Source organism: Gossypium arboreum, chromosome 8 (assembly GCF_025698485.1).
Source record: "Gossypium arboreum isolate Shixiya-1 chromosome 8, ASM2569848v2, whole genome shotgun sequence".
Lineage (NCBI taxonomy): Eukaryota > Viridiplantae > Streptophyta > Magnoliopsida > Malvales > Malvaceae > Gossypium > Gossypium arboreum.
In genome coordinates, this window is record NC_069077.1 from 66,371,228 (window position 1) to 66,443,316 (window position 72,089).

The window sequence follows — 72,089 nt, forward strand, 5'->3', positions numbered from 1 at the left end:
AGATGTTTCATTTTGAGTATGGCATGTATAGCATCGTTGTAACACCCCGTACCCGAGACCGTGGTCGGAAGCGACCATGAGGTGCTAACAGACATAATTCATGTATGTTCACAGTCCATTTTAAAAATTTCCAGACAGCTGGCTAACTGCATCACTGTCACCTTAAAAATCATATATTGAGTTCCAAAACTCGAAAATCAGTTTCGTAATTTTTTCATGAAACTAGACTCATATATCCATCCACAAATTGTTTTATAGGATTTTTGGTCAAGCCAATTAGTACAGTTTATTAGTTAAAGTCTCCCCTGTTACAGGGTTCGACTACACTGACCTTCCTGCATTGCGACTTAGATAACTCCTTATACAGGGCTTCAATACTTATGCTGTTTGCTTATAATGAAACTAGACTAAAAAAGGAATCTATACATATATGGAATGACTTCTAATTATCTCTGGTTAATGTATAATGAATTTCCAAAGTCCGATCAGGGGATCCAGAAATCGCTCTGGCCCTGTCCCACGAAAACTTAAATATCTCTTAAAATACGGCTCATATGACCGTTTTGTTTCTTCCATATGGAAGTATATTCATCAAGGTTCGATTACATAATTTATTCACTATTTAATTCCATTCCTACTATTTTTAGTGATTTTTCAAATTCACACCACTACTGCTGTCAGCATCTGCCTTTAAGGTAGACTTTACCTATTACATAGTTTCCATGATTCAACTAACCCTTTAGCATATATAGCACAAAGTATGATCGTGATTAACCATTCCAATGGCCAATCATTGCCAAGCATATCCACACCTCTCAATAACCATATACATACAAAATGATTATAACATTATGCTCAAAAAATATATATAAGCCATTTTCGCATGGCTATCCAAATTTATACAAAACCAAAGGGTACATGACCCACAACAAAAAGGGTAGTCCTATACATGCCATTTCAAAGTTCAACCAAAAGTGTACCAAAAGGGGCTTTGATAGTGTGGACGACTTCGACTTCAACAATCCCGAGTCCGATAGCTAACAACCAAAATCTATAAAACAGAGAATCAAAGAAACGGACTAAGTATTTAATGCTTAGTAAGTTTTGAGCCATGAAATTAGACACAACTAAAGTATAACATTCGTATGGCTAAACGGATAATTTCATATGCACAAATTCTCAATATCATACTTACTTCACATTACCGACCCTTATATTCATACACAAAAGATCAATTTAGCCAAAGGTAGGTAGCTCATTTATCATTGAGCGAATACTATTTGTAAGGAATCAACCAATTCAATGCATATACGAAACATACCTCATCGCTGGGATTTTACGAGCGTATTAATTGAAATTATTACAGCAAGATCGCTCATTCCCAAGCCAGGTACCTTCAGGATTTAACCGGATATAGCTACTCGCTCGAATGCCTTCGGGACATAGCCTGGATGTAGTAACTCGCACAAATGGGCTTAACCCGGATATAGTAACTCGCACAAATGCCTTGGGGACTTAGCCCAGAACTAGTCACTAGCGCAAATGCCTTCGGGACTTAGCCCGGTTATCATCCGAATATTCATGCACATATCAATAAATCATGACACATTTATATCTCATTTTCATAATTAGAGTTCAAACACAAGTCACGTATTAAGCACTCCCATTTTCGGCTCACTAGCCACATACAAACAGCATGGTTTAGTTTGCTTTATGACATGATCTCTATACACATACGGCTACTGTCGTACGTATAGACTAATTAATTCATCATATAATTCAAGTAGAATCATCATATCACCATATATTTGTTATGCTCATACATCATGACTTAATCAAATCATAAACTAAGTCTCGTTGCTCGAAAACTTACCTCGGATGTTGTCGAACGATTTCGATGGCTATTCGACCACTTTTTCCTTCCCTTTATCGGACTTAGTTCCCCTTTGCTCTTGAGCTAATTCAAACAAATTTAACTTATTAAAGTCTCATTATGCTAGCTTATGGCCGAATATGACAAGGAGTTTGATAGGTCATATGGCCACCTTTAGCTCAAATAAAAAATGGTCATACGCATTTTTAATCACATTGAGCAATTTAACACAATTAATCTAACATTTCCTCATGTACACCTTTATGACCGGATACACATATCATTAACCTAATATCACTTAACTAAGCACTTTAACAAGTTTTCTTTAACTATACACACATTCGCAATGACAAAGACAACTTAACAAACCTCAAATTCAACTTATAACAATATATACTCAATATTCAAAGCATTTAACATCACTTCATCATAATCTTACATCATGGCGAATGCTCCTTTTAAACCATTTACCCTCACAAAGCATAAATTTCATCATCAAGCTTACAAGCTTATAATCCATGAATTATAACCTCCTAATATTCATCCAACTCTCACTCATTAGCTTCTAACATAAATCTAAAATCTATAGTTCCTTTTTTTCTACCCATGATGAAATCTCCAACAACACCAAATGAAAATATACTTCATGGATCTAAGGTAGAACCAAGAAAGGAACTCATAAATATCAAGGTGTAAGCATCTACCATTGTTCATCTAGATTTAGCATGAAACATAACCATCACCCTTATTAATCTCCATAGCGAAAACCTTACTCAATCCAAAATCAAAATTTCAACATGGGTTACCAAAATAACTTGATAACTCACTCAATATCAACTAAAATTTCAAGGACTAGCATAAACTTTCTTACCTTAATATTCACCTAAGATGGCCGATTGCTTCATCCCCTTCTTCCTCTTTTCAATTCGTCCAAGAAGAACCAAATAATGAAGCCTTTTTTTTCTCTTCTAGTTTCGGCAAAATGGGGGAGCAAGGATGAAACAAATTTGGTTTCTCCTCCCACTCCCCACATATTTTATTGTTCTTAACACAACATGTTGTCATAAACTTTTCATAATATGTTTTACCCATCACAATTTGTCTATCCACCTTGTCATGGCCGGCCACTACTATTTAAGGGGGAAAATTGACATGCAAGTCCACCTTTAAGATTATATGCACTAATAGATCCTTATAGATTAACCTATCACATTTCAAAAGTGTCACACATAAGTCCTATTAACTAAATTCACGTGCAATTAACTAAATCGAAGCTTAAAACTTTCACACATTCATATTCATATATTTTAGACAATAAATATCATATTCAAATAATTTAGTGACTCGGTTTAGCGGTCCCGAAACCGCTTTCCGACTAGGGTCACTTTAGGGCTGTCACAACTCTCCCCCACTTAAGAAATTTTCGTCCCCGAAAATCTTACCGGTAAATAGGTTTGGGTATCGCTCTTTCATAGAGTTCTCGGTTTCCCAAGTAGCTTCTTCGATTCCGTGTCTGAGCCATAACACTTTTACTAACGGAACCCTTTTGTTTCGCAACTCTTTCGATACGAATCGGTTCTTTTTCATAACTAATGTCGGATTGAATTTTCAACCTCTGATGGATTAATTATGTGCGATGGATCAGATCTATAACGTCGAAGCATCGATACATGAAAGACGTCGTGAATCTTTTCAAGTTCAGGGGGCAAAATCAATCTATACGCAACTGGACCAACTCTTTCGGAGATTTCATACGGCCAAATGAATCTCGGAGTCAATTTGCCCTTACAGCCAAATTTGAGTATCTTTTTCCAAGGTGAAACTTTAAGAAACACTTTGTCCCCCACCTAATACTCGATGTCTTTTCGTTTCAAATCTGCGTACGAGTTCTGGCGATCTGTGGCTGCCTTCAGACTTTCACGGATTACTTTTACTTTCTGTTCAACATCTTTAATCAAATTAACTTCGAAAATTTTACTTTCACCGAGCTCGGTCCAAAACAATGGTGTACGGCATTTACGACCGTACAAAGCCTCGTAAGGCGCCATCTTAATACTTGATTGAAAACTGTTATTGTAAGCGAATTCAATCAAAGGTAAATACCTCTCCCATGAACCACTAAACTCGAGGATGCAACATCTCAACATATCCTCAAGTATCTGAATTATCCGCTCGGATTGACCATCGGTTTGTGGATGAAAAGCGGTGCTAAAATGCAGCTTGGTACCCAAAGCTTCTTACAATTTTTTCCAAAATCGCGAGGTGAATCTCGGATCTCTATCCGACACAATAGAAATCGGTACCCGTGTAATCTCACAACTGAGAAACATACAATTCAGCTAGTTTATCCAATGAAAAATCCGACGTCGGGGATAAAGTGAGCCGACTTAGTCGGTCTATCAACAACAACCCAAATCGCATCTTTCTTACTTGCGACACCGGCAACCCGGATACAAAATCCATCGTGACTCGATCCCATTTCCATTCGGTATCATGATCGGTCAAGTAAACCAAGAGGGCACTTGATGTTCCGTCTTCACTTGCGACATACTAAGCACTTGAGACAAAATCGAAATGTCTAGTTTCATACCATGCCACCAAAACTGACGTCTTAGGTCGTTGTACAATTTCGTACTCCCCGGGTGAATTGACATTCGGCTACAATGAGCTTCGTTCAGAATCATCGAAATGAGTTTTGAATTTCTTGGAACACACAAACGATTTCTAAACCTCAAACAATCGTCATCATCAACTTGAAACTCTCATTCCATATTCGGAACACATTCAGCCCGTTTTGCAATCAATTCATCATCGACTTTCTGAGCTTCACGAATTTGATGAATCAACAATGGTTTGGCCTTTAATTCTACCACTAACACATTGTCGGATAGAATGGACAAGTGTACATTCACCGCTCGTAAAGCAAACAGTGATTTACGACTTAAGGTATCCGCCACCACATTAGCCTTTCCCGAGTGATAATCAATGACAAGCTCATAATCTTTCAACAACTCAAGCCAACGCCTTTGTCGCAGATTCAAGTCTCTTTGAGTCATCAAATATTTGAGACTTTTGTGATCCGAATATACATGGCACTTCTCACCAAATAAGTAATGTCGCCATATTTTCAAGGCGAACACAATGGCAGCTAGTTCGAGATCATGGGTTGGATAATTCTTCTCATGTGGCTTCAGTTGTCTCGACGCATAGGCCACAACTCGACCTTCTTGCATCAATACGCAACCCAACCCAAGTAGGGAGGCATCACTATAAATGACAAACTCTTTGCCTGATTCGGGCTGCACTAGAATCGGAGCTTCAGTCAAATAAGTTTTCAGTTGATCAAAACTTTTCTGACATTTTTCCGTCCATTCGAACTTAACATATTTTTGAAGTAGCTTCGTCATTGGTGTGGCTATCATCGAGAAACCCTTTACAAACTATCTGTAGTAGCTGGCTAGTCCCAAAAAGCTCCGAACCTCCGTAATATTTCTCGGAGGCTTCCAGTTAAGTATGGCTGAAATTTTGCTCGGGTCAACACGAATACCTGATGCGGATACCACATGACCCAAGAAGCTCACCTCTCTTAACCAGAACTCACACTTACTGAACTTAGCATATAACGCTTATCCCGTAAAATTTGCAATACTAATCCTGTGTGTTCAAAGATGATCGGTTTCATTTCTCGAATAGACCAAAATATCATCGATAAACACAACTACAAACCGATCCAAATACGGTTTTGGGTATATCTGAATCTCGAATTCGCAACTGATAATAACCCAATCTCAAGTCTATCTTTGAAAACACTAAGGCTCCCTTTAGTTGATCAAACAAATCATCAATGCGCGGCATCGTATTTTTATTCTTTATTGTCACCTTATTCAGCTGATGATAGTCGATGCACAACCTCATGGTTCCGTCCTTCTTTTTCACAAACAATACTGGTGCACCCCAAGGTGAGAAACTTGGTCGAATGAAACCTCTATCCGTCAACTCTTGCAACTGAGCTTTCAATTCCTTTAATTCCGTTGGTGCCATACAATACGGAGCTATCGAAATCGGTGTAGTCCCAAGTACAAGCTCGATGCCAAACTCTACCTCCCGAACAGGTGGTAAACCCAGTAATTCTTCGAGACAAACATCCGGGTATTCACAAACCACTGGCACAGATTCAGGCTTCTTTTCTAACTCTTTGTCATCAAGTACATACGCAAGGTATGCTTCACACCCTTTTCTTACATATTTCTGAGCCAACATTGATGATATTACAGCTGGCAACCTATTCAAGTCAATAGACTCAACTCGGATTATCTCGTTATTTACACACCTCAAATCGATGGTTTTTATTTTGCAATTTACAATTGCATCATGTACTGATCAACCAATCCATACCGAGGATAACATCAAACTCGTCAAGCGGTAAAAGCATCAAATCGGTAAAAACAGAACCTCAGTTTCTAGGGACATTTCTTGCACACTTTGTTGACAAGCACGAACGACCCAAAGGATTTGACACCGAATTACAAACTCAAGAGACTCAACGGTAGAGTCTTCTTTGGATGCTAAGGTTTCACATATATAAGAATGAGTAGAACCAGGTCAATCAAAGCAATCACATTAGTATCAAAGAGAGTAAAAGTACCGGTAATAACATCGGTGAGGAAGCATCCTCGCGTGCGCATATAGCGTAAGCTCTAGCGAGAGCACGAGCCTCGAGATCTGGTTGTAGCATCTCTAGATCCTCTCGACCGCCACTAGCATTGCCCGTATTCCTAGATGGTCTACCCGAGAAAGTAGTAGCACCGGGCTTCCCACTCGATTTATGTTGTGTTCGGACAATCTCGGGCAATCTCTAATAAAGTGGTCGGTGACCCAATTGTAACAGAGCGGTCATGGAATCTACAACTCCCGAGTGCCATTTACCACAATCGACACTCGTTCGTCTCAAGATCATTTCCAACATCGGCGATCAAGTGACTCGTGCACTCACAGAGGGTCGATCACGGTCTCGTCTAGAAAAACCCGAAGTGTCTCTAGATCGGCCCAAATCATCTCTAAAATTTTTCGATGATTGTTGAAAGGGCCTCCCTGAAGACCTCTTACGAAACTCTTTTGCTCCCATATCAGCTTTTCTTTTCTCCATACTGAGCTCTTCGGCTTTGCAAGCTCGCTCGACAAGTACCACAAATTCTCGGATTTCCAAGATGCCAACATACAGCTTTATATCATCATTCAGTCCATCCTTGAAACGTTTACACATTACGGCTTCTGAGGAAATGCATTCTCGTGCGTATTGGCTAAGCCTCACAAATTTTCATTCATAGTCGGTAACCGACATGGAACCTTGTTTAAGTTCAAGAAATTCCTTTTGTTTTTGATCCATAAATCTCTGACTGATATACTTTTTCCGAAACTCGGTTTGGAAAAACTCCCAAGTCACTTACTCTCTGGGCACAACAGAAGTCAATGTATTCCACCAATAGTAGGCAGAATCACGTAGCAAGGAGATAGTACACTTTAGGCACTCATCGGGTGTGCAAGATAGCTCATCGAATTGCGAATAGTGTTGTCTAACCAAAATTCAGCTTGCTCGGCATCATCGCTATCCGTAGCCTTAAATTCAAGAGCCCGTGTTTCAGATTACATCAAGCTGGGGCTTATTTGTCCTTATTTGGTCGATTCTTGGGAGGTATTGTAGGTCGAGGTGGCATTAGTCGGGAATGGAGGTTGTGGAATAGCCGTATTAGTTCGAATGTATTGGTTGAACCAAACATTCATCACGCTATAGAAAGCTTGTCTAGCTTCATCATTCGGATTACTAGCAATAGGTTGAGAGTCTGCCGGAGCTGTCCCTTGAGCGGGAGCAGGCGCTACACTCTCAAGATCATCAGCTACCGCTCAGTCGGGATCGGGATCCATTACTACAAATAAACACATTTTCAATTGTCAGAAATCACCACACTATCAAATAATCACAAAATGGCATGTATAGCTAGACCCAAACGTATTACGGTAGTCCTAGAATCGACTAAACCGTAGCTCTGATACCAATAAAGTTGTAACACTCCGTACCCGAGACCGTGGTCGGAAGCGACCACGAGGTGCTAACAGACATAATTCATGTATGTTCACATCCATTTTAAAATTTCAGACGGTGGCTAATCTGCGTCCTTTGTCACCTTAAAAATCATATCTTGAGTTCCAAAACTCGAAAATCAGTTTCGTAATTTTTCCCTGAAACTAGACTCATATATCCATCCAAAAATTGTTTTCTAGGATTTATGGTCGAGCTAATTAGTACAGTTTATTAGTTAAAGTCTCCCCTGTTACAGGGTCTGACTACACTGACCTTCCTGGATTGCGACTTAGATAACTCCTTATACAGGGCTTAAATACTTATGCCGTTTATTTATAATGAAACTAGACTCAAAATGGAATCTATACATATATGGAATGACTTCTAATTATCTCTGGTTAATGTATAATGAATTTCCAAAGTACGATCAGGGGATCCAGAAATCGCTCTGGCCCTATCCCACGAAAACTTAAATATCTCCTAAAATACGACTCATATGACCATTTTGTTTCTTCCATATGGATGTATATTCATCAAGGTTTGATTACATAATTTATTCACTATTTAATTCCATTCCTACTATTTTTAGTGATTTTTCAAATTCACACCACTACTGCTGTCAGCATCTGCCTTTAAGGTAGACTTTACCTATTACATAGTTTCCATGATTCAACTAACCCTTTAGCATATACAGCACAAAGTATGATCGTGATTAACCATTCCAATGGCCAATCATTGCCAAGCATATCCACACCTCTCAATAACCATATACATACAAAATGATTATAACATTATGCTCAAAAATATATATAAGCCATTTTCGCATGGCTATCCAAATTTATACAAAACCAAAGGGTACATGACCCACAACAAAAAGGGTAGTCCTATACATGCCATTTCAAAGTTCAACCAAAAGTGTACCAAAAGGGGCTTTGATAGTGTGGACGACTTCGACTTCAACAATCCCGAGTCCGATAGCTGACAACCAAAATCTATAAAACAGAGAATTAAAGAAATGGAGTAAGCATTTAATGCTTAGTAAGTTTTGAGCCATGAAATTAGACACAACTAAAGTATAACATTCGTATGGCTAAACGGATAATTTCATATGCACAAATTCTCAATATCATACTTACTTCACATTACCGACCCTTATATTCATACACAAAAGATCAATTTAGCCAAAGGCCGGTAGCTCATTTATTGACTGAGCGAATACTATTTGTAAGGAATCAGCCAATTCAATGCATATACGAAACATACCTCATCGCTGGGATTTTACGAGCGTATTAATTGAAATTATTACAGCAAGATCGCTCATTCCCAAGCCAGGTACCTTCGGGATTTAACCGGATATAGCTACTCGCTCGAATGCCTTCGGGACATAGCCCGGATGTAGTAACTCGCACAAATGCCTTCGGGACTTAGCCCGGATATAGTAACTCGCACAAATGCCTTCGGGGCTTAACCCGGATATAGTAACTCACACAAATGCCTTCGGGACATAGCCCGGAACTAGTCACTAGCGCAAATGCCTTCAGGACTTAGCCCGGTTATCATCCGAATATTCATGCACATATCAATAAATCATGACACATTTATATCTCATTTTCATAATTAGAGTTCAAACACAAGTCACGTATTAAGCACTCCCATTTTCGGCTCACTAGCCACATACAAACAGCACGGTTTAGTTTGCTTTATGACACGATCTCTATACACATACGGCTACCGTCGTACGTATAGACTAATTAACTCATCTTATAATTCAAGTAGAATCATCATATCACCATATATTTGTTATGCTCATACATCATGACTTAATCAAATCATAAACTAAGTCTCATTGCTCGAAAACTTACCTCAGATGTTGTCGAACGATTTCGATGGCTATTCGACCACTTTTTCCTTCCCTTTATCGGATTTAGTTCCCCTTTGCTCTTGAGCTAATTCAAACAAATTTAACTTATTAAAGTCTCATTATGCTAGCTTATGGCCGAATATGACAAGGAGTTTGATAGGTCATATGGCCACCTTTAGCTCAAATACAAAATGGTCATACGCATTTTTAATCACATTGAGCAATTTAACACAATTAATCTAACATTTCCTCATGTACACCTTTATGACCGGATACACATATCATTAACCTAATATCACTTAACTGAGCACTTTAACAAGTTTTCTTTAACTATACACACATTCGGCAATGACAAAGACAATGTAACAAACCTCAAATTCAACTTATAACAATATATACTCAATATTCAAAGCATTTAACATCACTTCATCATAATCTTACATCATGGCCGAATGCTCCTTTTAAACCATTTACCCTCACAAAGCATAAATTTCATCATCAAGCTTACAAGCTTATAATCCATGAATTATAACCTCCTAATATTCATCCAACTCTCACTCATTAGCTTCTAACATAAATCTCAAAATCTATAGTTCCTTTTTTTTCTACCCATGACTGAAATCTCCAACAACACCAAATGAAAATATACTTCATGGATCTAAGGTAGAACCAAGAAAGGAACTCATAAATATCAAGGTGTAAGCATCTACCATTGGTCATCTAGATTTAGCATGAAACATAACCATCACCCTTATTAATCTCCATAGCCGAAAACCTTACTCAATCCAAAATCAAAATTTCAACATGGGTTACCAAAAATAACTTGATAACTCACTCAATATCAACTAAAATTTCAAGGACTAGCATAAACTTTCTTACCTTAATATTCACCTAAGATGGCCGATTGCTTCATCCCCTTCTTCCTCTTTTCAATTCGGCCAAGAAGAACCAAAGAATGAAGCCTTTTTTTTCTCTTCTAGTGTCGGCAAAATGGGGGAGCAAGAATGAAACAAATTTGGTTTCTCCTCCCACTCCCCACTTATTTTATTGTTCTTAACACAACATGTTGTCATAAACTTTTCGTAATATGTTTTACCCATCACAATTTGTCTATCCACCTTGTCATGGCCGGCCACTACTATTTAAGGGGGAAAATTGACATGCAAGTCCACCTTTATGATTATATGCACTAATAGATCCTTATAGATTAACCTATCACATTTCAAAAGTGTCACACATAAGTCCTATTAACTAAATTCACGTGCAATTAACTAAATCGAAGCTTAAAACTTTCACACATTCATATTCACATATTTTAGACAATAAATATCATATTCAAATAATTTAGTGACTCAGTTTAGCGGTCCCAAAACCGCTTTCTGACTAGGGTCACTTTAGGGCTGTCACAATCGTAGCCATTTTGTGTGTATTATCTTATGATATGACTAATGAATGGTATGTAAATGCTTGATAATGATTAGCTATTGGAATGGCTAATCAAGGACATGTTTGGTGTTATGTATGCCTAAATGCTAGTTCTTCCATGAAAATCATGAAAAAGGTGAAATTAGCTTTAAAACAGTATCGAAAAGCAGTAATGATGTGAATTTGAAAAATCACTAAAAATAGTAGAAATTGATTTAGATAGTTAATGATATATAGAATTAAAGCTTATTGAGTCTATTTTCATATGAAAGAAACAAAGTAAATAAAGGAGTGTATTTTATGAAATATTTAAATTTTGGTGAGACTAGGTCAGAGTGACTTCTTAATCCCCTGTTCTGACTTTACAAATTCACTAAAAATTTAAAACAATAATTAGGGGTTATACTTTATATGTATAGATTCTTTATTGAGTCTGCTTTTAACAAAAATATATGACACGGTTATTTGAATTTTGTACAGGGAGAAAATTAATTCGTAGTGAACAGAGGTCAGAGCAGCAAAACATTGAAACAAGGGAAACTTTAACTAATAAACTGTACTAATTAACTAGAGAAAAAATTTTGAAATAAATTTAGTAAGAAGATATATGAGTCTAGTTTCAGAGAAAATTTACAGATTTGAATTTTGAGTTTTGTAACTCAAGTTATGATTTATTTAGTGACTATGACGTAGATGGATAATTTATTTATGAAAGATGAATTAAATGGTTTTGATTTGTTTAAGTGATCGAAATTTTTTTATTGATTCTGGTTTGTTCTCGAACCATTTCAATTTCATATTTTAAGGTCTTGAGGACCCTTTTTAGGGACATATTTAATGAATGAAACTAAATTAATTTTAAAAGCAAATTTTTATGCCTCGAATTAGTAAGCTAAGTTTGGTAACGCCTCGTGCTCGACTCCGGCGACGGTCTCGGGTAAGGGGTGTTAAACCATTGTTGATAATGTGAGCTTTGTGAAGTTTGATAATAGTATATGAAAGATATGTTTTGGGTTAACATATATTATCTGTGAAATTTTGATGAATTTAAGAAAAATGGGCTAAATTGTGAAATTTGTAAATTGAGGGACTAAAATATAAAATAAATGAAATATGTGGACCTGTATGTGTGTTATGAATATTCGGCTAGGCATGTGTACAAAGAAGTTTTGTGTATTTTGTGATTTTATGAATTAGGGACTAAAATGTCAAAATGTGAGGGCTAATTTGTAAAATTCCCTAAATTTGTGTTTGTGGATTGATTTGAGTGATTTGGTGAATAAAAGAGTTAAATTTGAATTTATATAGATCAAGAACTAAAGAAAACGAAATTAGATCGGGGAAAGTCAAAAGTCGTCGAGTAGCTGATTCCGTCTATCTGAATCCGTACAAGGTAAGTCTATATACAAATAAATGTATTTGAAATGATTTTATGCTTTGAATATGAGACATCCGAGAAAGTATCGACAAAGTTCCAATGTCCAAAAAGCCTCATACAAACCTTAGGAATAGTTAGGATACATATGTCATGACATAGGATCCAATATGTGTTATCATGTAAGACCACGTCTGGGACATTGGCAACATGCTTGATTTCTTGTAAGACCCTGTCTGGGACAGTGGCATCGATATTTGATTACATGTAAGACCATGTCTGGGATGTTGGCATTGTACGAGCTTTCCAATTTATCTGCGTATCCTTATGATTCTGAACGGTTCAATGGGCATTCCAAGATATGAAGGATTATATGAAATGTGTATCCGATTCAGGTACATTTGAATTGTACACTATGTTGAGAATGAAAGGTAAGTACATGTACCTTTGTGAACATATGATATAATTATGAGAAAGTATGTTATATGAGCATATAGATTGGAAATATGTGAAATGTATGTGAACTATGTGGTATATGTTAGTATCTTGGCCATGAAGTATATTTATTTTATGATGTTTATATGCTTAAGTTGATAAATTTATTTGTATATGGCTTAGTAAGCTTTCGAAAGCTTACTTTGTGTGTGTTTGCATTGTTTTATAGATATTGTAGCTATCGGGAGCTCGGGGATCATCAAGGATCGTCACCATACTATCAAATCTTATTTTGGTACCTTTGACATTGTGAATATTAGAATATGGCATGTATAGGGTAGGAGTATTTGGATATGTTTTCTAATGTATATATCATGCCATGTGATATGGCTAGTTTGTGGTTGAACTTATGGTTTGATTTTGGTATATGATATGTGATGCAAATTATGCTTAGGTGATGTGTTTATGAGTGACCAAATAAAATGGTCAATTCTGGTAAGTTTTGGAATGTGCAAATTTGAGATATTGGTAAGTATATAACATGTGTTTGAATAAAATAAAATGAGGTCATGAAACAAATGTTTAGGTAAGATTTTGTCTTATGTTTTGGCATAATTTGGTATGACTATTAATGTGACATCCCAAAATTGACCCTAGTCGGGATGTGGTTTCGGGACCACAAAACTGAGGCATAAAAATAATTTATAATTTATTTTGATGCCTATAATATGTGTTAATTCATGTGTGACATTTTTGATGTTTCGATTTAGAGTTATAAATGTGAATTTCACTAGAAAGGGCCTAGTAGTAAACATTGAAAGTATGATGGGAAATGTGGGATGACTAGTTTATAATGCATGCAAAAATAAGGGATTTGCATGTCAAATTTCCCCTAACATGAAGTGGCCGCCATGACAAGGAATCATGGGCTAAACATGTCATGAAACATGTTTTGTTGGTGCACTAGGGAGAAACAATAAACAAATGAGTATGGGTAATAAAGAAAAAAAAAAAAAATGTGTGTGTGTGAGTGAAACCCCCCTTGCCGTGCATTGTGGAAGAGAAAAGAAAAATTTTGTTCATCCATTTTCTCTTCTTTGGCCGAAAATACTAAGGAAAAAGGGAGGATTTTTGCTTCATGCTTGGTTTAGAAGAGAACTAGAAGGAGATTTGGCTATACTTGCATCAAGATTAAGGTATGTTTGAGGTTGTGTCATGAGATTCATGCTTGTTTTGGTTGCTAACTTGATGTGCATGTTAGCCATGGTTCAAATCCTTGTTATGCCATGGAAATGGTATTTGGCCAAGGTGGATTTTGTGTTAATGCCATTGCATGTTAAATATGAAGCTTGTTAATGGTGTATGTGATGGGGATTGATGGCTCTTGGACTTTCTTTTTAGTATTTTTGAGTGAGACATTAAGTTCTTTGCTTAATCATGACCAAAATGATGGTGTTGTGATGTATTCGGTCATGGTATATCCACAAGTATGATTCATGCATGTTGCATGGTAGGTAAGATTTGAGCTTTGAATATGTGTTTGCACATGATGAATTGGTATGACATATATACTATTTCAAGGTATATATTTGCTTGGGATGATGTTTTCGGTTATGTAGTACATGAGAGATGTGTATTGAGCTACAATATGTAATCGTTAGTTAGTAAAATGCATGCTGTTTTGTGTGGTATTAAGTGCATAATCGGCCTCAACATGGGCATGCATATTCGCCACATGAGGGGAAATTGGTGTGCATGCATTCGGTTAGAGGCAAGCATATTGATGCCTATTCTTGGCTTAGAAAATTCGCTAAGAGGAATACTAACTAAGGTGTTGAGTTCGATTCATGATTTTGTACATATGCGACTTTGATGCCTAATGAGTAGATATTTATATATTGGCTAGGCATCTTGAATTCCTCTTCCGATGCTCAAATGATAAAACCAATTTATTTGTTAAATTTAGCCCAAGAAGCTAGAGGTGGAGAATCAAGCAAAGGCAAAGGAAAGATAATCGAGTAGTCGATTGGAAATCGTTTCATCCAATATAAGGTAAGTCATAAAGCATATAATTGGCATTGATTTAAATGATCATAATATATATATATGCAATTGTGTTTAATGAATTGATGTGTAAGTGGAAATGTATGTGTATGGAATGATGCCATTGTTGAATGTATAAAGGTAGTAAAATGCATAACGTATTGGTCTTGGCACTAAGTGTGCGGGTATAAATGGACACGGTGACAAGATTGGCACTAAGTGTCGGATTTAAAATTTGTACAGCACTAAGTGTGCGAATTTGATTATATAGCACTATGTGTGCGAGCTGATTATATAGCACTAAGTGTGCGGACTTATTATATGCTTTTGCATCACTATTGGCACTGAGTGTGCGATATTATCGAGTTGATCACGGACAGCGGATCGGGTAAGTACCTCGAGCTCATGATGAATAGAAAATACGTCCATGCTTGGGGTTGAATTGGTAAGCCTTAAATCTATGTGATGATTGAAATCGTATGGTTGTGCTGGAAAATGAGTTAATGTGTAAAATGCTTCGATTATCTTGTTGTGTAGAATATGAAATGTGGATGTATGACTTGGTACGAGATTGGACCGAAAGGTCCGAGGTATTATGGTATAGATTCGATATGGATGAGTACCTAGCCTCGTTTGCTGTACATGTTGTAGTGACTTTATTAGTGGATTGATAAATGCTTATGACTTACTGAGTTGTAAACTCACTCAGTGTTTTCTTGTCACCCATTTTAGGTCACTGGGACTCGTACTGTTGTGTGCTCGGAACCGTCGTTGAAGTCATCACACCGGCTGAAATCTTGTGGTATTACTTTTTTTTGTTGTTGAAGAACATTTGGCATGTATAGGCTATTATATTTTGTCGAATTGTGGGTTGTAAACTTTAAGCCATGTGAAAATGGCCTATGTGGTCGTCGAGTGGGATGCTAGAACCTATAGCCACGAGTCTTAGAAACTCAAATTTTGTTAAGGTGACCATAATTTGTGTCATGTATGATGGATGATTAAGGCCAAGGAAAAATTCATGAAATTGGCATAGTCTACTGCAGTAACTGTTGCGGACAGCAGCAGTGAGATGAGATTGAAAATCACTAAAAATAGTATAAGTAGAATTAAATAGTGAGTAAATTATGGAACTGATCCTTGATGAATCTATTTTATATGGACAAAACGGAACGACCATATGAGCAGTATACTGGGAGATATTAAAGTTCTCGTGAGACAGGGCCAGAACGATTTCTGGGTCCCCTGTCGTGACTTTGAAAATTTACCATAAATTATCCAGAAAGAATTAGGAGTCATGCCTTATATGTACAGATTCCATTTTGAGTCTAGTTTCATTAGAAACAAACGGCACCAGTATTAAAGCCCTGTACAGAAAGATATTCAAGTTGTAACGCGCGGAGGTCAGAGCAGTCGATCCCTGTAACATGGGTGACTTTAACTAATAAACTGTACCAATTGGCCCAACCAAAATTCTAAAAATAAATCCATGGATGGATATATGAGTCTAAATTCAGGAAAATTTACGAAACCAGTTTCCGAGTTTTGGAACTCGAGATATGATTTTTAAGGCGACGGTGACGCAGTTTTCCAGCCTGTCCAGAAATGCCAAATTGGTCGGTACTTTAAGAGGATTTGTCTCGTTAACCCTCGTGTCCGACAACGGCGTCGGTCACGAGTTAGGGTGTTACAATTTTATTGGTATCAGAGCTATGGTTTAGTCGGTTCTAGGACTACCATAGCGTGTGAGTCTAGCTATACATGCCAAATTGATAGTGCTTAATAATGTGATGACTTGACGGTTGAAATTTTTGTTTTGATTAGCGATGGAACCCGGTAGAGAGACCCTTGGCGGATGACGTTGAAAGTGTAGCGGCTGCTCCTGCGCAAGGGACACCGCCTGTTGAGCCTCGGTCATCCGCGAATAATCAAAATGAAGGGGCGAAACAAGCCTTCTTCACTATGATGAATGAGTGGGTCGCATAATATGCCCGAACCAACCCGGCTGTCCAACCATTCCCGAATTTAAATACTCCACCCCAAGACTCGCAATGCCTCCGAGCATCGATCCCGTGAGGTGAGTAAACCACCGTGGACTTGATTAGGAAGCGTGGGGCCGAGGAGTTCAAGGCCATAGTTCTCGATGATGCCGAAAAAGCCGAAGTTCGCTCGATAACACCATTAGAGTGTTAGATGAATCGTCATGCACACCGACGAATGTCTTAAGTGTGCTATATCCTTGTTATGAGACTCACTTACTATTGGTGGAGGACTTTAATTTCCATAGTCCCAAATGAACGAGTTACATGGGATTTCTTCCAATCCAATTTGAAAGAAATACATTAGTCAACGGTTCATCGATCGAAGCGTAAGGAATTCTTGGAACTCAAGCAAGGCGGATGATCAGATCGAATACTGAACATGAGTTCGTAAGACTTAGTCGGTATGCTCGGAGTGTGTGGCTGATGAGGTTGCGATGTGCAAAAGATTTGAAGAAGGATTGAATGAAGAGTTAAAGTTACTAGTGGGAATTTTGGAGATAAAGGAGTTCGTGACACTAGTCGAACGAGCACGCAAGGCGGAAGAACTTGGGAGGAGAAGAAGAAGGCTGAATTTGAAGCAAGAGATTACCGTAAAAGATCGACGAGTAAAGCTCCGTTCTCGGCTGTAAAGAGGTTCGGGAGGACACCAAGAAGTCGAGGACGATCGGGAATTTCCATTAGAGCCCGACCATTGACGGACTCGAGCTACTTGATAGCTAGTGTGGGCAATAATCGTCAAGAGAGACCCGAATGCCCCCAATGTGGAAGACGACACCTAGGTGAATGTTGGGGTAAGTCATTAATAGGGCTGTTATGGATGCAGATTCAAGGACCACTTCATTAGAGATTGCACGGAGCTAGATGAGAGGAATAAGACGCAAGGTGCAAGACCTAGTGGAACGACGGTGGAGGTAGGCCCCGAGAATCTCTGGAGGTAGGGGTGGTAATCGAGAGGAGCCTCTAATACGGCCGTCCGATCCGAGACCCGTGCTCTGCTAGAGCATATGCCATCCGCGCGACGAGAGGAGGCATCCTCCCCGACGTTATCACCGGTATTTTTACTCTCTTTGATACTATTGTGATTGCATTGATTGACCCGGCTCTACTCACTCATATGTATGTGAAACCTTAGCATCCAAGAAGACTCTACTGTTGAGTCTACCGAGTTCGTAATTGAGTGTCAAACCCTTTGGGTCAATACGTGCTTGTTGATAAAGTGTGCAAGAGATGCCCCTAATAATTCGAGAACTCTTTTCCTACCGATCCGATGCTTCTACCATTTCATGAATTCGATGTTATTCTTGGTATGGATTGGTGACCGTACATGATGCAATGGTGGACTGCAAAAGGAAAACCATTAATTTGAGGAGTGCAAATAATGAGGTAGTCCGAGTCGAGTCTCTTGATTTAAAGGGAGTGCAAACAATAATATCTTCTATGACCGTCAAGATATGTGAAAAGGGTGTGAAACATACCTTGCGTATGTGTTTGGGAGTAAAGAGACGGAAAGGAAACTCGAATCGGTACCGATGGTTTGTGAGTATTCAGATGTTTTTCCGAGGAGTTACCGGATTGCCACCGGTTCGAGAAGTGGAATTCGCATCGGTTGTCTTGGGTACTACGCCGATTTCAATAGCCCCGTATCGTATGGCATTAACGGAATTAAAGGAATTGAAGGTTCAATTGCAAGAATTGACGGATAGAGGTTTCGCTCGACCGAGTTTTTCTCCATGGGGCGCTTTTGTATTGTTCGTGAAGAAGAAGGACGGAACCATGAGGTTGTGCATCGACTATCGTCAACTCAATAAAGTGACGATAAAGAATAAATATCCATTGCCACGAATTGACGATTTGTTTGATCAATTAAAGGAGCCTCGGTGTTTTCAAAGATAGATTTGAGGTCGGGTACTATCGGTTGAGGGTCCGAGAATCGGACATACCCAAAACCGCTTTTAGAACGAGGTATGGTCACTACGAATTCTTGGTGATGCCGTTTGGGCTCACTAATGCCCTCGGTGTTTATGGATTTAATGAATAGAATTTTCAGGCCATACTTGGATCGGTTCGTAGTTGTATTTATCGATGACATTTTGGTCTATTCGAGAGATGAAACCGAGCATCTTGAGCACCGAGGCTAGTGTTGCAAATCTTACGAGATAAGCGATTATACATAAAGTTCGATAAATGTGAATTTTGGTTGAAAGAGGTTGGCTTTTGGGGCACGTGGTGTCGCGATCGGTGTCGTGGTGGACCCGAACAAAATTTCGCCATAGTCGATTGGAGACCACCAAGGAATGTTACGAAGTTAGGAGCTTTTTGGGGCTTGCCGGTTATTACCGACGATTTGTAAAAGGTTTCTCGACGATAGCCACGCCAATGACGGTTACTCCAAAAGGATGTTAAGTTGAATGGACGGAGAAATGTCGGAAAAGTTTCGATCAATCGAAAGCTTATTTGATGAAGCCCCAATTCTAGTGCAACCCGAATCGGGCAAAGAGTTTGTCATTTATAGTGACGCATCCCTACTTGGGTTGGGTTGCGTATTGATGCAAGAAGGGCGAGTTGTGGCCTATCGTCGAGACAATTAAAGCCACATGAGAAAAATTATCCGACCCATGATCTCGAATTGGTCGCCATCGTATTCGCCTTAAAGATATGGCGACATTACTTATTTGGTGAGAAGTGCCATGTGTATTCGGATCACAAAAGTCTCAAATATTTGATGACTCAAAGAGACTTAAATCTGCGACAAAGACGATGGCTCGAGTTGTTAAAAGATTACGAACTCGTTATTGATTATCACCCGGAAAGGCCAATGTGGTTGCGGATGCCTTAAGTCGAAATCACCGTTTGCTTTACTGACGATGAATGTACACTTGACTATTCTACCCGACAATGTGTTAGTAGCGAATTGAAGGCCAAACCATTGTTGGCTCATCAAATTCGGGAAGCTCGGAAAGTTGATGAGGAGTTGCTTGCAAAACGGGTGAGTGTGTTACGAGCAAGGAATCGAGTTTCAAATTGATGATGACGATTGTTTAAGGTTTAGAAGTCGTGTGTGTTCCAAAGAATTGAACTTATTTCGATGATTCTAAATGAAGCCCATTGTAGTCGAATGTCAATCCACCCGGGTAGTACTAAAATGTACAATGACCAAACGCCAATTTTGGTGGCCCGGTATGAAACGAGACATTTCGAATTTGTTTCAAGGTGTCGATATGTCAACAAGTGAAAGCGGAACATCAAGTGCCATCGGGATTACTTCACCGATCATGATACCCGAATGGAAATGGGATCGAGTCACAATGGACTTTGTATCCGGACCGCCATTGTCGTGAGTAAGAAGGATGCGATTTGGGTCGTTGTCGATAGACTAACTAAGTCGGCTCACTTTATCCCCCGACGCACGGATTTTTCAATGGACAAATTAGCGGAATTGTACGTTTCTCGATTGTGAGATTACACGGGTGCCTATTTCTATCGTGTCGGATAGAGACCCAAGATTCACGTCGCGATTTTGGAAGAAATTGCAAGATGCTTTGGGTACCAAGCTGCATTTTAGCACCGCTTTTCATCCCCAAACCGATGGTCAATCCGAACGGATAATTCAAATACTCGAGGATATGTTGAGATGTTGCATCCTTGAGTTTAGTGGTTCATGGGAACAGTATTTACCTTTGATTGAATTCGCCTACAACAATAGCTTTCAATCAAGCATTAAGATGGCGCCTTACGAGGCTTTATACGGTCGTAAATGCCGTACCCCATTATTCGACTGAACTTAGTGAAGGTAAATTCTTCGGGTTGATTTGGTTAAGGATGCCGAGCAAAAGTTCGAGTAATTCGTGAAAGTTTGAAAGTCGCCGGATCGCCAAAAGTCGTATGCGGATTTGAAAAGAAAAGATATTGAATATCGGGTTGGAGACAAGGTCTTTCTCAAAGTTTCACCTTGGAAGAAGGTGCTTAGATTTGGTCGTAAGGGCAAATTGAGTCCGAGGTTTATCGGGCCATATGAAGTATCCGAACGAGTTGGGCGATCGATATCGATTAATTTTGCCCCGAGCTCGAAAGGATTCACAACGTTTTCATGTCTCGATGCTTCGACGATATAGGTCGATCCATCGCACGTAATTGCTCCATCCGAGATTGAGATTCACCTAATTTGAGCTATGAAGAGGAACCGGTTCGCATTATGATGCGTGAAGTAAAAGAGTTACGCAATAAGAAAATCCCGTTAGTGAAGGTGTTGTGGCATAAACACGAAATTGAAGAAGCCACTTGGGAACTTGAGGACTCTATGAAAGAGCGATACCCGAGCCTATTTACCGGTAAGATTTTCGGGGACGAAAATTTCTTAAGTGGGGGAGAGTTGTGACATCCCAAAATTGACCCTAGTCGGGATGTGGTTTCGGGACCACAAAACCGAGGCATAAAATAATTTATAATTTATTTTGATGCCTATAATATGTGTTAATTCATGTGTGACATTTTGATGTTTCGATTTAGAGTTATAAATGTGAATTTCACTAGAAAGGGCCTAGTAGTAAACATTGAAAGTATGATAGGAAATGTGGGATGACTAGTTTATAATGCATGCAAAAATAAGGATTTGCATGTCAAATTTCCCCTAACATGAAGTGGCCGGCCATGACAAGGAATCATGGGCTAAACATGTCATGAAACATGTTTTGTTGGTGCACTAGGGAGAAACAATAAACAAATGAGTATGGGTAATAAAGAAAAAAAAAAAAATGTGTGTGTGTGAGTGAAACCCCCCTTGCCGTGCATTGTGGAAGAGAAAAGAAAAATTTTGTTCATCCATTTTCTCTTCTTTGGCCGAAAATACTAAGGAAAAAGGGAGGATTTTTGCTTCATGCTTGGTTTAGAAGAGAACTAGAAGGAGATTTGGCTATACTTGCATCAAGATTAAGGTATGTTTGAGGTTGTGTCATGAGATTCATGCTTGTTTTGGTTGCTAACTTGATGTGCATGTTAGCCATGGTTCAAATCCTTGTTATGCCATGGAAATGGTATTTGGCCAAGGTGGATTTTGTGTTAATGCCATTGCATGTTAAATATGAAGCTTGTTAATGGTGTATGTGATGGGGATTGATGGCTCTTGGACTTTCTTTTTAGTATTTTTGAGTGAGACATTAAGTTCTTTGCTTAATCATGACCAAAATGATGGTGTTGTGATGTATTCGGTCATGGTATATCCACAAGTATGATTCATGCATGTTGCATGGTAGGTAAGATTTGAGCTTTGAATATGTGTTTGCACATGATGAATTGGTATGACATATATACTATTTCAAGGTATATATTTGCTTGGGATGATGTTTTCGGTTATGTAGTACATGAGAGATGTGTATTGAGCTACAATATGTAATGCGTTAGTTAGTAAAATGCATGCTGTTTTGTGTGGTATTAAGTGCATAATCGGCCTCAACATGGGCATGCATATTCGCCACATGAGGGAAATTGGTGTGCATGCATTCGGTTAGAGGCAAGCATATTGATGCCTATTCTTGGCTTAGAAAATTCGCTAAGAGGAATACTAACTAAGGTGTTGAGTTCGATTCATGATTTTGTACATATGCGACTTTGATGCCTAATGAGTAGATATTTATATATTGGCTAGGCATCTTGAATTCTCTTCCGATGCTCAAATGATAAAACCAATTTATTTGTTAAATTTAGCCCAAGAAGCTAGAGGTGGAGAATCAAGCAAAGGCAAAGGAAAGATAATCGAGTAGTCGATTGGAAATCGTTTCATCCAATATAAGGTAAGTCATAAAGCATATAATTGGCATTGATTTAAATGATCATAATATATATATATGCAATTGTGTTTAATGAATTGATGTGTAAGTGGAAATGTATGTGTATGGAATGATGCCATTGTTGAATGTATAAAGGTAGTAAAATGCATAACGTATTGGTCTTGGCACTAAGTGTGCGGGTATAAATGGACACGGTGACAAGATTGGCACTAAGTGTGCGGATTTAAAATTTGTACAGCACTAAGTGTGCGAATTTGATTATATAGCACTATGTGTGCGAGCTGATTATATAGCACTAAGTGTGCGGACTTATTATATGCTTTTGCATCACTATTGGCACTGAGTGTGCGATATTATCGAGTTGATCACGGACAGCGGATCGGGTAAGTACCTCGAGCTCATGATGAATAGAAAATACGTCCATGCTTGGGGTTGAATTGGTAAGCCTTAAATCTATGTGATGATTGAAATCGTATGGTTGTGCTGGAAAATGAGTTAATGTGTAAAAATGCTTGATTATCTTGTTGTGTAGAATATGAAATGTGGATGTATGACTTGGTGCGAGATTGGACCGAAAGGTCCGAGGTATTATGGTATAGATTCGATATGGATGAGTACCTAGCCTCGTTTGTTGTACATGTTGTAGTGACTTTATTAGTGGATTGATAAATGCTTATGACTTACTGAGTTGTAAACTCACTCAGTGTTTTCTTGTCACCCATTTTAGGTCACTGGGACTCGTCTTTGTTGTGTGCTCGGAACCGTCGTTGAAGTCATCACACCGCTGAAATCTTGTGGTATTACTTTTTTGTTGTTGAAGAACATTTGGCATGTATAGGCTATTATATTTTGTCGAATTGTGGGTTGTAAACTTTAAGCCATGTGAAAATGGCCTATGTGGTCGTCGAGTGGGATGCTAGAACCTATAGCCACGAGTCTTAGAAACTCAAATTTTGTTAAGGTGACCATAATTTGTGTCATGTATGATGGATGATTAAGGCCAAGGAAAAATTCATGAAATTGGCATAGTCTACTGCAGTAACTGTTGCGGACAGCAGCAGTGAGATGAGATTGAAAAATCACTAAAAATAGTATAAGTAGAATTAAATAGTGAGTAAATTATGGAACTGATCCTTGATGAATCTATTTTATATGGACAAAACGGAACGACCATATGAGCAGTATACTGGGAGATATTAAAGTTCTCGTGAGACAGGGCCAGAACGATTTCTGGGTCCCCTGTCGTGACTTTGAAAATTTACCATAAATTATCCAGAAAGAATTAGGAGTCATGCCTTATATGTACAGATTCCATTTTGAGTCTAGTTTCATTAGAAACAAACGGCACCAGTATTAAAGCCCTGTACAGAAAGATATTCAAGTTGTAACGCGCGGAGGTCAGAGCAGTCGATCCCTGTAACATGGGTGACTTTAACTAATAAACTGTACCAATTGGCCCAACCAAAATTCTAAAAATAAATCCATGGATGGATATATGAGTCTAAATTCAGGAAAATTTACGAAACCAGTTTCCGAGTTTTGGAACTCGAGATATGATTTTAAGGCGACGGTGACGCAGTTTTCCAGCCTGTCCAGAAATGCCAAATTGGTCGGTACTTTAAGAGGATTTGTCTCGTTAACCCCTCGTGTCCGACACCGGCGTCGGTCACGAGTTAGGGGTGTTACAATTAAGCATGAAATTAGTTGATATTGTTATGGCAAGATTGGTGTAAGTTTTGGTATTGAAATTGGTTGATATTATAGTGCAAATGTGCTTGGTTTGATGCTTGTAGGTTTAACCCAAATTGGGTGGCAAATTGGCTTTTCAAATAGCCTATTTTGTCCACACGGGCAGAGACACGGGCATGTGTATCAGCTGTGTACGACACACGGTCATGTTGCACGGCCATGTGTCTGCTAGGGTACCCTACGATTTTAAGTCAATATTGAGCACGACCAAGGCACACGGGCGAGTGGCTAGCCATGTGACCCAAGTTAATTTCGACCACGGCCAAGACACATGGCCATGTCTTATGTCCGTGTGATTAAGTCAGTATGTATACTCTAATTTGACACGGTCTAGACACACGAGCGTGTCTAATGTTGTGTGAGGCACGCAGCCTGTTCACACGGCGCGTGTGACCTTCGTAACTTTGAAAAATGTTTTAGTTTTGAAAAATATTGTATGAGCTCGGTTTAGTCCCAACCCCTTTCTAAAGCATGTTTAAGGTCTCGTTGACCTATGTAAGGGACTCTGTAATGATTTTATGATTATATGTGAATGATGTCTGGGAATTATTTGTGAAATGTTCTGATTTTTCTGGTAACGCCTTTAACCCTAGTCCGACAACAGATACGGGTTAGGGGTGTTACATTTGGTTGGTATCAGAGCTACGGTTTAGCCAGTTCTATGACTAACATTGCATTTGTGAGTCTAGCTCTACATGTCATATTTATGAAATGCGATAGTGTGATGAATCCTAACAATGAAAATGTGTTTTTATATAGCAAATGGATCCCGAACGAGCTATAGCTGATGATATAGAGAGTAATGTGCCTGCTCCCGCGTAAGGGACAGCGCCATCTGACTCTAGACCAGGTACGAGTAGCCATGATGGAGAGGCTAGACAAGCCTTCTACCAGATGATGAATGATTGGTTCACCCAATACATTAGAACTAATCTGGGTATTCAACAACCCCAATCCCGACTAATCCTCTGCAAGTCCCTGCTATGCCACAAGCTAATCCGACTCAGTTAAATAAGCCTCCAGTTGATAAAATTAGAAAATATGAAGTTGAAGAATTACGTGCTATTACGAATGATGATACTGAAAGAGTCAAGTTCTGGTTAGAGAATACGATTCGAGTGTTCGAGGAATTATCATTGACTCCAAATGAAAGTTTAAAATGTGTCGTTTCACTTTTGAAAGATACGACGTATAATTAGCGGAAAACACTAATATCTGTGGTTCCGAGGGAACGAGTCACCTGTGTAATAACCCGAATTAGGGCCTAATCGGAATAGTTGTTTTGTGACCACAAATCTGAGATAGAAATAATTATTTTATGATTATTTTGAGGTCTATGATATGATTGCATGATTGTGAGAAAATTTCGTGAAGAAATTCTATGCATAAAGTGCTTAATTTGAAGTTAGGGACTAAATTGAATAAATTGCAAAAATTACATTCCAGAAGTTTCTAGTATGAAATTGCTTTGAAATATTAATTAGGAGGTCTTAAATAGCAATTTGACCAATTTCAAAGTTTTCGGACAAATATTAGACATGAATGGAATTTTTGGAAAGTTTAGTAGTAAGGGCATTTTGGTCATTTAGGGGTAAAATGAATTAAAATACAAAATTAAAAGCCAATTTTACTCATCTTCTTCACCATGGGCGTGTATACCAAGGGAGACTCCATGGCTAGGGTTTCCACGCTTCCAAGCTCGATTGTAAGTTTGTTCTAGCCTTGTTTTTAATGATTTTTACGTTTTTGGAGTCTTGGTAACTTGATTTAGCTTATGCTAGCAATAATTCAACCTAGGGTTCATATTTGGAAAAATACCCATAGGTGAAATTTGTGTATTTTGGTGTTTTATGAAAGAATATAAGGTTTTAAATTATGTTAGACAACTTGTGCTACTCGGTTTTAAGTAAAAACGAGCAAAAGGGCTTAATTGGTAAAAATACCTAATAGTCATAAGTACATGTTAGAGTGAGAATTTGATGTTGCCATAGAAGGGAAAAATGATCACCATGTCATAAAACATAAGAAAATAGGATGACGTTTAATTTCTGAACTTTGGGGCAAAAGTGCAAATATGCAAAAGTTGAGGGGTCAAAATGAAAATTTTAAAAAATATGATTTTTGGACCGTATGAATAGTGTGACTAATTATTAGGCTAAATGTGATATTATAGATGAATGAAATCGAGATTCGGGCTTAAATCGGGAAAATACAAGGTTATGGACTGAAATGGTAAATTATTGTTTCTGGATCGAGGTAAGTTCGTATGATAATAATAATGCAATGTTATGTTTGAATTATATTTCTTACTATTATTGCATATATTTTATGATTTAATATATTGGAAAAGTTGATGGAATGGTGTTTATGATGTGGAAATATGACATGAAAGAATGTTACATGAAATGCAAGAAAATAAAGATACATGACAAGTGATATATGAAATATGTGATATATGTTATGTAAATTCTTAAAAGCTGATTTGATATTTGAGTTGTGTCTTATTATACTATGAATGGACAATTGGTACTATGGATAGTGAGATCGACACTTCGAGTAAATTCGTACATAAATAATCTATCGATTCTTTTTATGTTATTATATTTTGATATCATATGAAATGTGGTCGCCTATCAAATGGTCATTTGATGTAAATTATGAATTTAAATTGATTACGGACAATTTAGTAAAATGTTGAAAAGTGAGGAATTTCCCGATTGAACCTTCGAAATAAAAACGATCTGAATGATCTATTGTGAGGTCGCATGTGTAGTACTAAGTGAAGGCTAATATGCGTCAAAGCCGTGATCACGTGTGTAGTACTAAGTGCGAGCTACTACGTGTATTAGATGGTGAGGTCACGTGTGTAGTACTAAGTGCAGGCTACTACGTGTACCAGACTATTGGTCGCATGTGTACTACTAAGTGCAGGCTACTATGCGTGCAGATAGCTTCTACCGCAAGTGTAGAAATGGAAAAATGTGTAGGCAATTGTGTATACATTATTATTCGATGAGTTCAACGGGAAATCGATTAAATGAAAATACATGTGAAAGTGATTATGTGATGAACAAGTGCAAGTATATGTTTATTGGAATTTATGAGTAATATGCTCAAAATTTGAGCGAACCTCGGTAAAATGGAATGGATTAAGTGAAATTGTGTAAAAGTGAACTTTAGTAGTAAAACAAGATTAGACAATGAAGTGTATGACTTTGAAAATTCACCAAAAATTGTGTAAGTTGAATTAAATTTTAAAAAAAATTATGGAAATCATGCTTAATGAGTCTATTTTCACATGAAAGAAACAAGGGAAACAAAAGATTCTATATTGTGTGATATTTAAATTCTTGTGAAACAGGGTCTGAATGAATTCGAGATCCCCTGTTTTGAATTTAGAAATTCACCATAAATTGTACAAAAATTATTGAGAGTCATACCTTACATGCATGGATTCCTTATTGAATCTAATTTTAAGTTAAACAAACGGCATGGTCGTTGGAATTCTGTATAGGGAGAAATTTGGTTTGTAGTGCACAGGGGTCAGAGTAGTCATACCCTGAAACAGGGGAGACTTTAACTAATAAACTGTACTAAATAGCTTGACCAAAAATTCTAGAAAAAATTTAGTATGTAGACATATGAGTCTAGTTTCAAATAAAATTTACGGAATTGATTTCGAGTTTTGTAACTTGAGATATAATATTTTTAACACCGGGACTCCAGAAAATAGCCTGTCCTGAATATGTGTAATTGTACAATTATAGTGTTTTATCTTGAAAAGCATGGTAGTAATTGCTTATTATTTTCATATGAACTTACTAAGCGTAAAGCTTACCCATCCTCTCCATTTCTTTAGTATTGGCAGGTCGGCTCGGGGTTGGAGATCGTTGGAGGCAAAATCACACTATCAAACTATCATTTTTGGGAAATTTAATTCAAATATTAGAAATATCAAGTGAGTGGCATGTATATGAAGTTGGTTTGTGATATGTATTTTTATTATGATTTTGACCTTACGTATCAGTCTGCATTGAGTTATCGTATATGATCATGAGATGTGGTCCTTATCCATTATGGTTTATAAGTTTAATTAATCGTGCCATGTCCTACGTTTTGATGTGATGATATAGTTAGTTTTGTTTGTTATGCATGTGTTCGAAAAGTTTTGAATTAAATGAAATTTTATGGCCTCGTTTTCGTCTATGTGTATTGTTAAGTGTGGTAATGCCTCGTACTCTATTTCGGCCTTGGATACGGGTAAGGGGTGTTACATTTAATGGTATCAGAGCTATGGCTTAGTCGGTTTTCGGACTAACCTAGCATGTGTAAAAGTCCAGCTATACATGCCACTGATCCGTGATAGTGTGATGTTTTCCGACGCGTATGAGCACCGTCTTGCTTAGATAGAGGTACTCTTCAACCGAGCTGTACTGACCATGTTCAATGTGATGTGAAGGTGTTTGAATAAAATTACGATTATGATGAGTCTCAATTTAGAAAAGTATTAATAAAAATTTATGATATATATATAAGTGATAACACGTGAGATGAAAGGTCATGTTGTGATAAATATCCATACTTGCTTGATGCTCATATGATGTAGTGCACTTGGCTTACTTGATAAGATGAACGAGATAAGTAGAAATTCGTATAAGTATGAGTAAAAGGTCCTAATATCATGATATGAATGAAAATGTCATTGCCTTGATTGAACGTTGAATGTTGATGAATGTCAATGATATTTTTTATGAGATAAATGATTATAATGAAATGAATTTATTTATGTTAAATTGTTTGGACTGAATTATGTGATTGTAATAATATGTAAATGATGATGGACGAAATGAAAGTTGCGATTGTGATGCAAATATCTATGTTTGTTAAACCTTTATATGATGTCATGAGTATGATTTGTTCGAGTAGATGAATGGATAAGTCAAGCTATCCAGAAAACATAGGATGCATGCATAATTATACTTGACTAAATGAGATAACTGGAAAGTGAGCATTAAATCAATATGAATGTTAGTTACTCGAAATGAATAACATGATTGAGATATGATTGCTATGAAAAAAACTGTGTTACATGTATATATATATGAGAGTTGAGTCAGAGGCCCTACGACCCCTTTCCCCTTACCAAAGTGGTGTTTTATAATGGAATTTCATGAGATTTATACTAAATAAGTTTCCGGTTGAGAAACCAAAGAGTTCAGTGCTAGAATAATTATAAATATGATTAGAGATTGAAGAATGAGTTGGTAAGTAAAGTTAAAGCTAGAAAAGTATCGATTGGCATAAGGATTATTGGAGCTATACCTTGTCTCGATTAAAGAATGAATTTACTTTGGTAAATTGAATTACTCAGATACAAGGTCGAGAAAAGTGTAAATAAAAATTTATTCAGAACTAGTCTTCTTTAGTGAAAAGTAATATGAAATTTGTGATGGCAGAAATAGTTAGGGAAATGATATATGAAATGTGTAATATCTGAGTGTGACAGTTACGGCTAGACAGATTTTAGTAATTTCTTCTAAGATGTTCTATGTGTTTATCCGTTCCCAGAAATATTTCTATGGTTATTGATCTTTTGAAGAAATTCTTGTTATATGGGGATGTTTTCTAGTCCTGATGTTAAATGAAAGCATTGGTAGCCTGACTGGTTTATAATTTATATTGCTCTATTCCTTCGGGCATTCTATTATATTCTGCCTGATAAAAAAAATTGATGAGAGAATATGTATGATACTATGATTCTGTTTCTTCTACTTGATACTCCATTTGATATGTATATATATGGGAAGATACATTGTTCTTGTTGCATTTGATTCCAGTGAGACTAAATGATGTTTTCTACTGGATTTCTTTTCTCTAAGGAATTATTAGGATCTTCTATATTTTCCTATGAGTTTGGTTTTCAATTTTCCGGCATAGTATCGTATCTTGGGTTTCTTTATTCTGGATTTCTTTATTCTGGGTTTTTCTATCTTGGATTTCTTTATTCAGTTTTCTTGTTATCTTTATTCCATAATTTGTCAACTATGACTCATGTTCGGAGTGCATTCTTTAGCTCGTGATAATCATGTCAAGTATGGCTATACTTCTGATTTGATTTGGGTGATGTGGTGTTTTCAGTATTGGGATTTTTCTAATTTTCGTGTAAGGTTTGACAACAGTAAAGGTATAAGTGATAAAAGTGCGAGTTTCAATCGGTATGGTGGATTACTTCTCTCAAGTAAGTCAATTATTGTAACGCCCCGTACCCGAGACCGTCGTCGGAGTCGAACACGAGGTGGTAGCAGACTTAATTCATTACTTAAACAGCTCAAACAATTTATTTTTAAAATTTTCAGTCAAGCTAGCAATCTGCATCACAGTCGCTTAAAAATTCATATCTCAAGTTCCAAAACTCGAAATCAAATTCCATAAATTTTAACTAAAACTAGACTCATATATATATTTACTAATTGTTTTATAGAATTTTTGGTCTAGCAAATTAGTACAGTTTATTAGTTCATATTTCAGGGTTCGACTGCTCTGACCTCTGTGTATTACGAATCAGATATCTCCTTGTACAGAGTTTCAATGACTATGCCGTTTGTTTCTAATAAAACTAGATTCAATAAGGAATCTGTACATATAAATCTTGACTTATAATTATCTTTCAAAAATTTATGGTGAATTTCCAAAGTCAGAACAGGGGATCCAGAAATCGCTCTGGACCTGTTTCAGAAAAATTTAAACATCTCATAAAATATAACTCATATACCTGTTTTGTTCCATCCATATGAAAATAGACTCACAATTCTTCAATTCCATATTTTATTCATCATCTAATTGTATCTCTACTATTTTTAATTTTTTTCAAACTCACATCATCATTGTTGTCTCGAATCTATTTTATGGTAAATTTTACCTATTTCATGGTTTCCATGGATTAGCTAGCAATTTAGCATACATAACACCAAATATGATCATGATTAGCCATTCCAATGGCTAATCATTACCAAGCATTTCCAACCACTCAATAACCATATCATAAGACCATATATACAAAATGATTATAATGCTATACATGCCATACTCAAATTATACAAGCCATTATGCCAAGATGGTATACGGATAGTGTGAGCGAGGCTCCGACCATTCCCGATTTCTGAGCTGGCTTGTCAAAACTACAAGGAATGAAAAGAAGGGAGTAAGCATAAATGCTTAGTAAGCTCACATGCAAATAGCAAGTAACACAACTATATACGCAAACATAAAACATTATTTGCATAATCATCACCGAGACATTCATATCACATTTTCATTTATCATCTTACCATATTGTTGTTATATCGAGTTTTCAACCCGAGGGTTAAGTACATACCTGTTCAAAGTATTCATTTCACAACACTTACCAATACGTCCCTTTCATCTCGAGTATTCCTCCATTTGAGTAGAATTTTACCCGTTGAACGCTTCAGAATATAGTTCGGATACATGGAAAGTTTGCACATAAGTGCCACATATATAGCCAAGCTACCATGTAACCCGCCCATAAGTGAACTCGGACTCAACTCAACGAGTTCGGGCGTTCGCATCCATAAGTGAACTCGGACTCAACTCAACGAGCTCGGATGCCTAGTTACATCTCACGAACTCAGACTCAACTCAACGAGTTCGGATGCTCAGCCATCCTAGTGACATGTCACTTGTATCCTAATCTATTCCTAAGGTCCAAACGGGCTTTTTTCCTCGATCTCACATATTTGCCGTCTTCCACGGAATATCGGAACCGATACTCGGTGATAGTTCATACTCATCAAGTAATTCACATAATTACATATTATCCAACAATAACCACAAAGCATAATATTTCATGATAATAATCAGCATCATATCATATAAACAACATTAAATTGCTTAAAATGACAATTATGTTACTACATTTACACATGAACTTACCTCGTATGCGAAAATGGCTACTTTTGTCATTTCGTCCACAACTTGGTATTTTCCCTATTTTAGCCCGAATTTTAGTTTTCCTTGCTCTATCATTTAAAATATAGTCTAATTAGGACTCACATTATTCAAATTGACCCAAAATCATATTTTGGAAAAATTACAATTTTACCCCTAAACTTTTGCATATTTACACTTTTTCCCCAAAGCTCGTAAATTAAAATTCAGCCTATTTTCTTATGTTTTATGACATGCTGATCATTTTTCCTTCTATGGTAACATCAAATTCTCACTCTAACATGTACTTATGACTATTAGGTATTTTTACCGATTAAGCCCTTTTGCTCGTTTTCACTTAAAACCGAGTAGTACAAGTTGTCTAACATAATTTAAAACCTCATATTCTATCATAAAACACCAAAATACACAAATTTCACATATGGGTATTTTTCCAAATATGCACTCTAAGTTGAATTACTGCTAGCATAAGCTAAATCGAGCTACCGGGACTCCAAAACCGTAAAAATCATAAAAAACGAGGCTAGAACGGACTTACAATCGAGCTTGGAAGCTTGAAAAACCCTAGCCATGGTTTCTCCTTTCTATATTCGGCCGTGGAGTTGAGATGAGCAAAATTGGCTTTTAATTTTGTATTTTAATTCATTTTACCCCTAAATGACCAAAATGCCCTTACTACTAAACTTTCCAAAAATTCCATCCATGTCCAATTTTTGTCCATAGACTTAGAAATTGGTAAAATTCTATTTAAGACCTCCTAATTAATATTTCAAAACAATTTCATACTAGAAACTTCTAGAATGCAAGTTTTGCAAATTGTTCGATTTAGTCCCTAATTTCAATTTAAGCACTTTATGCATAAAATTTCTTCATGAAATTTTCACACAATCATGCAATCATATCATAGACCTCAAAATAATCATAAAATAATTATTTCTATCTCGTATTTTTTTGTCACAAAACCACTATTCCGACTAGGCCCAAAATCAAGATATTACAATTATAGTCAATGTCTTCAATTGAGATATTTTGGTACTTGAGCTAATGCAATTGAGACGGTTTTCATTAACGTAATGAATGAATAGTAAAGGATGGCATAATGAATTGTTTTGTAACTAGAAGAAAGGATTATTTTCGAGGTTATATCAGAATTATTTCCGTAGCGGAAAGAGGAAAATGTGATAGTGAGTAGCAAACTAAAAGAGTACAGTGAGGATCGACTTCGATAATGAATTTTAATATATGAGAAATTAAAGAGATATATTGGAGGCCTCGCCTGAGTGAAAGTTCTTCAACACTGAATATGAAATTGAGGAATCTAAGTGAAGACCACTTTTCTGGTAAGATTTTCGGGGACGAAAATCCCTAAAGGAGGGAGAATTGTAATATACCGAATTAGGCCCTATTCGGAATAGTGGTTTCGTGACCATAAACCTGAGATAGAAATAATTTTTTTTATGATTATTTTGATGTCTATTATATGATTGCATTATTGTGTGAAAATTTCGTGAAGAAATTCTATGCATAAAGTGCTTAATTTGAAGTTAGGGACTAAATTGAATAAATTGCGAAACTTGCATTCTAGAAGTTTCTAGTATGAAATTGCTTTGAAATAATAATTAGGAGGTCTTAAATAGAAATTTGACCAATTTCAAAGTTTATGGACAAATATTAGACACGAATGGAATTTTTGGAAAGTTTAGTAGTAAGGGCATTTTGGTCATTTAGGGGTAAAATGAATTAAAATACAAAATTAAAAGCCAATTTTGCTCATCTTCTTCACCATGGATGTGTATACCAAGGGAGACTCCATGGATAGGGTTTCCACGCTTCCAAGCTCGATTGTAAGTCCATTCTAGCCTCGTTTTTAATGATTTTTACGTTTTTGGAGTCCCGGTAACTTGATTTAGCTTATGCTAGCAATAATTCAACCTAGGGCTCATATTTGGAAAACTAAACATAGGTGGAATTTGTGTATTTTGGTGTTTTATGATAGAATATAAGGTTTTAAACTATGTTAGACAACTTGTGCTACTCGGTTTTAAGTGAAAACGAGCAAAAGGGCTTAATCGGTAAAAATACCTAATAGTCATAAGTACATGTTAGAGTGAGAATTTGATGTTTCCATAGAAGGGAAAAATGATCACCATGTCATAAAACATAAGAAAATAGGATGAAGTTTAATTTTCGAACCTTAGGGAAAAAGTGCAAATATGCAAAAGTTTAGGGGTCAAAATGAAAATTTTTAAAAATATGACTTTTGGACCCGTATGAATAGTGTGACTAATTATTAGGCTAAATGTGATATTATAGATGAAGGAAATCGAGATTCGGGCTTAAATCGGGAAAATACAAGGTTGTGGACTAAAATGGTAAATTGTTTGCTTCGGATCGAGGTAAGTTCATATGATAATAATAATGCAATGTTATGTTTGAATTATATTTCTTACTATTATTTCATATATTTTATGATTTAATATATTGGAAAAGTTGATGGAATGGTGTTTATGATGTGGAAATATGACATGAAAGAATGTTACATGAAATGCAAGAAAATGAAGATACATGACAAGTGATATATGAAATATGTGATATATGTTATGTAAATTCTTAAAAGCTGATTTGATATTTGAGTTGTGTCTTATTATACTATGAATGGACAATTGGTACTATGGATAGTGAGATCGACACTTGAGTAAATTGTACATAAATAATCTATCGATTCTTTTTATGTTATTATATTTTGATATCATATGAAATGTGGTTGCCTATCAAATGGTTATTTGATGTAAATTATGAATTTAAAATTGATTAAGGACAATTTAGTAAAATGCTGAAAAGTGAGGAATTTCCCGATTGAACCTTCGGAATAAAAATGATACGAATGATCTATTGTGAGGTCGCATGTGTAGTACTAAGTGCGAGGCTACTATGCGTCAAAAGCTGTGATCACGTGTGTAGTACTAAGTGCAAAGCTACTACGTGTATTAGATGGTGAGGTCACGTGTGTAGTACTAAGTGCAAGGCTACTACGTGTACCGGATGTTGGTCGCATGTGTAGTACTAAGTGCGAGGCTACTATGTGTACCAGATAGCTTCGCTACAAGTGTGGAAATGGGAAAATGTGCAGGCAATTGTGTATCTGTTATTATTCCGATGAGTTCAACGGGAAATCGATTAAATGAAAATACATGTGAAAATGATTATGTGATGAACAAGTGCAAGTATATGTTTATTTGAATTTATGAGTAATATGCTCAATATTTGAGCGAACCTCGGTAAAATGGAATGGATTAAGTGAAATTGTGTAAAAGTGAACTTTAGTAGTAAAATAGTATTAGACAGCAGCAATGGATGACTTTGAAAATTCCCCAAAAATTGTGTAAGTTGAATTAAATTTTAAAAAAAATTATGAACATAAAGCTTAATGAGTCTATTTTCACATGAAAGAAACAGAGGAAACAAAAGAATTCTATATTATGTGTGTTTGAATTCTTGTGAAACAGGGTCTGAATGAATTCGAGATCCCCTATTCTGAATTTAGAAATTCACCATAAATTGTACAAATATTATTGAGAGTCATACCTTAGATTCATGGATTTCTTATTGAATCTAATTTTAAGGGAAACAAACAGAATGGTCGTTGGAATTCTGTATAGGGAGAAATTTGATTCGTAGTGCACAGGGGTCAGAGTAGTCATACCCTGAAATAGGGGAGACTTTAACTAATAAATTGTACTAAATGGCATGATAAAAAATTCTATAAATAAATTAGTATGTAGACATATGAGTCTAGTTTCATAGAAAATTTACAGAATTGGATTTCAAGTTTTGTAACTTGAGATATGATTTTTTATCAAGGGACTCGAAACAACTGTCACGAATATGTGTAATTGTACAATTATAGTGTTTTATCTTGAAAAGCATGGTAGTAATTGCTTATTATTTTCATATGAACTTACTAAGCGTAAAGCTTACCCATCCTCTCCATTTCCTTAATATTGGCGGTTAAACCGGGGTTGGAGATCGTCAAGGCAAAATCACACTTTCAAACTATCATTTTGGGAAAATTAATTCAAATATTAGAAATATCAAGTGAGTGGCATGTATAGGAAGTTGGTTTGTGATATGTATTTTATTATGATTTTGACCTTACGTGTCGACCGCATTGAGTTATCGTATATGATCATGAGATGTGGTCCTTATCCATTATGGTTTATAAGTTTAATTAATCGTGCCATGTCCTACGTTTTGATGTGATGATATAGTTAGCTTTGTTTGTTATGCATGTGTTCGAAAAGTTTTGAATTAAATGAAATTTTATGGCCTCGTTTTCGTCTATGTGTATTGTTAAGTGTGGTAATGCCTCGTACTCTGTTCCGGCCTTGGATACGGGTAAGAGGTGTTACAACCTGGGATTTCTTTCAAGTTGAATTCTGAAAGAAATAATTCAGTTAGAGATTTATTGACCAGAAACATAAAGAGTTTATTAAGCTTAAACAAGGCCGTATGTTTGTTACAGAATATGAGGGAGAATTTGTAAGACTGAGTCAATATGCTCGAGAATGTGTATCCACTAAGGCAATAATGTGCAAAAGATTTGAAGACAGTCTGAATAAAGATATTATTTTGTTAGTTGGGATTCTTGAGATCAAAGAACTCGTTGTGCTTGTTGAACGAGCATGTAAAGCCGAAGAACTCGAAAAAAAGAAAGGAGAAGCTGATTCAGAAGCTAGAGAAGTGCGAAAGAGATCATCGAGAAAGTCATTTGAATATGCATCAAAGAAGTTTAGAGATGATTATAGCCGTTCATAGGCTAACGTGGGACATTCGAGTAGAGATAGTGCTAGATCGCATTCGAGCTTTAAAGCTCCAGCTACATCTGTTGCCAATGTTGGAAATGTTCAATCTGATCAGCCTAAGTGTAAACACTGTGGTAAAAAACATCCTGGCAATTGTAGATTATATGATCGAGCTTGCTTCAATTGTGGATCTTTACACCACTTTATCCATGATTGCCCCGAGTCTGTTGAGTAAGAAATTGTGCAAAATCTGAGACCCAGTAACACTTCAGCTCGAGGTAGACCTCTCAGAAATACGAGAAATATGAGTGGTAGTCAAAGAGGAACAAAAGACACTGCTGTTAGATCCAAGGCTCGTGCACCTGCCAGAGCCTATGCCATTCGAGCTCGTGAGGAAGCTCCATTTCCAAATGTGATTACAGGTACTTTCACACTTTATGATACTTCAGTGATTGCTTTGATAGACCCTGTAACAGCCCTTACCCGTACCCGAGACTAAGATAGGATACGAGGCATTACCGAATACATACACATTCATTCATGCAAAAACCAAGCCATAAATTTTTTTCCAAATTAAAACTTTTCAAACACATGTATATCGTCCTTTATACGAGCCTTCGAGGCCTAAAACATACATCCGGGTGGCTCGGGACTAAACTGAGAACCTTTGATAAACTTTGGACAACTTAGCAAATTTCTTGCTTTGGAGAGTCACACGCCCATGTGTGTTGAACCGTGTGGTCACACACGCCTGTGTCTGCAGCCCGTGTAACTCTCTGATTGTGACATAAGCAAAACAATTTAAACGACACGGCTAGGCCACATACCCGTGTGCTAGGCCGAGTCCTCCACACGGCTGAGACACATGGCCGTGTCTCTTCTCATGTTGCTAACACTTAGGTTATTTTCCAAGCCTTCATGTTTCCCATAAACCCTTACAACCTTATACACATCAAACTCACAACTCATGGCATCATTTTAGTGATTAAACACCCTTTATTAAGACACATTTGATAAACCTTAAATTATACATATTTTTACGCCATGTTTAATGCATTTTATGGATGATTTTCCATTAGAATTGGTGAATTTGATGCTCCTAATGCTTTAATTTCATGTTTTATACTTAAAAGAGCATAAGAGAGCGAAAGGAATGAGAAACGGGCCAAAAACAAAGAAAATGGGCTAAAGTACGAACTTAACACGGCCTGGACTTCCTCACACGGGCAGACCATATAGCCGTGTCAATCTGAAAGAATCGAAGCACGACTCACACAGGCATAGCACACGCCCGTGCCATTCTAACAGGCTCGAACACGGCCTGAAGTAATCGCACACGGGCATGTCCCTGCCGAGCCCAAGTTAAGTCCAATTCAGAAAAGGCCACTTTTGAGGGTTAAAAGGCACTCCAAAGCCTATAAATACACCCTAAAAGAGGAGAAAAGAGGAGACGAAGAAGGGGGAGTAAGGAATTACTCCAAGGAAGCCGATTGATCCATCTCAGAAGCCAGATTCATCATCAAGACTGAAGATCTCTCCTCAATTTCCCTTCAAGAGTTTTGGGTTTTCCTTATGTTTTGTATTCTTTATTCTTCTGAGATGTTTTCTTATTTAGTTATGAACTAAAACCCCTAAATACCTAAGGGGAATCAAACCAAAGATGAATCTTGTTATTATTTTTTGAATCGTATGACAAATATTTAACTTGTTCTTAATTATGTGTTCTTAATTCCTGTTTTGATATCCCAGGATACTGATTCAAGATATGCTCTTATTCAGAAGAGGAATAGACCCTGTTTAAGAGTACATTTATCATAATTAAGCGGAGTTGATTGCGCGCCTAGAAATAGGGTGACAAGATTTTGTCAAATTAGGGTGAAACCTAATAAGGGGATCCATAGATCGAGTTAATGCAATCCTAGAGTGTTAATTAGAGAAAAGTCTCGGTTATTCAATCTAGGGATTAGATGTTATTAGTCTTGAAAAGGGATAATAACATAACTTAGAGATCTCTACGGAACAAGTTGAATGAATAAATTGTCCGATTCGGAGCCAGAATAACAAGTCTAGGTGGATTTTTCCTTAGGTATTGTCTTAAGTCAATCGATTTTTCCTAAAAGCAATTCTTCAATTCTTTTCTCTGTGCGTTCTTAGTTTAGATTATTAGTTAATTAAAACAAAACCCGATTATTCTTAGGCTAGATAATAAAAAGACAGTCATTACTAGTACTTCTAGTTCCTTTGGGTTCAACAATCTGGTCTTGCTAAACTATACTACTGTTCGATAGGTACACTTGCCTACATCGCGATAATAGTTAGTTCAAGAACGAGTAATTATAAATATTTAAAACCTATCACGAAATAACGCAATCAAGTTTTTGGCGCCGTTGCCGGGGAACTAAGGTATTAGGAACGCTTAATTTTTATTACTTTAGTTATTTATTTTTCTTGCAATTTAATTTAATTTAATTATTATTTATTAACTTGCTTTTTCCTTCTCTTGGTAGGTTTTCATAGTTTATGACTAGAAGAAACCCGTCGAGACCATTACTTTTTGACGAAGAAATCGATTGCACAGTATATAGAAACCAAAGAGAAATAAGGCGAAGCTTAAGATACTCGGAGAACGAGTAAGAAGATGATACTCAACCCCCAACCAAAGAGATGGCTGAAAACCAAGGCAATCAACTACCTCCTGCAATTGCGGTTAATCAAAATCCTGCTCCACGCACTATGTATGATTATGCTAAACCTTCTTTAACAGGAACTGAATCTAGCATAGTTAGACCTGCTGTAGTTGAAAATACTTTTGAATTAAAACCTAACACTATTCAGATGATACAACAATTTGTTCAGTTTGATGGTTTGCAGTATGAAGATCCCAACACTCACTTAGTAAACTTTCTGGAATTTTGCGATACATTTAAATTAAATTGCGTTTCTGATGATGCCATTTGTATTCGGTTATTCCCTTTTTCATGAAGGAACAAAGCTAAACAGTGGTTGAACTCGTTACCACGAGGGTCGATTACTACTTGGGAACAAATGATCGAAAAATTCTTACTAAAATATTTTCCATCGGCTAAAATGGCCAAATTACGTAATGACATCTCTTCTTTTGTGCAGATGGATTTAGAAACCATCTAAGATGCATGGGAGAGATACAAGGACTTACTGAGAAGGTGCCCTCACCATGGGTTACCGCTTTGGCTCCAAGTACAAACATTTCACAATGGTCTGAATCCTTTGACTCGGCAAATGGTTGACGCAGCGGCAGGTGGAACCATCAACAATAAAACACCTGAAGATGCCTATCAGTTTATAGAGGAGATGTAACTGAATAACTATCAGTGGCAAGTCATGAGGACAAAGGCAACTAAAACAGCCGACGTTTATAACGTCGATTCAGTCACCATGCTCTCTAATCAGGTAGAACTCTTAAATAAAAAGATTGATGGTTTTCTTAGTTCTTCACAGGTTCACCCAGTAATGCAGTGCGAAGCAAGTAGCGGTGGAACAAGCTATTCGGAATACCAACCTTATGGCCACAGCATGGATAACGAGCAATTAAACTACATGGATAATAATCCTCGACCTCAAAACAATCCATTTAGTAACACTTACAACGCAGGAACCATCCCAATTTTTCGTGGGGAGGCCAAGGAAATCAAAGACCACAACATCCTCTGGGTTTTCAGCAACCACCCTACCAACAGGAAAAGAAGCCAAAACTTGAAGAGATGCTCTAAAAGTTTATATCAGTGTCAGAAACCCGTTTTCAGAACACCAAGACAACACTTAAAAATCAACAAGTATCGATCCAAGGGCTCGAAACTCAAATAGGCCAACTTTCCAAACTAATCTCTGAATGACCACAAGGTAGTTTGCCAAGTAATATTGAACCCAACCCAAAGAAATAGCTCAACACGATTAATGTTCAAGATGAAAAAGGATTTGTGGAGCCTGAACCAGAACCGTGACAAGAAACTGTGGTAAGCAAAGGTCAAGGTGAGGTAGATCAAAATACAAGCAAACTAGTGACTGTTGAATATAAACCCCGTGTGCCATACCCCAACGCGACAAGGGAAGACCATTCAGATGAACAATTTGGTAAATTCCTTAAACTCTTAAAAAAATTACATATTAACTTACCGTTTATTGAAGCTCTATCGCAGATGCCAAACGCAATGAAATTTTTAAAGGAGCTTTTAGCAAATAACCGAAAGTTGGACGAAGCGTCGCATGTGGAGCTAAACGTAGTTTGCTCGGCCATTCTCCAAAATAAACTACCCAACAAACTAAAAGACCCAGGGAGCTTTATTGTTCCTTGCTTAATTGGTAGTTTAGATGTTAATCATGCATTAGCTGATCTAGGGGCTAGTATCAACGTCATGCCTTACAAAATGTTTAAGCAACTAGGTCTCAGGAAACCCAAATAGACTAGGATGAGCATTCAATTAGCAGATAAAACTATAAGATTCCCTAGAGGTATTATAGAAGATGTGCTAGTTAAAATCGATAAATTTATATTTCCTATTAACTTTATTGTTCTAGACATAGAAGAGGATAGCAACACTCCCTTAATTCTAGGAAGGCCCTTTTTAGCAACTACTAAAACCATCATTGATGTTGGCACAGGTGAACTCACACTCCGGGTGGGAGACGAAACAATCACCCTTCAAGCTCGCAATTCAGGCAACCCATCAGGAATTGAAGGTGGTCATTTAAACCATTCTACTAAAACTAACCACATAATACAACTCACTTTGCAGGAGATAAGTCTAAAGGAAGTACACGAGTCATTCTCAAGTAAAGGACCTGTTCATGAAGATCGAAGACTACAAATCGAGGAACTCGATGAATGGCGGACGCACAAACCAAGAACCCCCAAAAAATTGAAACTACACCAAAACAAGCTTGATACCTCTCAAAATCAACTTAATGTTGGTGATAAGGTCTTATTAGATGCCGCAGATTCCCACATTGTCACTACCACACCGAATGAGGAAATCCCTCTTACAGTACTCAGTATTTTTCCATTCGGTACGGTGTAGGTGAGTCATCCCAAGTTCGACACTTTTAAGGTAAACAACACCCGATTAAAACCTTATTTTGATGAGATTAACAGTAAGAATGAGGAGTATAAACTCCTCGAACCACAATGATCATACAACGGAGAGGTAAGTCGAGATTAGACTATAAATAAGCGCTTCTCGAGAGGCAACCCGAGCACAAACAATATTAATTTCTTTAAATTTTGGTATTTAACTCTTAACTTACTAATAGAAATCTTGAATATAGGTGTTTCCACAGAGACACAGCCAAGCACAAGGGCGTGCTTAAGGCCTTGTGAAAACAGGGCAAGGATTTCCCGAACACGGGATACGATAAAATGCCACGGCCGTGGTCGAGCCTGCCCAATTAACACGGACTTGGGAGAAGCAAATGAAGCTAGACACGGCTGTGCAACATGGCCATGTGCACCCACATGCCCGAGGAACACGGGCGTGTACTAAATGTCAAACGAGCCCAAATTTGAAATTCGCGAATCACACAGGCTAAAATTGGGGGACATGGGTGTATGCCCTGGCCGTGTGCCCCAAAATTTATAAATACCCTGCACTATTCACCTTCTTCTTCATTCAAAACCCTAACCCTAGCCGCTGCTACTCCACTCGGCCTCCTTGCCACGCCTGTGCGCCGCTTCTCACTCCATTTTTTATGCCCAATCTCTCTCCCGTAGTGTTTGTTCACTCTTTTCACCTCTATTCTACTTATTTTTAATGCTTATTCTTAAAATAATTGTTATTTTTATCATACTATGTTCATTTTTTTCATTATTTCCTGTATTATTAGATTATTTATCATGCATTTTATGTTAATGTAGGTTGTTTGGAAAGCTTCATTCCTTTGTCATTCACATGCCATTATTATGCCCATACTCATGGCCTTATAATGTCGCGAAATTATGCTATCAAAAAGAATTTTGTTGGTTGATTTTGGTTCTTAGTTTGGCTGAAATTAGTAGTTTAAAATCATGGCTTTCCAAATTCATGTATTTACTATTATTCTTCTTTACAAATTATAAGTATACGATGTCATCTTCACGAGGAAAGAAATCTGCTGTCCCCGCTTCAAAGAAAAGGAAAAGAGTGTCATCTTCCTCGAGTCCTACCGCAGAAATTGATCACCCTTTCCTCTAATTCACCAACGGTCCCCAAGAAGAACTGTTTCAAATATTACCGGCCTGACCTTTAGCAACAGGCTGCTGTATCGACTGGGCTGCCATAGAATAAGTTCAGATGGCTGACGTGATTCGGGCTCTCCTAACCACCGGCCCTTGGGAGCTGTTCTTCAAGATTATTGAGCTGACATACCTCGAGCCCACGATGAAATTATGCTCAACGTTCCATCTTCAGAACGTGATGAAAAGGTACGATGATCTTGGCACGGCTCAATTTTGCCTAGGTGGATTAATCTACCAGCTAAGCGTCCCAGAGTTTGGTGCTGCACTAGACTTATATACGGAGGAGTTCAGGGAGGAGAATGAACTACATGCTCTCAGTGGCCACATACATTTCTCTCCCTCGAAGTGCTGGCACACTTTGGCCCCTAGCACGGCCTCGTACAATCCTAGTCGCTCCAAGGCCTCAGTTTTCCCATCATCCCTGAGGTACTTGCACGTTATTTTAGCTCACACGATTACAAGGAGGCAAGAGACTACTGGCGTCGTCAACACCCACAGCGTCTACTTCTTATGGTGCATGTCGTAAGGGCACGTCATTGAACTTGCCTATTTCATTGCCCTGACAATTCAGCATCAGACAGAGCGGCATCGGAAGGGGGTCATCTCCATTGACCCCTACGTGACTAGGCTGGTGCGACACTTTGGGCTCCTCAACACCGTGGCCCAAGAATCATCCCTCACCCTCATCGGCCAGATGTCTCCACAAGGCATCTCAAGCATGCTTAGCATGAAGATGATCGAGAGGCGCCGAAGAACCTACCCTCCCCAGTATCATCTCGCCTAATCTACCAAGGAGGAAACCTACAAGGACATTCCTAATGATGTCCCCTCACAACACGAGGACCCACCGACGTAGCCACCACCACCCTCCCGTCCAGTTTATGCGGCGGCTTCATATGCTGGCATCTCTGAGCACCTCACCCGATTTGAGCAACAGTGTTTTCAATGATTTGACAACATTGATGCTACTCTACAGCAGATTTGTCAGGACCTCCACATCTCATCACCAGTCCCACCTCGCGAACCATCCAGCGATGAAGATGTTTAGAACTATTTATTTCTTATTTTATGTTTTTAATTTTTATTGAAACTGCTTTTTATTTTTATTAGATTTTAGAAATTTTATTATTAAATTCGGTTATTTCTTTTCGAGTAATTATTCTTCCTAGTATCCCCTAAAAAGTTCTTGATTTTATCACAGTTATATAGAGCTCTTAAGCTCATCATCACATAGAAACTAAAATTCCACCGGGAAAGGTTCTCCACGACCGCCATGTCCTACTCGACCACGACCATAGCTACCACTAGATATAATATTCTATTGGTGCGGGACTTATGGACTAATGAACCTCTACGACCGCCAGAGTATCCTCCTCCACTCTCGAACCGATTACTCTCCAAAACTCTAGTTCGAGGAATTCATCATACAGGAAGTTTCACTTCTCTCCCTATCTTATTTTTATTTTTATAATACCTATCTTTGTACATTGAGGGCAATGTACATCTTAAGTGTGAGGGGAGGTATTTATTTCATTATCAAAAAAATCCCTGAATAATCACCTTGTTCTCTTGAAAAGCGTTCATATAATATTTAGGATAAATTTTAATTGATTTATGATTTTAATTGATATATCTTGAATTAAAACATAGGGATTTATGCATTGATTGTTTAAGCTTTAAGACATTAGAGAATCAAGCATGATAAGTTGATTTTTAAGAATTTAAAATTATAGGTTGTTTCCCCAAGTTTAGGTATTACTTTGAATTGGAATTCATAAGTCTAAACATCAAAAAGCCATAATTTTTTGTGTGAGATTTTTGAGCCTTTTGAGCATCTATTAATTCTTTCATGCTCACTTTTTATTATTGCTTTGAGTGCGTCAGTATTGAACTGTTATTCTAGAACTTGCTTGATTATGCATGTCAAGACCACACCATTTGATTTGATATATCAAAATGATTAAGCACTTAGGATTAACCCACTCATGCCATGAAAAGCCTACCTCCACGATTAACCCCTAGTAAACCCCCTTGAGCCTAACAAGCCATTTCTTGTATTACCCTTAATATTAACCTTTAACCCATTATTGTTGAAATCCCCTAAATTAATCCCTATTTTTGTCGAGATTTGAGTTGAATGGATTGCTTAGCTATGTTTTCAGCTTAATAGTTAGTCTAAATATTTAACTTGTTCTTTAAAAAAAAACACTATGTATACATATCTGTAATTTCATATTCTGAAAGAAGCTCTGTTGTACGCAAATGAAGATTAACTCTTTTCTAGTTAGGCAATCCTTCAATTCAATCTCGATTCTAACTCTTTCTTTCAGCTTGTGACCACAACCCCCTAACCAAGCCGCACTATAACCCTCAAAAGTCCTTTTGATTGATGTATCATCTTAAATTATAGTGGTGGAGATTTGATTTTCATGCAAGCCTATGGTAATGACTTTTCATTATTGACTATTGAGTGCTTCATTTATTGTCCTTAAACACGCTGATCGATTTGAGTGAATCTTTAGTGAGGATGTGAAACTCTGTGATATTCTGAATCAAAGGTAATTACTTAGATGCGGAGAGACACCTATGTTTGCATGATTAAATACTCAACTTGGAATGTTTGAAACTTTTTATTCTTTTAGTTGAATTCTCAAATTATGATTACCTATGGATTATTTTGAGATATTATCGATAAGAATTATAATTTGAGGAGAATTTATTTTGATTATGAGTTGAGGATTTTGCTTGAGGACATGCAAATGCTTAAGTGTGGGGGTATTTGATAAACCGTAAATTATACATATTTTTACCCCATGTTTAACGCATTTTATGGATGATTTTCCATTAGAATTGGTGAATTCGATGCTCCTAATGCTTTAATTTCATGTTTTATACTTAGGAGAGCATAGAAGAGCGATAGCAACTAGAAACGGGCCAAAAATAGAGAAAATGGGCCAAAGTACGAACTTAACACTGCCTGGACTTCCTCACACGGGCAGACCACACGGCCGTGTCAATCTGGCAGAATCGAAGCACGACTCACACGGGCATAGCACACTTCCCTTCCATTCTAACAGGCTCGAACACGGTCTGAAGTAATCACACACGGGCGTGTCACACCCTGCCGAGCCAAAGTTAAGTCCAATTCAGAAAAGACCACTTTTGAGGGCTAAAAGGCACTCCAAAGCCTATAAATACACCCTAGAAGAGGAGAAAAGAGGAGACAGAGAAGGGGGAGTAAGGAATTACTCCAAGGAAGCCGATTAATCCATCTCAGAAGCCGGATTCATCATCAAGACTGAAGATCTCTCCTCAATTTCCCTTCAGGAGTTTTGGGTTTTCTTTATGTTTTGTATTCTTTATTCTTCTGAGATGTTTTCTTATTTAGTTATAAACTAAAACCCCTAAATACCTAAGGGGAATGAAACCTAAGACGAACCTTGTTATTATTTTTTGAATCCTATGATAATATTTAACTTGTTATTAATTATGTGTTCTTAATTCCTATTTTGATATCCCAGGATACTGATTCAAGATAACCTCTTATTCAGAAGAGGAATAAACCCTGTCTAATAGTACATTTATCATAATTAAGTGGAGTTGATTGCGCGCCTAGAAATAGGGTAACAAGATTTTGCTGATTTAGGGTGAAACCTACTAAGGGAATCCATAGATTGAGTTAATGCAACCCTAGAGTGTTAATTAGAGAAAAGTCTCGATTATTCAATGTAAGGATTAGACGTTATTAGTCTTGAATAGGGATAATAACATAACTTAGGGATCTCTACGAAACAAGTTGAATGAATAAATCGTCCGATTCGGAGCTAGAATAACAAGTAAAGTCTAGGTGGATTTTTCCTTAGGTATTGTCTTAAGTCAATCGATGTTTCCCAAAAGCAATTCCCCAATTCTTTTCTCTATGCGTTCTTAGTTTAGATAATTAGTTAATTAAAATAAAACCCTATTATTCTTAGGCTAGATGCTAAAAAGATAGTCATTACTAGTACTTCTAGTTCCTTTGGGTTCTACAATCCGGTCTTGCTAAACTATACTACTGTTCGATAGGTACACTTGCCTACATCGCGATAATAGTTAGTTCAAGAACGAGTAATTATAAATATTTAAAACCTATTACGAATAATGCGATCAACATTAAACATTAGTTCGTCATTATACATATGTTCCACCTACTCACGATAACTAGTCTAGCCACATTATTACACATTCATTTGACCTTGTCATCTCATTAATCACTTATACCATTAAACTATGGTTACTAACTTATACATCAAACATCCATGTTCAAGGAACTATCATCTTATTACCATAGTACTTGTTTAATTCATGGGCATGACCACCTCGATTGGTCATAAAACATGCATTCAGCACACATGATATATTACCAACCATGCATGGCAAACAAGCATATTCATATCATCACATCATATGCATTAAAACGTAACATGATTAGCTAGACTTACAAACCATAATCAATATGAGCCACCTCTCATGGCCATATACAATAGCTCGATACAGGCCAATACATTTAGCAAAATCATAATAACATATGTCATAGAACTAGGTCCCTATACATGCCACTCACTTGATATTTCTAACATATGTACCAATACTCCAAAGGTATTGGCTTGATAGCGTGATGCTGCCTCCGACGATCTCCAACCCCAAGCTGACCTGAAAACACTAAAAGAAATGGAAAGGAGGGAGTAAGCTTTAGGCTTAGTAAGCTCGCATGAAAACTGTAACACCCCGTACCCAAGACCGTTTTCGGAATCGACCACGAGGTGCTAACAGACATAATTCTTATATGTTCACAGTCCATTTTAAAAATTTCCAGACAGTTGGCTAACTGCGTCACTGTCACCTTAAAAATCATATCTTGAGTTCCAAAACTCGAAAATCAATTTCGTAATTTTTCCCTGAAACTAGACTCATATATCCATCTAAAAATTATTTTCTAGAATTTTTGGTCCGGCCAATTAGTACAGTTTATTAGTTAAATTCTCCCCTGTTACAGGGTTCGACTACACAGACCTTCCTACATTGCGACTTAGATAACTCCTTGTACAGGGCTTCAATACTTATGCAGTTTGTTTCTAATGAATCTAGACTCAAAAAGGAATCTATAAATATATGGCGTGACTACTAATTATATCTGGTTAATTTATAATGAATTTCCAAAGTCAGATCAGGGGATCCAGAAATCGCTCTGGACCTGTCCCACAAAAACTTAAATATCTCTTAAATTACAACTCATATGACCGTTTCGTTTCTTCCATATGGAAGTAGATTCATCAAGGTTAGATTAAATAATTTATTCACTATTTAGTTCCATTCCTACTATTTTTAGTGATTTTTCAAGTTCACACCACTGCTGCTGTCAGCATCTGCCTTTAAGGTAGACCTTACCTATTACATAGTTTCCATGATTCAACTAACCCTTTAGTATATATAGCACAAGGTATAACCGTGATTAACCATTCCAATGGCCAATCATTGCCAAGCATATCCACACCTCTCATTAACCATATACATACAAAATGATTATAACATTATGCCCAAAAATATATATAAGCCATTTTCGCATGGCTATCCAAATTTGTACAATACCGAAAGGTACATGACCAACATCGAAAAGGGTAGTGCTATACATGCCATTTCAGAGTTCAACCAAAAGTGTACCAAAAAGGGGGTTTGATAGTGTGGACGACTTTGACTTCGACAATCCCGAGTCCGATAGCTGACGAACCAAAATCTATAAAACAGAGAGTCAAAGAAACGGAGTAAGCATTTAATGCTTAGTAAGTTTTGAGCCATGAAATTAGACACAACTAAAGTATAGCATTCATATGGCTAAACGGATAATTTCACAAGCTCAAATTCTCAACATCATACTTACTTCACATTACCAACCCTTATATTCATACATAAAAGATCAACTTAGCCAAAGGCCGGTAGCTCATTTATCGACTGAGCGAATACTATTTGTAAGGAATCAACCAAATCAATGCATATACGAAACATACCTCATCGCTGGGATTTTACGAGCGTATTAATTGAAATTATTACAGCAAGATCGCTTATTCCCAAGCCAAGTACCTTCGAGATTTAACCGGATATAGCTCCTCGCTCAAATGCCTTCGGGACATAGCCCGGATATAGTAACTCGCACCAATGCCTTCGGGACTTAGCCCAGATATAGTAACTCGCACCAATGCCTTCGGGACTTAGCCCGGATATAGTAACTCGCACCAATGCCTTCGGGACTTAGCCCGGATATAGTAACTCACACAATTGCCTTTGGGACTTAGCCGGATCTGATAACTTCGCACAATTGCCTTCGGGACTTAGCCGGAACTAGTCACTAGCATAAAATGCCTTCGGACTTAGCCCGATTATCATCCAAATATTCATGCACATATCAATAAATCATGACACATCTATATTTCATTTTCATAATTAGAGTTCAAACACAAGTCACGATTAAGGAATCCCATTTTCGGCTCACTAGCCACATACAAACAAGCATGGTTTAGTTTGCTTTATGACACGATCTCTATGCACATACGGCTACCCGTCATAATGATAGACTAATTAACTCAACATATAATTCAAGTAGAATCATCATATCACCGTATATTTGTTATGCTCATACGTCATGACTTAATCAAATCGTCAACTAAGTCTCGTTACTCGAAAACTTACCTCGGATGTTGTCGAACGATTCCGATGGCTATTCGACCACTTTTTTCTTCCCTATATCGGATTTAGTTCCCCTTTGCTCTTGAGCTTAATTTAACAAATAAATTGATTTAATCATTTGAGCAACGAAAAGAGGAACTCAAAGTACTTAGCCCATATATATACATTAGACATTAAAGTCACATACATATGAAATCATGAATCAACTCAACATATTAACCCACACTCCCTTTTAGCCAATTGTCTAAGCCAAAATAAAAGCATCAATATGCTTGCCTCTAACCGAATACATGCAACACCAATCTTCTTTCTATGGCCGAATATGCATGTCTATGCTGAGGCCGATTGCAACACTTAATACATTCTACAATTATGGTTACTTGTGTTGACTAAATACCAATTCGTTTTAAGTTCAAAACTCGGCTAATACACATATATACACTAGTAATCAAATACTAACATTTTGCACTTCACCTTACTGCCATTTCACATCTACTTTCTACCATGGCCGAATGCATCAAGACACCATACCATTCAATTTTGGTCATGGGTTACACAAAGAACTTAATGTCTAACTCAAAAATGCCAAAAAGAAAATCCAAGAGTCATCAATCACTGTCACATGTATCATTACGAAGCTTCACACTTAGCATGCAAATGACATCAACACAAATCCACCTTAGCCGAAACTTGACTCATCTTCATGCCTCATCACCACAACATCAAACATCAACCAAGAAGACAACACCCATTGTAACACCCCTAACTCGTGACCGATGCCGGTGTCGGACACGAGAGGTTAACGGCCAAATCCTCTCAAGATACCAACCAATTTGACATTACCAGTCAGGCTGGAAAACTGCGTCACCGTCGCCTTAACAATCATATCTCGAGTTTCAAAACTCGGAAACTGGTTTCGTAAATTTTCCCTGAATTTAGACTCATATACCCATCCATGGATTTATTTTTAGAATTTTTGGTTGGGCCAATTGGTACAGTTTATTAGTTAAAGTCACCCATATTACAGGGATCGACTGCTCTGACCTTTATGCGTTACAACTTGGATATCTCTCTGTACAGGGCTTTAATACTGGTGCCGTTTATTTCTAATGAAACTAGACTCAAAATGGAATCTGTACATATAAGGCATGACTCCTAATTCTTTCTGGATAATTTATGGAAAATTTTCAAAGTCGCGACCGGGGTCCCAGAAACCGTTCTGGCCCTGTCTCACGAGAACTTTAATATCTCTCAATATACTGCTCATATGGTCGTTTCGTTTTGTCCATATAAAAATAGATTCATCAAGGTTCAATTTCATAATTTACTCACCATTTAATTCTACTTCTACTATTTTTAGTGATTTTTCAATCTCATCTCACTGCTGCTGTCCGCAACAGTTACTGCAGTAGACTATGCCAATTTCATGGATCTTTCCTTGGCCTTAATCATCCATCATACATGACACAAATTATGGGCACCATATCAAAATTAGAGTTTCTAAGACTCGTGGCTATAGGTTCTAGCATCCCACTCGATGACCACATAGGCCATTTTCACATGGCTTAAAGTTTACAACCCACAATTCGACAAAACAAAATAGCCTATACATGCCAAATGTTCTTCAACAACAAAAACAATACCACAAGATTTCAGCCGGTGTGATGACTCCAACGACGGCCCCGATCACGCAAACAATACGAGTCCGAGAGACCTAAAATGGGTGACAAGAAAAACACCGAGTGAGTTTACAACTCAGTAAGTCATAAGCATTCATTAATCCGCTGATAAAGTTACTACTACATGTACAACAAATGAGGCTAGGTACTCGTCTATATCGAGTCTATACCATAATACCTCGGACCTTTCGGTCCAATCTCGTACCAAGTCATACATACACATTTCATATTCTACACAACAAGATAATCGAGACATTTTTACACATTAACTCATTTTCCAGCACAATAATACAATTTCAATCATCACATAGATTTAAGGCTTACCAAATTCAACCCCAAGCATGAACGTATTCTCTATTCGTCATGAGCTCGAGGTACTTACCCGATTCGCTGTCCGGGATTAACTCGATAATGTCGCACACTCAGTGCCAATTGTAATACAAGAGCATATAGTGAATCCGCACACTTAGTGCTATATATTTTCAGCTCGCACACTTAGTGCTATAGAATCAAACTCGCACACTTACTGCTGTACAATTTTAAACCCGCACACTTAGTGCCAATCTTGTCACCGTGTCCATTTATACCCGCACACTTAGTGCCGTGACCAATACCTTATGCATTTTGCTGCCTTTATACATTCAACAATGGCATCATTCCATACACATACATTTTCATTTCTAATTTTAGTTAAACAATGCCGAATGCCATTAGCTACTAATGACACACACACACACATATAAGCACATTTAGCATTTGATACATTCGGCCTTAGCATAATTTCATTAAGAGTCCCCATTAGCCACTTCACTCATCAATTATCTCAACTACTTCATAATCCATACTTATCATGCTAGCCGAATATTTCTTATTCAAGTTCATCATCTTCATATTCGGCACTAACATCACAATCTCATATCATGGCCGAATGCTCCTCTTAAACTATTGTTCATCTAGATTTAGCATGAAACAACAATCATCACCCTTGTTAGTTACCCTAGCGAAAAACTCACTTATTCAAAACCAAGATTTCAACATGGGTTACCTAAAGAACTTGATAACTAGTTCAAATTTCATCCATCTAACTTACTAATCAAATGTGTACAACATTTCCACCATCTTCTTTAACATCTACCATGGCCGAACGTTCATATCACCATAATTTTTCAAAGATTTCGGCATGGTTAAATAAGGGGCTTAGAATCTAGCTTAAAACCATGCTAAGATTTAAAGAGCTCACTTGAATTCTTACCTTAATTTCCAGCTCAAGGTGGCTGAATTTCTTCCTCTTTTTCCTCTTCTACACGGCTAAGAAGAACCAAAGTATGAAGCCTTTTCCTTCTCCCCTTTTTTTTTTTCGGTCATGCATGAGAATGATGGACACATTTTTTTCTTTGTTTTCTTCCTTTAATTTTTCATTAGTTTATTTCCCATGCTTTTTTTTTTATTCCTCCTTACATAATCCATTAGCTAGACATGTTTGAAACATGTTTCCCTTGCCCATAACTTGTCATGGTCAACACTTATCCAAAATAAATGGAGTATTTGACATGCAACTCCATTTATTTTACTTCATTCTTTATTAACCTCTTAAAATAGCCACATATATTTAAATCCCTTCACATGAGTCCTTTTCTTTCAATTCACAATCAAATTAACTAAATCAAAGAATTCAAAATTCACACATGTATTTTCACATATTCTAGACAATAAATATTACGTTTGAACATGTCGGTGACTCGGTTTAGCGGTCCCAAACCACTTCCGACTAGGGTTAAATTAGGGATGTCACAACTCTCCCCCACTTAAGAAATTTTCGTCCCCGAAAATCTTACCGGTAAATATGCTCGGGTATCGCTCTTTCATAGAGTCCTCAAGTTCCCAAGTGGCTTCTTCCATCCCGTGTTTATGCCACAACACTTTCACTAATGGAATTTTCTTGTTTCAGTAGCTCTTTTACTTCACGCACTGTAATGCGAACCGGCTCTTCTTCATAGCTGAAATTAGGTGAACCTCGACCTCGGATGGAGTAATTACGTGTGTCGGTCGACCTATATCGTCAAGCATCGAAACATGGAAAACGCTGTGAATCTTTTCGAGCTCGGGGTAAAATTAATCGATACGCCATCGCCCAACTCGTTCAGATACTTCAGATGGACCGATGAACCTCGGACTCAATTTGCCCTTACGGCCAAATCTAAGCACCTTCTTCCGGTGAAACTTTGAGAAAGACCTTGTCTCCAACCCGATATTCAACATCTTTTCTTTTCAAATCCGATACGACTTTTGGCGATCCGGCGACTTTCAAACTTTCACGAATTACTCGAACTTTTGCTCGGCATCCTTAACCAAATCAACCTCAAGAATTTACCTTCACTAAGTTCACCAGAATAATGGGTACGGCATTTACGATCGTATAAAGCCTCGTAAGGCGCCATCTTAATACTTGATTGAAAGCTATTGTTGTAGGCGAATTCAATCAAAGGTAAATACCGCTCCCATGAACCACTAAACTCAAGGATGCAACATCTCAACATATCCTCGAGTGTTTGAATTATCCGCTCGGATTGACCATCGGTTTGGGGATGAAAAGCGGTGCTAAAATGCAGCTTGGTACCCAAAGCATCTTGCAATTTCTTCCAAAATCGCGACGTAAATCTTGGGTCTCTATCCGACACGATAGAAATAGGCACCCGTGTAATCTCACAACTGGGAAACGCATAATTCGGCTAGTTTGTCCATTGAAAAATCCGACGACGGGGATAAAGTGAGCCGACTTAGTTAGTCTATCGACAACGACCCAAATCGCATCCTTCTTACTCATCGACAATGGCGGTCCGGACACAAAGTCCATTGTGACTCGATCCCATTTCCATTCGGGTATCATGATCGGTCAAGTAATCCCGATGGCACTTGATGTTCCGCTTTCACTTGTTGACATATCGACACCTTGAAACAAATTGAAATGTCTCGTTTCATACCGGCCACCAAAATTGGCGTTTGGTCATTGTACATTTTAGTACTACCCGGTGGATTGACATTCGACTACAATGGGCTTCATTTAGAATTATCGAAATAAGTTCAATTCTTTGGAACACACAGACGACTTCAACCTCAAACAATCGTCATCATCAATTTGAAACTCGATTCCTTGTTCGTAACACACTCACCCGCTTTTACAAGTAACTCCTCATCAACTTTCTCGAGCTTCCCGAATTTGATGAGCCAACAATGGTTTGGCCTTTAATTCGCTACTAACACATTGTCGGGTAGAATAGACAAGTGTACATTCATCGTCAGAAGCAAAGCGGTGATTTCGACTTAAGGCATCCGCAACCACATTTGCCTTTCCCGGTGATAATCAATAACGAGTTCATAATCTTTTAACAACTCGAGCCATCGTCTTTGTCGCAGATTTAAGTCTCTTTGAGTCATCAAATATTTGAGACTTTTGTGATCCGAATACACTTGGCACTTCTCACCAAATAAGTAATGTCGCCATATCTTTAAGGCGAATACGATGGCGACCAATTCGAGGTCATGGGTTGGATAATTTTTCTCATGTGGCTTTAATTGTCTCGACGATAGGCCACAACTCGACCTTCTTGCATCAATACGCAACCTAACCCAAGTAGGGAGGCATCACTATAGATGACAAACTCTTTGCCGATTCGGCTGTATTAGAACCGGAGCTTTCGTCAAATGGGTTTTCAATTGGTCGAAACTTTTCGACACTTTTCCGTCCATTCAAATTTGACATCTTTCAAGCGCTTTTGTCATGGGTGTGGCTATCATCGAGAATCCTTTCACAAACCGTCGGTAGTAACCGCAAGCCCCAAAAGCTCCTAACTTCGGTAACATTCCTTGAGGTTTCCAATTGACTATGGTCAAATTTTGTTCAGTCCACCCGACACCGATGCGGACACCACGTGCCCCAAAAAGCTAACCTCTTTCAACCAAAATTCACATTCTTGAACTTTGCGATAATCGCTTATCTCATAAGATTTGCAACACTAGCCTCGGTGTTCAAGATGTTCGGTTTCATCTTTCGAATAGACCAAAATGTAATCGATAAATACAACTACGAACCGATCCAAGTATGGCCTGAAAATTCTATTCATTAAATCCATAAACACCGTTAGGGCATTAGTGAGCCCAAACGGCATCACCAAGAATTCGTGAGTGACCGTACCTCGCTCTAAAAGCGGTTTTGGTATGTCCGATTCTCGGACCCTCAACCGATAGTACCCGACCTCAAATCTATCTTTGAAAACACCGAGGCTCCTTTAATTGATCAAACAAATCGTCAATTCGTGGCAATGGATATTTATTCTTTATCGTCACTTTATTGAGTTGACGATAGTCGATGCACAACCTCATGGTTCCGTCCTTCTTCTTCACAAACAATACAAAGCGCCCATGGAGAAAAACTCGGTCGGCGAAACCTCTATCATCAATTCTTGCAATTGAACCTTCAATTCCTTTAATTCGTTAATGCCATACGACACGGGCTATTGAAATCGGTGTAGTACCGGTACAACCGATGCCAATTCCACTTCTCGAACCGGTGGCAATCCAGTAACTCCTCAGAAAAACATCCGAATACTCACAAACCACTGGTACCGATTCGAGTTTCCTTTCCGTCTCTTTACTTCCAAACACATACGCAAGGTATGTTTCACACCCTTTTCACATATCTTCGACGGTCATAGAAGATATTATCGCTGGCACTCCTTTTAAATCGAGAGACTCGACTCGGACTACCTCATTATTTGCACTCCTCAAATCAATGGTTTTCCTTTGCGTCCACCACCTTGCATCATGCACGGTCACCAATCCATACCAAGAATAACATCAATTCATGAAATGGTAGAAGCATCGATCGGTAGGAAAATGTGATTCTCGAATTATTAGGGGCATCTCTTGCACACTTTATCAACAAGCACGTATTGACCCAAAGGGTTTGACACTGAATTACGAACTCAGAGACTCAACAGTAGAGTCTTATTGGATGCTAAGGTTTCACATACATATGAGTGAGTAGAGCCGGGTCAATCAATGCAATCACAATAGTATCAAAGAGAGTAAAAGTACCGGTGATAACGTGGGGAGGATGCCTCCTCTCGTATGCGGATGGCATATGCTCTAGCAGAGCACGGGTCTCGGATCGGACGGCCGTATTAGAGGCTCCTCTCGATTACCACCCCTACCTCCAGAGATTCTCGGGGCCTACCTCCACTGTCGTTCCACTAGGTCTTGCACCTTGCGCCTTATTCCTCTCATCTAGCTCCGTGCAATCTCTAATGAAGTGGTCCTTCGAACCGCATCCATACAGACCCTATTAATGACTTACCCCAACATTCACCTAGGTGTCGTCTTCCACATTGGGGCATTCAGTCTCTCTTGACGACTATTGCCCACACTAGCTATCAAGTAGCTCGAGTCCGTCAATGGTCGGGCTCTAATGGAAATTCCATGGATCGTCCTCGACTTCTTGGTGTCCTCCCGAACCTCTTTACAGCCGAGAACGGAGCTTTACTCGTCGATCTTTTACGGTAATCTCTTGCTTCACATTCAGCCTTCTTCTTCTCCTTCCCAAGTTCTTCCGCCTTGCGTGCTCGCTCGACTAGTGTCACGAACTCCTTTATCTCCAAAATTCCCACTAGTAACTTTAACTCTTCATTCAATCCTTCTTCAAATCTTTTGCACATCGCAACCTCATCAGCCACACACTCCGAGCATACCGACTAAGTCTTACTTAACTCATGTTCAGATTCGATACTGATCATCCGGCCTTGCTTGAGTTCCAAGAATTCCTTACGCTTATGATCGATGAACTGTTGACTAATGTATTTCTTTCAAATTCGGATTGAAAGAAATCCTGTGTAACTCGCTCATTTGGGACTATGGAAATTAAAGTCCTCCACCAATAGTAAGTCGAGTCTCAGAACAAGGATATAGCACACTTAAGACATTCATCGGTGTGCATGACAGTTCATCTAACACTCTAATGGTGTTATCGAGCGTAACTCGGCCTTTTCGGCATCATCAAGAACTATGGCCTTGAACTCCTCCCCCCGCTTCCTAATCAAGTCCACGGTGGTTTACTCAGCCTCACAGGATCAATAACCGGAGGCATTATGGCTCTTGGGGTGGAGTATTTAAATTCGGGAATGGTTGGACAGCCGGGTTGGTTCGGGCATATTCGCGACCCACTCATTCATCATAGTGAAGAAGGCTTGTTTCGCCCCTTCATTTTGATTATTCATGATGATCGAGGCTCAACAGGCGGTGTCCCTTGCGCAGGAGCAGCCGCTACACTTTCAACGTCATCCGCCAAGGGTCTCTCTACCGGGTTCCATCGCTAATCAAAACAAAAATTTCAACCGTCAAGTCATCACATTATTAAGCACTATCAATTTGGCATGTATAGCTAGACTCACACGCCTATGGTAGTCCTAGAACCGACTAAACCATAGCTCTGATACCAATAAAATTGTAACACCCTAACTCGTGACCGACGCCGTGTCGGACACGAGAGGTTAACGGCCAAATCCTCTCAAGATACCAACCAATTTGACATTACCAGTCAGGCTGGAAAACTGCGTCACCGTCGCCTTAACAATCATATCTCGAGTTTCAAAACTCGGAAACTGGTTTCGTAAATTTTCCCTGAATTTAGACTCATATACCCATCCATGGATTTATTTTTAGAATTTTTGGTTGGGCCAATTGGTACAGTTTATTAGTTAAAGTCACCCATATTACAGGGATCGACTGCTCTGACCTTTATGCGTTACAACTTGGATATCTCTCTGTACAGGGCTTTAATACTGGTGCCGTTTGTTTCTAATGAAACTAGACTCAAAATGGAATCTGTACATATAAGGCATGACTCCTAATTCTTTCTGGATAATTTATGGAAAATTTTCAAAGTCGCGACAGGGGTCCCAGAAACCGTTCTGGCCCTGTCTCACGAGAACTTTAATATCTCTCAATATACTGCTCATATGGTCGTTTCGTTTCGTCCATATAAAATAGATTCATCAAGGTTCAATTTCATAATTTACTCACTATTTAATTCTACTTCTACTATTTTAGTGATTTTTCAATCTCATCTCACTGCTGCTGTCCGCAACAGTTACTGCAGTAGACTATGCCAATTTCATGGATCTTTCCTTGGCCTTAATCATCCATCATACATGACACAAATTATGGGCACCATATCAAAATTAGAGTTTCTAAGACTCGTGGCTATAGGTTCTAGCATCCCACTCGATGACCACATAGGCCATTTTCACATGGCTTAAAGTTTACAACCCACAATTCGACAAAACAAAATAGCCTATACATGCCAAATGTTCTTCAACAACAAAAACAATACCACAAGATTTCAGCCGGTGTGATGACTCCAACGACGGCCCCGATCACGCAAACAATACGAGTCCGAGAGACCTAAAATGGGTGACAAGAAAACACCGAGTGAGTTTACAACTCAGAAGTCATAAGCATTCATTAATCCGCTGATAAAGTTACTACTACATGTACAACAAATGAGGCTAGGTACTCGTCTATATCGAGTCTATACCATAATACCTCGGACCTTTCGGTCCAATCTCGCATCAAGTCATACATCCACATTTCATATTCTACACAACAAGATAATCGAGACATTTTACACATTAACTCATTTTCCAGCACAATAATACAATTTCAATCATCACATAGATTTAAGGCTTACCAAATTCAACCCCAAGCATGAACGTATTCTCTATTCGTCATGAGCTCGAGGTACTTACCCGATTCGCTGTCCGGATTAACTCGATAATGTCGCACACTCAGTGCCAATTGTAATACAAGAGCATATAGTGAATCCGCACACTTAGTGCTATATATTTTCAGCTCGCACACTTAGTGCTATAGAATCAAACTCGCACACTTAGTGCTGTACAATTTTAAACCCGCACACTTAGTGCCAATCTTGTCACCGTGTCCATTTATACCCGCACACTTAGTGCCGTGACCAATACCTTATGCATTTTGCTGCCTTTATACATTCAACAATGGCATCATTCCATACACATACATTTTCATTTCTAATTTTAGTTAAACAATGCGAATGCCATTAGCTACTAATGACACACACACACACATATAAGCACATTTAGCATTTGATACATTCGCCTTAGCATAATTTCATTAAGAGTCCCCATTAGCCACTTCACTCATCAATTATCTCAACTACTTGATAATCCATACTTATCATGCTAGCCGAATATTTCTTATTCAAGTTCATCATCTTCATATTCGCACTAACATCACAATCTCATATCATGGCCGAATGCTCCTCTTAAACTATTGTTCATCTAGATTTAGCATGAAACAACAGTCATCACCCTTGTTAGTTACCCTATGAAAAACTCACTTATTCAAAAACCAAGATTTCAACATGGGTTACCTAAAGAACTTGATAACTAGTTCAAATTTCATCCATCTAACTTACTAATCAAATGTGTACAACATTTCCACCATCTTCTTTAACATCTACCATGGCCGAACGCTCATATCACCATAATTTTTCAAAGATTTGGCATGGTTAAATAAGGGGTTAGAATCTAGCTTAAAACCATGCTAAGATTTAAAGAGCTAACTTGAATTCTTACCTTAATTTCCAGCTCAAGGTGGCTGAATTTCTTCCTCTTTTCCTCTTCTACACGGCTAAGAAGAACCAAAGTATGAAGCCTTTTCCTTCTCCTTTTTTTTTTCGGTCATGCATGAGAATGATGGACACATTTTTTTCTTTGTTTTCTTCCTTTAATTTTTCATTAGTTTATTTCCCATGCTTCTTTTTTTATTCCTCCTTACATAATCCATTAGCTAGACATGTTTGAAACATGTTTCCCTTGCCCATAACTTGTCATGGCGGCCACTTATCCAAAATAAATGGAGTATTTGACATGCAACTCCATTTATTTTACTTCATTCTTTATTAACCTCTTAAAATAGCCACATATATTTAAATCCCTTCACATGAGTCCTTTTCTTTCAATTCACAATCAAATTAACTAAATCAAAGAATTCAAAATTCACACATGTATTTTCACATATTCTAGACAATAAATATTACGTTTGAACATGTCGGTGACTCGGTTTAGCGGTCCCGAAACCACTTCCCGACTAGGGTTAAATTAGGGATGTCACACCCATGGCCGAATATCATCTCCATCTCATAGCAAAGATTTAAACCATGGGCTAGGTAGAACTCAAACTAACAACTAAAAACATGCATGAATCTTATGGACAACATCAACATACCTTAGTCTAGCAACCCACCATAGCCGATTTTCTCAAAGCTCTTCCCCCTTCTTCTCTTTCTCCCATTCGGCCAAGAACAACATGAGAACTTCTCTTTTTTTTTTTCAATTCACGGCAATGGGGGGGGCAACCACACACATTTTTTTTGTCATCATTTACCTTCCCATTATTATTTTATTGCCCATACTCCTTATTTTATTTTTCCTAACATAAATCACTATCATAACTTGTTTATGACATGTTTTGCCCATAACATTTTGTCTATCCTTAATGTCATGGTCGGCCACTACTTCTTAAGGGGGAATTTGACATGCAAGTCCACCCTTTTGATTTCATGCACTAATAGATCCTTATAGATCGACCTATCACATTTCAAAAGTGTCACACATAAGTCCTATTAGCTAAATTCACATGCAATTGACTAAATCGAAGCTTAAACCTTTCACACATTCATATTCACATATTTTAGACAATAATCATTACATTCAAATAATTTGGTGACTCGGTTTAGCAGTCCCGAAACCACTTTCCGACTAGGGTCACTTTAGGGCTGTCACAACTCTCCCCCACTTAAGAAATTTTTGTCCCCGAAAATCTTACTGGTAAATAGGTTTGGGTATCGCTCTTTCATAGAGTTCTCGTGTTCCCAAGTAGCTCCTTCCATCCCGTGTTTGAGCCATAACACTTTTACTAAAGGAACCTTTTGTTTCAGAACTCTTTCACTTCACGAGCTAGGATACGAATCGGTTCTTCTTCATAACTCATATTGGCTTGAATTTCAACCTCGATGGACTAATTATGTGCGATGGATCGATCTATAACGTCAAGCATCGAAACATGAAAGACGTCGTGAATCTTTTCAAGTTCGGGGCAAAATCAATCGATACGCAACTGGACCGACTCGTTCGGATATTTCATATGGCCCGATGAACCTCGGACTCAATTTGCCCCTACGCCCAAATCTGAGTATCTTTTTCCAAGGTGAAACTTTAAGAAACACTTTATCTCCCACGATATTCAATGTCCTTTCGCTTCAAATCCGATACGATTTTCGACAACTGCGGGTCGCCTTCAGACTTTCACGGATTACTTTTACTTTCATCTGCATCTTTAATCAAATCAATTCCAAAAATTTTACTTTCATCGAGCTCGGTCCAAAACAATGGTGTACGGCATTTACGCCCATACAAAGCCTCGTAAGGTGCCATCTTAATACTTGATTGAAAACAATTGTTGTAAGCGAATTCAATCAAAGGTAAATACCGCTCCCATGAACCACTAAACTCGAGGATGCAACATCTCAACATATCCTCAAGTATCCGAATTATCCGCCGGATTGACCATCGGTTTGTGGATGAAAAGCGGTGCTAAAATGCAGCTTGGTACCCAAAGCTTCTTGCAATTTCTTCCAAAATCGCGAGGTGAATCTCGGATCTCTATCCTACACAATAGAAATCAGTACCCCGTGTAATCTCACAATCTGAGAAACATACAACTCAGCTAGTTTTTCCAATGAAAAGTCCGTGCGTAAGGGGATAAAGTGAGTCGACTTAGTCAGTCTATCCACGACAACCCAAATCGCATCTTTCTTACTTGCCGACAATGGCAACCCAGACACAAAATCCATCGTGATTCTATCCCATTTCCATTCAGGTATCATGATCGGCTGAAGTAAACCCGTAGGCACTTGATGTTCCGCCTTCACTTGCTAACATATTAAACACTTTGAGACAAAATTGGAAATGTCTCGTTTCATATCATGCCACCAAAACTGATGTCTCAGATCATTGTACATTTTCGTACTCCCCGGGTGAATTGACATTCGGCTACAATGAGCTTCGTTCAGAATCATCGAAATGAGTTCTGAATTTCTTGGAACACACAACCGACTTCGAACCTCAAACAATCGTCATCATCAATTTGAAACTCGATTCCATATTCGAACACATTCAGCCCGCTTTGCAACCAATTCATCATCGACTTTACGAGCTTCACGAATTTAATGAATCAACAAGGTTTGGCCTTTAATTCGCCACTAACACATTGTCGGATAGAATGACAAGTGTACATTCATCGTCAGTAAAGCAAACAAAGGATTTACGACTTAAGGCATCCGCAACCACATTAGCCTTTCTCGGGTGATAGTCAATGACAAGCTCATAATCTTTTAACAACTCGAGCCAACGTCTTTGTCGAGATTTAAGTCTCTTTGAGTCATCAAATATTTGAGACTTTTGTGATCCGAAAATACATGGCACTTCTCACCAAATAAGTAATGTCGCCATATTTTCAAAGCGAATACGATGGCGCTAATTCGAGATCATGGGTCGGATAATTTTTCTCATGTGGCTTTAATTGTCTCGACGATAGGCCACAACTCGACCTTCTTGCATCAATACGCAACCCAACCCAAGTAGAGAGGCATCACTATAAATGACAAACTCTTTGCACGATTCGGGTTGCACTAGAATTGAGCTTCATCAAATAAGTTTTCGTTGATCAAAACTTTTCGACATTTTTGCGTCCATTCGAACTTAACATCTTTTTGAAGTAGCTTCGTCATTGGTGTGGCTATCATCGAGAAACCTTTTACAAACCGTCGGTAGTAACCGGCAAGTCCCAAAAAGCTCCAAACCTCAGTAATATTTCTCGGAGGCTTCCAGTTAAGTATGGCTGAAATTTTGCTCGGATCAACTCGAATACCCGATGCGGATACCACATGGCCCAAGAAGCTCACCTCTTTTAACCAGAACTCACACTTACTGAACTTAGCATATAACTACTTATCTCATAAAATTTGCAACACTAATCTCAGGTGCTCGGCATGTTCGGTCTCATCTCTTGAATAGACCAAGAAGTCATCAATAAACACAACTACGAACCGGTCCAAATACTGTCTGAAGATCAGATTCATCAAATCCATAAATACCCCAGGGGCATTAGTGAGCCCAAACGGCATCACTAAGAACTCGTAGTGGCCATATCTCGCTCAAAGCGGTTTGGGTATATCCGAATCTCGAACCAAGAATCGATAATAACTCGATCTCAAATCTATCTTTGAAAACACCGAGGCTCCCTTTATTTGATCAAACAAATCATCAATACGCTGTAACGGATATTTATTCTTTATTGTCACTTTATTCGGTGACGATAGTCGATGCACAACCTCATGGTTCCGTCCTTCTTTTCACAAACAATCTTTGGTGTACCCCAAGGTGAGAAACTTGGTCGAGCGAAACCTCTATCCGTCAATTCTTGCAACTGAGCTTTCAACTCTATTAACTGGGTTGGTGCCATACGATATGGAGCTATCGAAATCGGCGTGAGTCACGGTACAAGCTCAATACCAAACTCTACCTCCCGAACAGTGGTAAACCCGGTAATTCTTTAGGAAAACATCCGGTATTCACGGACTAATCGCATGATTCAGCTTCTTTTCTAACTCCTTGTCATCAAGTACATACGCAAGGTATGCTTCACACCCTTTTCTTACATATTTCTGAGGCAACATTGATGATATTACACTGGCAACCTATTCAAGTCAGCAGACTCAACTCGGATTATCTCGTTATTTACACACCTCAAATCGATGGTTTTTCTTTTGCAATTTACAATTGCATCATGTACGGTCAACCAATCCATACCGAGGATAACATCAAACTCGTCAAACGGTAAAAGCATCAAATCGGTCGGAAATCAGGAACCTCGGATTACTAGGGGACATTTCTTGCACACTTTGTCGACAAGCACGTAACGACCCAAAGGATTTGACACCCGAATTACAAACTCAGTAGACTCAACAGGTAGAGTCTTACTGGATGCTAAGGTTTCACATATATAAGAATGAGTAGAACCAGGGTCAATCAAAGCAATCACATTAGTATCAAAGAGAGTAAAAGTACCGGTAATAACATCTGGCAAGGAAGCATCCTCGTGCGGCAGATAGCGTAAGCTCTAGCAGAGCGCGAGCCTCAGATCTGGTTGTAGCATCTCTAGATCCTCTCTGACCGCCACTAGCATTGCCCGTATTCCTAGATGGTCTACCCCGAGCAGTAGTAGCACCAGGCTTCCCACTCTGATTTACGTTGTGTTCAGACAATCTCGGGCAATCTCTAATAAAGTGGTCGGTGACCCGACTTGTAACAGAGCGGTCATGGAATCTACAACCCCGAAAGTGCCATTTACCACAATCATCGACACTGCTTTGTCTCGACGGTCATTTCCAACACTGGAAACCGAAGTGACTCGTGCACTCACAGGGGGTCGATCACGGTCTCGTCCAGAAAAACTCGAAGTGTCTCTAGATCGGCCCAAATCATCTCTAAACTTTTTCGATGATTGTTGAAAGGGCCTCCCCGAAGACCTCTTACGAAACACCTTTGCTCCCATATCAGCTTTTCTTTTTTCCATACTGAGCTCCTTAGCTTTGCAAGCTCGCTCGACAAGTACCACAAATTCTCGGATTTCCAAGATGCCAACATACAGCTTTATATCATCATTCAGTCCATCCTCGAAATGTTTACACATTACGGCTTCTGAGGAAATGCATTCTCGTGCGTATCGGCTAAGCCTCACAAATTTTCGTTCATAGTCGGTAACCGACATGGAACCTTGTTTAAGTTCAAGAAATTCCTTCCGTTTTTGATCCATAAATCTCTGACTGATATACTTTTTCCGAAACTCGGTTTGGAAAAACTCCCAAGTTACTTGCTCTCTGGGCACTGTGAAGTCAACGATTCCACCAATAGTAGGCAGAATCACGTAGCAAGGAGATAGTACACTTTAGGCACTCATCGGGTGTGCAAGATAGCTCATCGAGTACCCGAATAGTGTTGTCCAACCAAAATTCAGCTTGCTCGGCATCATCGCTATCCGTAGCCTTAAATTCAGAGTCCGTGTTTTCGGATTCATCAGCTGGGGCTTATTTGACCTTATTTAGTCGGTTTCGGAGGTATTGTAGGTGTGGGGTGGCATTAGTCGGGAATGGAGGTTGTGGAATGTCAGATTAGTTCGAATGTATTGGTTGAACCAATCATTCATCACGCTATAAAAAGCTTGCCTAGCCTCATCATTCGGATTGCTAGCAATAGGTTGAGAGTCCGCCGGTGCTGTCCCTTGTGCGGGAGCAGGCGTTACACTCTCAAGATCATCAGCTACCGCTCGGTCGAGATCGGGATCCATTACTATAAATAAACACATTTGCAAATGTCAGAAATCACCACACTATCAAATAATCACAAAATGGCATGTATAGCTAGACCCACACGTATTACGGTAGTCCTAGAATCGACTAAACCGTAGCTCTGATACCAAATTAATTGTAACACCCCGTACCCGAGACCGTTTTAGGAATCGACCACGACGTGCTAACAGACATAATTCTTATATGTTCACAGTCCATTTTAAAAATTTCCAGACAGCTGGCTAACTGCGTCACTGTCACCTTAAAAATCATATCTTGAGTTCTAAAACTCAAAAATCAATTTCGTAATTTTTTCCTGAAACTAGACTCATATATCCATCTACAAATTTGTTTCTAGAATTTTTGGCCAGGCCAATTAGTACAGTTTATTAGTTAAAGTCTCCCCTGTTACAGGGTTCGACTACACTGACCTTCCTGCATTGCGACTTAGATAACTCCTTGTACAGGGCTTCAATACTTATCCCTTTGTTTCTAATGAAACTAGACTCAGAAAGGAATCTATAAATATATGGAATGACTACTAATTATATCTGGTTAATTTATAATGAATTTCCAAAGTCAGATCAGGGGATCCAGAAATCGCTCTGGACCTATCCCACAAAAACTTAAATATCTCTTAAATTATAACTCATATGACCGTTTCGTTTCTTCCATATGGAAGTAGATTCATCAAGGTTCGATTAAATAATTTATTCACTATTTAGTTCCATTCCTACTATTTTTAGTGATTTTTCAAGTTCACACCACTGCTGCTGTCAGCATCTGCCTTTAAGGTAGACCTTACCTATTACATAGTTTCCATGATTCAACTAACCCTTTAGTATATATAGCACAAGGTATAACCGTGATTAACCATTCCAATGGCCAATCATTGCCAAGCATATCCACACCTCTCATTAACCATATACGTACAAAATTATTATAACATTATGCTCAAAAATATATATAAGGCATTTTCGCATGGCTATCCAAATTTGTACAATACCGAAAGGTACATGACCAACATCAAAAAGGGTAGTCCTATACATGCCATTTCAGAGTTCAACCAAAAGTGTACCAAAAAGGGGCTTTGATAGTGTGGACGATTTCGACTTTGACTATCCCGAGTCCGATAGCTGACGAACCAAAATCTATAAAACAGAGAGTCAAAGAAACGGAGTAAGCATTTAATGCTTAGTAAGTTTTGAGCCATGAAATTAGACACAACTAAAGTATAGCATTTATATGGCTAAACGGATAATTTCATATGCTCAAATTCTCAACATCATACTTACTTCACATTACCAACCCTTATATTCATACACAAAAGATCAACTTAGCCAAAGGCCGGTAGCTCATTTATCGACTGAGCGAATACTATTTGTAAGGAATCAACCAAATCAATGCATATACGAAACATACCTCATCGCTGGGATTTTACGAGCGTATTAATTGAAATTATTACAGCAAGTTCGCTTATTCCCAGGCCAAGTACCTTCGGGATTTAACCGGATATAGCTACTCGCTCAAATGCCTTCGGGACATAGCCCGGATATAGTAACTCACACCAATGCCTTCGGGACTTAGCCCGGATATAGTAACTCGCACCAATGCCTTCGGGACTTAGCCCGGATATAGTAACTCGCACAATTGCCTTCGGACTTAGCCGGATATAGTAACTCACACAATCGCCTTGGGACTTAGCCGGAACTAGTCACTAGCATAAAATGCCTTGGGACTTAGCCCGGTTATCATCCAAATATTCATGCACATATCAATAAATCATGACACATCTATATTTCATTTTCATAATTAGAGTTCAAACACAAGTCACGTATTAAGCAATCCCATTTTCGGCTCACTATCCACATACAAGCAGCATGGTTTAGTTTGCTTTATGACACGATCTCTATGCACATACGGCTACCGTCATAATGATAGACTAATTAACTCAACATATAATTTAAGTAGAATCATCATATCACCCTATATTTGTTATGCTCATACGTCATGACTTAATCAAATCGTAAACTAAGTCTCGTTACTCGAAAACTTACCTCGAATGTTGTCGAACAATTCCGATGGCTATTCGACCACTTTTTTCTTCCCTATATCGGATTTAGTTCCCCTTTGCTCTTGAGCTTAATTTAACAAATAAATTGATTTAATCATTTGAGCATCGAAAAGAGGAACTCAAAGTACTTAGCCCATATATATACATTAGACATTAAAGTCACATACATATGAAATCATGAATCAACTCAACATATTAACCCACACTCCCTTTTAGCCGATTGTCTAAGCCAAAATAAAAGCATCAATATGCTTGCCTCTAACCGAATACATGCAACACCAATCTTCTTTCTATGGCCGAATATGCATGTCTATGTTGAGGCCGATTGCAACACTTAATACATTCTACAATTATGGTTACTTGTATTGACTAAATACCAATTCGTTTTAAGTTCAAAACTCGGCTAATACACATATATACACTAGTAATCAAATACTAACATTTTGCACTTCACCCTTCGCCATTTCACATCTACTTTCTACCATGGCGAATGCATCAAGACACCATACCATTCAATTTTGGTCATGGGTTACACAAAGAACTTAATGTCTAACTCAAAAATGCCAAAAAGAAAATCCAAGAGTCATCAATCACCGTCACATGTATCATTACAAAGCTTCACACTTAGCATGCAAATGACATCAACACAAATCCACCTTAGCCGAAACTTGACTCATCTTCATGCCTCATCACCACAACATCAAACATCAACCAAGAAGACAACACCCATGGCCGAATATCATCTCCATCTCATAGCAAAGATTTAAACCATGGGCTAGGTAGAACTCAAACTAACAACTAAAAACATGCATAAATCTCATGGACAACATCAACATACCTTAGTCTAGCAACCCACCATAGCCGATTTTCTCAAAGCTCTTCCCCCTTCTTCTCTTTCTCCCACTCGGCCAAAAACAACATGAGAACTTCTCTTTTTTTTTTTTTCAATTCACGGCAATGGGGGGGGCAACCACACACATTTTTTTGTCATCATTTACCTTCCCATTATTATTTTATTGCCCATACTCCTTATTTTATTTTTCCTAACATAAATCACTATCATAACATGTTTATGACATGTCTTGCCCATAACATTTTGTCTATCCTTAATGTCATGGCCGGCCACTACTTCTTAAGGGGGAATTTGACATGCAAGTCCACCCTTTTGATTTCATGCACTAATAGATCCTTATAGATCGACCTATCACATTTCAAAAGTGTCACACATAAGTCCTATTAGCTAAATTCACATGCAATTGACTAAATCGAAGCTTAAAACTTTCACACATTCATATTCACATATTTTAGACAATAATCATTACATTCAAATAATTTGGTGACTCGGTTTAGCGGTCTCGAAACCGCTTTCCGGCTAGGGTCACTTTAGGGCTGTCACAAAAACTAATAAGTAATGTATTAACATGCTATTTTTCAATTCCTCTATATTTATTCAAAGTCGAGTTAAGCTATTTTCTTGAGTCATGGTCACTAAATTATTTATATCCAGAGCTACGAGACTCCAAATTGAGAACTGCTAATTTCAAAAAAAACTACACTCAAATCTATTCTTACCATAAAAATTTCAGAATTTTTGGTCTAGCCAATAAGTACAATTTATTCTTTAAAGTCACCCCTATTTTGGTGTTCGACAGTTCCAAACCCTCTATACTAAAAATTAATTATCTCTTTGTAAAAGCTTTGCATAATGTTCCCATTTATTTATTTTGAAAATAGACTCATTAAGTATTTTAAGCATATAAATTATAACCCAAAATTATTTTTGTACAATTTTTAATTATTTTCCCAAATCAAAATAGGGGATTCCAAAATCATTCTGACTCTGTCTCACAAAAATTAAAATATATCATAATATGAAATTATTCTGCTTACAAAGTTTCCTTTATATGCAAATAGACTCAATAAGATTTAATCTCATATCTTATTCAACCTCTAATTCAAGTTCCACGATTTTTGGTGATTTTTGAAAGTTACACAACTGCTGTTGTTCAAAACTATTTTATTACAAATTTCACTCTTACATAATTTCACCTACTCCATTACATCTTACCAAAAGTTCGCTCAACTATTAGGCACATTGCCCATAAATATGCTAGGTTAGTCTGAGAACAGAATAAACCATAGCTTTGATAACAATAAATGTAACACCCCGTACCCGTACCCGAGACTAGGATAGGATACGAGGCATTACCGAACACATACACATTTATTCATGCAAGCCATAAAATTTTTGTCCAAATCAAAACTTTTCAAACACATGTATTGTAACACCTCTTACCTGCACCCGAGGTCGGGATAAGGTACGAGGCATTATCGGACAAACATACAAACATTAAACTAAAATACGGGCCATAAAATTTCATTCATATTTCAAAACGTTCATTCACTTACACATAATCCCTTATTTGAGTCTACGAAGCCCAAAACATACTTTAGAAAGGGTTCGGGACAAAACTGAGAACTTACAAAAATCTTGGAAATTTCATGCTTTAAGGATCCATACGCCTGTGTCCCAAAGTCGTGCTCCATACACGGCTGAGACACATGGTCGTGTCTCTGCCTGTGTGGAATATACCTAGGCTATTTTCCAAGCTTTGGTCAACCTTAATCTCTTACACACTTATACAAAATCAAAAGCATATAACATAGTATTCATTTAATGATTAAATATTCTCAATTAAACCACAAACATAGCATTTGTATGTCATCATACATGTGTCTCTCATACTCATTTTACCTTGTTTATTATAGTACCACTTATACATTTATACCAAGATTATCATCTTACCAAATATCTTCACTTAATCATCAAGCATTCATATTTAAAACTAGATCATATCTTTATAAAATACCACAATTTAGATGCTAAAATAACATGTTTGCTGAAACATTTCAATTCAACTCTATACCCAACAAGCATTACATTGAGACTAGTCTTATTATATATATATATATATATATATATATATATATATACATGTCATGATACATATCATTCTCTTTCATTTTCTTATAAACACATATAATTTATTTCCTTATATCAATATTTCATATACCATAGTTTCCATGTATTCCACATATATTTATTTTCCTTCTCCTCCTCTCCATTCCACATCCTTAATGTATATAGCATTCTTGTAAGTACGATTTCACAATTTACTAATAAATGCTCACATCAAACTGTCCACACGAGTCATAGTCACTTATTTATAATTCGAGCTACAGAGCTCCAAATTAGGATTTGTAAATTTTCCCTAAAACTAGACTCACATATCTTTCCACCATAAAATTTTCATAATCTTTGGTTTAGCCAATTAGTACAGTTTATTCATTAAAATTTCCCCTATTTCACTTTCTGACAGTTCTGACCTTTCTTCACTAAAAATTAATTATCTCACAGTACAAAACTCGGATAATGT

The 72,089-nt window shown here is 37.8% G+C and overlaps 1 non-coding gene across 1 annotated transcript; it reads right to left on the reverse strand.

The window, feature by feature from the left end:
* Positions 1-40,528: 40,528 nt before the first annotated feature.
* LOC128279940 (small nucleolar RNA R71) lies at positions 40,529-40,635 on the reverse strand. Its single transcript, XR_008270124.1, has one exon. It is a non-coding gene; the product is annotated as a small nucleolar RNA R71 (small nucleolar RNA).
* Positions 40,636-72,089: the final 31,454 nt, after the last annotated feature.